Source organism: Xenopus tropicalis, chromosome 4 (genome assembly GCF_000004195.4).
Source record: "Xenopus tropicalis strain Nigerian chromosome 4, UCB_Xtro_10.0, whole genome shotgun sequence".
Classification (NCBI taxonomy): Eukaryota; Metazoa; Chordata; class Amphibia; order Anura; family Pipidae; genus Xenopus; species Xenopus tropicalis.
Window position 1 is genome coordinate 102,841,453 of NC_030680.2, and position 72,089 is coordinate 102,913,541.

Genomic DNA, 72,089 nt, shown 5'->3' on the forward strand with positions numbered 1-72,089 from the left:
TTTGGAGCCAAAAATCAAGGGGCGGGCCCAGAGTCGATAAAGGGAGCCCCTGTTGTTTTTGCCAGTGGTTGGAAGAGAGAGCCAGAGTGGGCAGCCAGTACCAAGTGTTGTGAGTTCAGACTGAAAGGATAAGAGTCTGCAGGGCTGCCAGTGCTTACAAAGTCCTCTGTGGAATCTCCGTGAGTGTCCCCTGGTGTGAACAGGTATTGCTCGTTTGCCTGCTACATGGGAGCAGCCACCTTTTCCAAAGGGGAAGGTACTCTGGGGCAGGTAGTGCTACCTGGGGGGACTTAAGAGCTATTGGGGAAGGGACTGAACTGATTTAAGGGTTGGGGTCTATCCGGATCCAAGTTGGAACTGGGCACCTACAGAGACTGTGCCAGGAGTGGATAGACTGCACAAGTTCCTCAGGACAGGAAATTCAGTTATCCCTAAGCTGTTTTACATTCTATTTCAACAGTTATATAAAGTTTGATATTGCTGCAAAACTGTATGTGATTATTCCTAGTGGAAAGTCCCTTGAGGTGTGCTCCTCAGTGTCCACTAGGTGAAGGCACTGCGCTAAAATCCCAGTTCCCAGTACCTTATAATTCAAAGAGAACGAAAATCTCCTGCTAAAACAAGTAAACAGCCCCACAGAAGTGAGTGTGCCAAGAAAGGGTTACACAAGTTATTTATTTTTCTTGCTTCTAATACACATATAAATATATTTTTGCAATAATATGTTGCAAAACAAGTTCTAAAAGAATAAAATGTTTTTATATAATGCTATGTTATATGGCAGTGCTCTTCTGGGTTCTTGAAATTATTTTGTTTTGTTTTATTTATTATTTTATTTTTCTGTGTCAATATGTACTTTTGTATAAATTCTTGGTCCATATTGCACTGCACTTGCTTAAGAAGCATTTAACCCCTTTAATGCTGGCTGCTTTGACCTTGCCACGGTGGATGTTGCCAGACAGCACAGATCAACACGAAAACTGGAAGCTGAGAATTTACTGTGCTGGCAGTCAGAAACAAAATACTGTATATGGAATAATTATTTAACAGCAGACATGAAAGCTCACTTACCATAAGTAAGGACACAAGCATTGGACACATTTGCACCCCCTAGAGCCCATGCACTTACCATGTGCAGCCCTGCTTATCAATGTGAACTGCACTCTGCGCATTGAATTGATTAAAAATTAGCAGACAACAATGTTTTTATACACAGAAGAGCCCTGTATTTAACACATACCAGGCAGGTGATGTGTAAATGACTCCTCAGCATTTTATACCACCAGTGCAGAAGTTCAATGACCTGCATCCAATGCAGCTTGTGCTAGTTTTTTTTGCACCCTACCTTGCACTTTTTAAATTATGCCCCACATTCTTTTAGAATATAAATATACTGTAACAGCATTTATTTATTTATTTCCACAATAAAATATTTTTTTTATGCTCATTTTGGAACACCTTAAAGTAGATATAAATTGCCTTATACCTAAAACCTAATATATTAAGGTTAAATTTATAAGATTTTATGTATTTGGCTTAGCAGAAGGGCACTTATACCTTAAAATTGTTTCCCTCAACAATGGGCAGCTATGTTGGGGCAGATGCAGGTGCATAATGAACTAGTGTCTTAGGTACAATGGGGCACATCCCTTTGTTAGGCTGTACCTCCAGAGGGGAAAACCGGGGATCCAGTGAACAATCTTCTATTTGGCAATCGATGCCTGGGTGCCTGAGCACTAGATGTGACATTACAAGACCAGGCAGAAGAAAGTACTTGGTGTCCTAATTTAAATTATTTATGTCCTTTTTTGTGTTGCTGAAAAAAAAATCTTTATTGTTTTTTATTGTATCATTGGGCCACATGTACAGTAGTTCAATTAATCTCATGGATTATATTATAAAAAATCAATTACAAATCCTAAACTAAATTAGCAGTTCAGGTATTAGTTGTTAGACTAGTCTACTAAACCTAGCCATTATGTGTGTATGTATATATATATATATATATTGAATTCCACAATGTAATTTGTTTGTGCTTTTTTAATTAGGTTTTAGTAAAATGTTTTAAGAAATAACAAGATATTCATGGTTTTAGTGGAAATGAGTTTAGTTGTGGTTTCAAAAACCTCTAAAACCATGAAAATCAGAATGTTAATAAACCTGCCCCATAGAGTTCACAAAATTCAACATGTTCCCCTTTCAACAACATAGTCAATAGTAAAGGCAAAGGGCAAAATGTTCACAATATAAATTCCATTATAAGATTGTCCGAAATGTCTCTGAAAACAGCACTGCTTCCATTATTAAATTGCTTTTTATAGCTTTCCTCCACTTCCTTTATGCTAGAAAATCACTTCCCTTAAATACAGAATATGGCAAGGACTGAAGCAAGTGTGTTCTACAAGCTAAATTTTAACTCCTTTCTTATTTATTTCAAGTTTACAAATATAGGGAAGTGCACATTGTTCAGCTGCAAAAATTAACCAACGTATTCAGCAACAAAAATATGAACAAAGGCACATTCTACTCCAATGCTTCTGCTCAAATATTTCAATTATTTTAATAAAGAGAGCTCTTGACTGATATTTTGGGAACAAGCCCCTTTATCAAGTGCTCACCTAAATAAAATAATTTTTGAAGAGAACAATTGGAGTGGAGTGTGCTTTTGTTCCTATTGGTTGGTCCACAAGCTACTTTACAATGAAGGTACAAACTGTTCAGAAAGACATAAAACACTATAAACATTTAAATAATTTCAACAATATTATATATTTTTTTATAGTCTATATTATGTGACTAGTCAGACTAGCAAAATCAGAGCCAAGAGAGGTTATTTCAGGTGTGCTTCTTTTCTATAGGAAAAACCAAACCTTTTCTATGTGTAGTCCTAAATGTGTGAATGTTGTGCCTATACATCCTTGGAAATATCTTACAAAGCAATGTCTATTTTCCCAAATCATTAATTATTAAATATGTGATTGCCCAGTACATAAAACACATTCATAAGCAGGTCAGTACTATCAGAAAAACCTTTGATGATGATTCAGTAAGTCTGTATTAGTTGGAATGGAGCCACAACCTTATGTACTTGGTACAACAGGATACCTGTAACTGTAACTAAAATTGTCTTTCACCCAGGTCTTACCATGCATTTTCCTGAAGTTCCACACTTACCCTACATAGAAACTGCCCACAACTAAGAAAGAAAAGGCAAATACTATTTCAAGAGGGAATTCACAGAGCCTCACAGATCCTGTGGCCTAGCCAGTATAATACCAGCAAAGGTTGGGGCCAGTATTACAATTTTTTAGGCAATGTACTTTCTGGTAATATTGTAATCCCCAGTGGCTCCACCCCAGTCCACTTCTGATCTATTTTTATCCCCTCTGTCCACTGCCTCTTTATTTCCTCAATGCCTCAGTAACCCTGCCTATATCATTGTCCAGCTCCTTTTCCCAGCTGTATTGCCCTTGACAAAAGGTGTCAACTTTGCCTTATTAGAGTATTTCTGTTGTTTATATGTGAAGTTGTCAAGGTGGGTATTTGTGTATAGGCACTTTCAGAAACCCACAGCAGCTGTACTGTCTTTATCCCACTTTTATATTTACATAGTAGATGAGGTTTAAAAAAACAAAACATATTCATCAAGTTCAATATTGTCTACAATGGAGTGGTTTAGTTTTCAGGTTTCAGTCTCATTCTGGCGAGAGATATCAGTTTCCCATACATACAATAGAAAGCTAGGCCAGGTAACTTGGGGTATATTGTACCACAAGGCACACAAAGGTGTCAGCTTTTACCATTTCTTAACCATTGACAAGACTGTCTCTTGTTAGAATATCCACTTACTGTACATGCTAGACTGCTTTATTAGCTTTACCAAGAGACCACATGTGAATACAACACACTTGAAACATGAGAGGAGCATTGTAGCCTTTTTACACACCTCATTAAACTTTACCTTCTTTTTATCTTACACAAACTGAGGCTCTAGCAGCCATAGGCTGCACCCAAATGAAGTTGAATTATGACTCTTACCATCCCACTGACAGCAAAATTCTGTGATTTTATTTTATATTGTACATAGAAGAAAACATTTGATGATATCTGTGTGACTGAGACCCATATAAAGTAAACAGAATGGATACCAGATGGGATGTATAATTAGCTCTGTAGGTGTTATGATTATGTAACATTTTCTATTTACAATACTTAAGTATTAAACTTATTAAATGCTTTCAATTACAGATAGCTTAAAATATAAGGTGATGATGGAGAATCTTATTTTCCTTATTAGCATGTTAAAACATGTCTTATGTTAGCATGTCATAAAAATCTAATAAATCAACACATTTTCCTACACATTTCTTTCCATGAAGAGACTAATAAACAGATACTATAAATAGTTATGATTGCCATGAACAATTAAATACAGATTAATAAATGGCACATTGTATCTTTTGTGGAGGCTTGCATAGAGCGACCATAGGGCATATATATGTCCTCATGTGCAGCTGTGATCCCCGCATTTTTTCCTGCAGTCAGTTGCATGTAAAACCACTTTCATTAAGGGTACATACATTAAAATCTGCTCTTTGCACCACTTGGCACCACTCAGTCCTTTCATTCTGACTTCAGCACTACTGCCCTTATCGTCATAGGGAAACCCTGCAGCTACACCTCCTCTGGAACAGTCGGTAGCCCAGGTTTCCCCTTTGCACCCTGGATCAGTTGCCACAGTTCACTTGTGCAGAAAGAATATTGAACATGCCACTTGCATACCAAACACTGGAAGTGATAGGCAGGCAGATTTTTTTGGCACAACTGGGCCTGATTTGAGATCAAATCCAGTGTCAAAGTTGGTGAATTGCAATTGTGGAAGGTGAAGTGCAATGCTGTAAAGAGCATTGCCCCTTTGCAACTGAAAAACATGGTGTGTTGTGGGGGGAAAATATGGCGATTGCACTCAAAATTGATTACAAACTACAAAAAACAGGCACAACCAGGCACCCTGATTTATTTGTCACAGAGCAGTGATGAGCTATTTTTTTTTACCAGGCATGGATTTGCAGCAAAATTCTGCACTATGTGAAATGGGTGCAAAATTTTGCCGCAGAAAATTCACATTTGCGTCAAAAAAAGTTGCGGTCACATCAACAAAGTCGCGGTAAGGTAAAAAAAAGTTATGGTTGCGTCAAAAAAGTTGTGGTCGTGTCAAAAAAATTTGCAGTCGCATCAAAAAAGTCACAGGTGTCAAAAAAGTTGTGTTTCATGAATTTTTCACTGTTTTGCAATTTTTTCTGAAATTATGCAAGTTTTTCAGTGAAGTGAGACGGGTAAATTTGCTCAGCACTACCGCAGACACCTGCAGCTGTTCCCAAGAGTACAACGTTGCCTGCATTTGGCAGCGATATATTCATGAGGGGCTAGGTTGAGGCTCTCTCTTACACCCCTAAGGGGCACATTTACTAATCCACGAATCCGAATCACGAATGGGAAAAAATCGTATTGGAAACGAAAATTTCGGAAGATCGCAAATATCACGAAAATGCTTACGAAAAAAATCGTATTAGTCACGATAATATCGTATTGGCGATCCGAAAATCACAAAATTTTCGTACCGAACAATTGTAAACAGCGGTAAAACCTTTCCGATTTTTTCGTACAAACGTCCGAAAAAGTCATTCGCCGTACGAAAAAGTCGTGCGCCGTACGAAAAAGTCATGTGCCGTACGAAAAAAAATCGGCAAAAATACGCTCGGAGCGTTCGTGCTTTTGTAAATGTGCCCCTTAGTGTCATTGCTTTTCCCCTGGAAATAATACACATGTTTTAGTGAAAGAAAGCAGTGTTAAATTATACACTTTTCTATCATTTTGAATTAGTTACAGCCAAATTTTATGTTTGTAGATGTACATTGACCTACCCACTGTTTTCCAGTTATGTTATTCTAGCATTAGAATAGTCTCATCTGGAAATGTCTAAGGCTAATGGCACATGAGAAGTTACAATTGTCATTGCCATTTCTTTGGTACTGAATTGCATTGTTAATGTGTACTCAGTTTTGCATCCAGCTTAAAATTTTGTGCTTGCCTTCGAAAATGAGCACACAAGTGGGTCAGACAGGGCACTAAGACAGGTGCATTTTAACTGCTGATATGTTGGCCTGGATGGCAGCAGCAATCATAATAAACTGTATTCCACTGGCCGAAGGGTCAGTGATCTGTCGTATCAGTATACAGAAGCCTAAAAAAAAAAACATTCAACCATAACATTTACATTACACTATGGGGCACATTTACTAATCCACGAACGTCCGAAAAGCGTCTGAATGCTTTTTTTTGGTAATGATCGGTATTTTGCATTTTTTTCGTAAATTGTCACAACTTTTTCGTAGCCTTTACGACTTGAGTGAATTGTCGCGACTTTTTCGTAGCCGTCGCGCTGAGTACAAAAGTTTTGGATTCATTCAAGCTTCAGTATCGTGACTTTCCTTGGGCCAGGTTGGAGCTGCAGAGTGCCATTGAGTCCTATGGGAGGCTTCCAAAATCATGTTTGCCCGCCGTTTACGAGCGCTCAATACGAAAAAGTTGCGACAATATACGAGCAAATCGTAATGGCTACGAAAAAGTCGCTACAATTCACGCAAGTCATAACGGCTACGAAAAAGTCGCGATAATTTACGAAAAAGTTGTAACGGCAACGAAAAAAAATCGCAAAAAATACAAAAAAGTTGCAAAATGTTCGTTTTCCAATCGAATTTTTTCCATTCGGATTTGTGGGTTAGTAAATCAGCCCCTTAATGTACTTATTTATAAATGTGTCCAGAGTGCTTTACAAGGTATAAACATAAACAGCGGTACATTTATTATAAACAAAAAATTGAATACATATTAATTAAATACGTTAGAGCTAGAGGTTTTTTTTTAATATATGTTAGAAATGAGGTCTCTGTCAGAAGAGTTTACAACCAGAAACAAAATTGGTCTGGAAATTATAAATAATTTATGGCCTTATGGGTGTGTTGTTGCAGAAGAAAACTATTGAATGCTTCCTCCTGAAAGTGATTAAGGAAGTTAACGAACCAAGTTAGAGTGGGAGATTGTCTGATGCAAGATTGTGGACCATTTCATAAAAGGGGGGCAATCAGGGAGAAAGGTTTTATGTATGGTTCTTGTGGTGAACTGTATGGTTCAAAGCTTAGTATACGGATCATGAGGAAGTGAATAGTGAGAAGCAGATGAGATGATACAGGTAGCAGCAGTAAGGATAAATTGCATTGGGTGGCAATATAATTCTGAGAAGCCAGCCAGCAGTAGAAGGTCAGGGAAAGGGATTTTTGTTTGCAATGGTCCTGATAAAGAAAGATCTTCTCAGTCCATATTGGGTCCCTGATGAATCCTGGTCTGGGATCCAATATGGACTGAGAAATTGAGGGAGAATTTAGAATTGAGGTCTAAAGCAAACAATATAACCCTTTATCCAGTTTCTCAAGGTAGATACCTTGAGAAACTGGATAAAGGGTTATATTGTTGACTGTTTCCATATCTTCTTTATCCCAAGACTTAGATTAGTTAATTAGTTATTTAGCCACCACTGAATGTTAGGACAGGAATAAAATAGAATAAAATATTTATGCATGCAAAAGTGTTTAAAATGCATATTAAAAGTCTATAAATCAAATTTGTTAAGGCAAATCTAATTCACTACATAGCATTTCCACCATTAAGTTTACGTGTAAATCTTTTTTCCACATACAAAACACACACATAAACACATATACACACAAACAAACAAATAACCATCATAATCATATAATATAAACATCATCATGATCATTTATATAATATGTAATCCTTTTGGGCAACATCTTTTATCACGACAAACGTCTCATAGAAATTTGGGTATATAATTAAGCAGAACAAAGTAAATGCAGTAAACATTCCCTATACATGTTAAAGCCTTGATGAAATATTAATTCACTTTCTGATGCTGACTTTTTTTATAGAAATGAAAGAGCTCTTAAATGTTATTACTGGAATTTATAAGCATATGTAGTTCTATGCATAGTGCATCAAGCATATATGATTGAAAATAAATCAATAAACAGTTTAATGAGACAATATATTATGGGCTCTCCTAATGGTCTGTCTGTCTGTTTGACTGTCTATCTATCTTTTTCTCTATCAGATCTTACTGCAACAATACACAACATATTTTAAAGAATTGCTAACGAATTATATTTATATGCAAATCCATGTAAGGCAAGGGCTATGGATTCAACTTTAAACACAAGGGCTATGGATTCAACTCTAAACATGTATAAAAAAATAGTTAAAACATTCATATTTTTATCTAGCAAAACTGGGTTCTACAAAGAAAATATAAACAACTGTTAGCACTATAACCTTTGCATCGCAGGTTTTTGTTAGCAGAATTCATTATTCTTTTTGTTTGTTTTTTTTTACCTTTGATGAATTGAATGCACTTCATACTTATTGAATATCGCCTAACATTTTAAAATAAATATCAGGAAATGTTAGGTCAGAAAGACCCTTGTTAAGGACAGTCACTGTTTTGAAAGGACACCTAAGTCCAGGTCCAGACTGGGATTCAAAATAAGCCTTGGTATTACAAATATACACTGCCACAAACAGCTTATACCAGCCCACTAAATAGTGGCTGTCTATGGCATCTTACAGCAGCCCCTTTGGCATTTGCCAGAATCCACAGATTGCCAGTCCAGGCTGGCCTAAGACCCCCACAGGTGTCAACAAAAGACAACCCTTTTCTCTATTTCCTTTGCCAACATTTGCCTCTCTTGTCCAATTAAATGATGTGTAGGCACATGGAGCAAAACATTTAGGCAGGGTGAATTCAAATAAACTTGAACGATGACCAAAATACACAATAGTCTTGCAGACCACATTTTGAGCTTCCTAATTAAGACAATAACTATTTACCTTGTCAAATTAATCTGAAACTAAGATGTATTAAATTAATATCACTGTATATACCCCAATATTTAGCTAACCATTTTTAAATATTTGCTTTTAATAAAGGATATAATCATTGCGTGTAAAGAAACAATTTTATTGCAGAAATGAACAAACTGGCTCATCTAGTTTGCTTTTCCAATGCATATTTTGAGTGTTTAGCTAGCATTTCCTACTGTATGTGCTGGAGGGTTGTTCCCTGATTTGCACATAACTCCCCCCCCCCCCCCCCACACACACACACACACACTGCCTACCCCCAATAAAAAATTTTTTAATGATATGTTTAAAGTTTTTTAGCATCTTCTTAAACCTCTCCCTTGTAAAATTGCACATGAGCTAAGGTCTTTGGTTACATCATATGTTATTTAACATTTTGCACAGGACCTGTTATCCTGAAAGCTCAGCGCCTGGGGGTTTTCTGGATAACAAGTCTTTCCGTAACTTGGATTTCTATACCTCAAGTATGCTAAAAAAAACATTTAAATATTAATTAAACCTAATAGGATTGTCTTGTCTCCAATAAGGATTCATTATATCTTAGTTGGGTCTAGTACAAGTTACTGTGTTGTTTTTACAGAGAAAAAGAAAATAACATTAAAAAAATGTGATTTATTTAAATAAAATGGAGTCAAAGAGAGATGGCCTTCTTGTAATAAGAAGGTTTCTGGATAATGGATCCCATGCCTATATTCATATTTTTATGCTATGGATAAGTATTTTTTAGATATTCTGAGACAATATAACTAATTGCAGTTATTACATAGGGCAAGCATGCCTTAGAGGTGATATAATTATGCACATATAGCAGTGGTTGGTAAGTATTTGACTCCTGGTGATATTAACTATATGTGAATAGTGATGAGCGAATCTGTCCCGTTTTGCTGAAAAAGTCGCAAAAATTTTTACGTTGTGAATTTTGTTGCTTCAAATTTTGAAATCCAGTCCGCAAAATAATCCGCCAATGGTGAAACATGGAAATTCACCACAAATCCATACCTGCTGTATTATTTCGCCCATAATGTGAGTTAATGATATTGCACTTCTTTTTGTAAAGTATAAACCATTGTATAGTATACTATAGCCTTCATTAATGACATACATCCTTTTTCTTTATAAATGTATATGCATTATCCTTGCTATTCTTTGTGCTAGAAATACCCAAAACAAAGGTTCACTTCGCCAGAAAAATACATTATTGTTTAATATTTTTCCAAATAGTATCTGATTCTAGATGACTGGTATAAAGATGCTGCAGGGCATAAGTACTTTGATACAGATGAAAGGCATATTTCTTTCTTCAATAATATCTCAAGACTTGAGGGCACTGACTGAAATAAAATGTAAAAATTAATTTATCTGCCAGATGACTTACCTGGCATTTACTAAGTTATATGCCATCTATATATACTCATTTGTGTGTACTCTGCCGCCATTTAATAAAAAAGATGTTTCTTTTTCATTTCACAGAGAATATTGTTTCTGCTCTAAAAAATGATCATAACTATCTGTTTAAATCTGTCCACAGAAAGACAAATAGATTTTGTATTTAATTTGCATAATGCAGAATAATGGAAAATAAAAATATATAATGGGTTATTGATCATCACTATGAGTGTGATGAACAGTACCGTGGTGCCATTGTAGTAAAGCTGGAATTTATAGCATGTGTGAAATGCCTGATTCAGATTTAAGATGCCCCTAATCAATATAAAAATTAGGTTACTTTGAGAATTTCGACACTCTTTATTACTGATTAGTATCTAAATTCTGTAAGCAACCTCATGTTTAGATACATTACAATCAATTTTTTTGGATGATAAACCATTGAATTATTTATAGTTTCTTATTCAAATATTGCACTCATGGAACTAGCAAAAAAAAAAGAATTATGCAGCAAATATTAAGGTTTTAAACATGAAAAGTTTCATATAAATAAGGAAATAACATAAGTCTATTGGCCAATGTGATGCTTAGTTCAGTTGTGCTTAGTAAGTGAATAGTACTTGTTTCTTATACATTGGAAATGAATATATTTTGGCATATATTTTTTTAGAAATGAAATTATATTTGATATTTCCACATATGCAGAACTGGATACCATTGCATCATGTACTTGCAAAAATGCATCTCATGCATTTTCTAAGCAAAAGACAGTTCAGAAAACAAGGTTGTTAACATTTATTTAGCCCACATACCAAATATATGTCTATGCAATTTTAGAACAGCAAAACCTAAATGATATACTGTAGGGCTTATTTACTATACTGGGCAAAGTGCATAAATGGCCAATTCAATTGTTTTGGAGCATGGAATATTTATATCAGGTAGTGAATAAAACCAGTTGTACCACCGTGTATTAAGGAGGCCTATGAGATGGATATGTAGGTCCACTTGCCTCTAACTTGTGCAATACTTCTTATGCATAAGATTAGATATGCACTTTTAGGCTCAGGGTGGACAACAGTAGTAAAAGCCTACTAAAGGCAGGGGTAAGTATATGTCACCCCTGTACCTGAGACACAAGACACACTGGGGGTTATTTATTAACACTGGGCAAATTTGCCCGTAGGCAGCAACCCATGGCACCCAATGACATTGTTTTATTCATTGTTCTACCTGCAACAGGCCAATCACTGATTTGTTGCAATGGGTTACTGCAAAAGTACAAATTGTTGTCTTGTGCCAGTACATGTATGGGACCTGTTATCCAGAATGCTCGGGACCTGAGGTTTTCTGGATAAGGGGTCTTTCTGTAATTCGGATCTCCTACCTTTAGTCTACCAAAAAAAAATGTAAGCAGTAATTAAACCCAATAGGATTGTTTTGACTCCAATAAGGATTCATTATATCTTAGTTGGGATCAAGTACAAGGTACTGTTTTATTATTACAGAGAAAAAGGAAACTATTTTTAAAAATGTGAATTATTTAATTAAAATGGAGTCTATGGAAGATGACCTTTTCGTAATTTGGAACTTTCTGGATAATGGGTTTCTGGATAAGATGTCTGACACCTGTATAAGCATTAAAAGCACTTGGCACAGCACAGCTCACTGGGAGTGCAGAAAGGTGCAAGTAAATACTACTTAAGGCCGGTATTACATGTAGAGCTCCCTTTCATCCAAGCAAACTGTACCTTACACTAAATTAAGCATAAGAGGAACAAGGGGACAACTTGGTCCTGAGAGGGAAAGAGTGAGTACAAGTACTAGGCACATGAGCCCAGAACTTGTGTCTACCATTTGTAAATGAGCCAGACAAAACAAAAAAATCTTATATAATAATAAATTATTATATAATTATATCAATTATATCAGTCATTATAGCATTCAAATTCATACTGCTAAATTGGAGTATTTTTGAGTAAAAAAAAAAACCCTAAAACACAAATTTCTCAATTACTAACTTATTTATGAATAAATATTATTTATCTCTAATCTTAAAAATTCAATTGCACTAAAATTACTTTCTACTTAAAAACTCAAAGTTGAGAGTAACTGGAATTTTGAAAATACACCTCCCATTGAATCCTATAGAAGCTTTTAGTTGTGTTTTCAAGCTTTTTTTCTTTTGATACATTTCAAAAGTTCATGTTTGGAAGACTCAAATTTAAAAGCACTCATGGTCACAATTTTTTTGTATGAAAAACAGGATAAATAATTTTAATTAATTAGCTCCTGAGTATGGTGGCTTTAGGCTAAAACAGATGATGAAGCACTTGCTGCTCCTAGAGACTCAATATTTCTAACTTCGTCTAACTTCTATACCCCAAATATTGCAAACCCTTTGACACCTATTATTGGACTATTATTGCACTTTACAAACCTATGAGTTTTGCCAAAGGCTACCAGCCACTTGCTGTGTGGGAGCTCTCTTTACTAAAATAACTGGCATTTGGCCCAAAAAACCTGTTATCATGTGTAAGGTTTGCACTGCCTATGCACCATCTATATCTCATACATATCAGAGAATCTCAAGAGGCAGGATTATGCAACTCTATTTATGTATTTATTTTATTTATTAATTTTTTTTTTTGCTACCTGTTGCCCTGAAGCAATCTGATGCAGTTACAGAATATGGCTACGTTTGAAAGGGTTAAATAATGGTTCTTAAGTAGAGGTTACCAATGTCATAAAACATTTCTATGACATTTTTTAATGCGAATTGTAGATACTATTATTTTTATTAGTTTAATTAGGATTTTATGATATGATGAGTATAATTAAGCCTGGAGAAAACTAAATCTTGTTGCTATTGTTATTGCTATTATGATTATAATAGCAAATCAGAAAAAAATGGAAAATGGCAACCCGCAGCTCATCATAATAGCTCCTCATACCTATTATAAGGATCTAACTATTATTATTATTATTATTAATAATAATAATAATAATAATAATAGTTAGCACTTTCCATCAGGTATAGGAAGCTATTATGAAGAGCTGCGGGATGCCATTTTCCATTTTTTTTCGGATTTGCTTTTATAATAATAATAGCGATAACAATAGCAACAACATTTTGTTTTTTCCAGGTCTAATTATACTCATCATATCATAAAATCATAATCAAACTAGGGTCATATATTTAGCTATTGATTTATATAGAGCAGATGAACCGACTCTTCCAATAAAAAAAATCCAGGGGTTGGGGGTGAAATGGAAACAAATGTGCTTTCCTAAGAATATTGTAAAAGGCATAAATTGTGTCCTGTGTCCAAGAGTGTAGAAAAAACAGTTTGTGTTTGATCTACAGTAGCAACAAATCTCATAGGAACACATCATTAAATACTTTTTCTTTTGGCTGTTGCTTAATTTTTAGGTCCTTATGTATAATTTAGGTCAACAGTTAGTTGTAAAGCAAAATGAATATTTAAAACCTGTTTTTCTGTACTTTTTAACAACATTATGTGGTTTTGCAAATATCCAGCACCATTTGTCCATGCATTTGCATTGCATCAGTATCGATTTTTGACAGTGATATGGTGAATTGTATAAGGTTTTAGGATCCAATACGCATTTATAGACCATCACGAGAGTTATCTTTTTGAAAAATGGACTTGCGAGACCCTGAAAGCTATGTAAAGCATCTTTAGAGAACTCTCAAGCCAGTATATTAAAATGTATCACCAGCTGCAAAATAATCAATTATTTAAGCTGCAAGCAATGTAAAACCACATTCACACTGTGCTACTGTTCTTCTACAATATCATGTTATATCTTTTCGAAAGAACCTGCTTCCATTTATTGATTTTTCTAAGAAATACACATTTATTTAAACATGCAGTATACTCGATCATAAGACCATAATGAGCTTTTGTATTCTTCTACATTACACAAACACATATGCATTTCATTGGCTGCTGTTTTAAAGGAACATGCAGAAAAACATAGCTATGTGTTAATTACAAAATCTGTCAAATATATAGGTTTCATAAATCGTCTGAAATCCCAGGAGGCTAAATGAATGTAACAACTTGTGAAGATTACTACGGAAATGATTGAGGTCTGTTAAAAGGGAAGAGACACACAAAATGCTTGTTCAGAATAATTAACTGAAACAATACAAAGGCCCATATTTGTCAATAGGTGAAATGTAATGTAATCTGCCAAATATTTGGAAGCCAATATAATATTACTGGCTGTGCATGTCTATGAAATGAAAATAAATAGCTTAATTTAATTTGCTCCTGAGCTCCAAAAAAATAAATGTAGTTATTAACTTGATATATTCTTCTATGCTATGTTATGTATATTTTTATTCAATTATTGAAAAGAACGTCTTGGGTTTATACTTATACAGCAGAGCTGTCCAAGTTTTGGAATCTTGAACCAATATATCCCACATGTACAGTCAGATTATATTAAAATTATGATATCATATAAGTCTATAGAGCTCTTGAAATACCCCAGAGGGCTATTAACCCTTGAATAGTCCTAATCACAAGAACATATCAAAATATCATACCCTCAGATTAAGACTGAAGCTACATCTGACATGCGACCAGTCATTTTCACATATATCTTTGAACTTCTTCAGTTGATTATGTATCTTCCTTTTAATCATCAGCCCCATCTAGTGATTTGAAGAGATGGTCCAGTTCATAGACTGTGTATTTATATTATATAACTGATTTATAAAAAAGGTATGTACTCCAATATACTGGTGGCCATATAAGGAAATTCTCTTGTCTAATCTTTATTCATTATGCCATTTGGCCATCAGGAAACATGTATTGCTTTAGATAGCAACAATATTTCATAACAATTATTTTATTATTAAAGAAAATAAGCTCACAGATTGGTGTTTAACCCTTCCAAACCCAAATTAGCATATGCTAATTCGGATTTGGTTCGGTATTAGGCTGAATCCTTTACGCAGGGTTCGGCGGAAACCAAAAAAATGGATTTGGTGTATAACTACTTAACTGATAATTAATAACTTTGTGAAAGCAGACATTTTACATATGTCACAAGGATATCAATGTGCACAAAGCTTTACAGTTTTCTGTGCTTATTTGTCAAAAGTTGTTATTATCCTTACCGTCAACTTGTTCTACATCCTTGTAAAAGAACTAAGCGCTATATTTCCATATGAATACACATTGCCAAGTGTTCCAGAAATGGACTAGCCCCATGTAACATCTATGCACTTATATTGTAATGTCACCCACTGTGACCTACAGCACTTATATTTGCCTATTTGTGTCTGTAAGTTACCCCTCCCATATAGATTGTAAGCTCTACAGGGCAGGGACCTTCATCCTCTTGTGTCTTTGACTCTTATCTTATTGCAACTGTATCTTTTATTTATTTGTGTTTATTGTAATACAGGTATAGGACCCATTATCCAGAATGCTCGGGACCAAGTGTATTCCGGATAAGGGGTCTTTCTGTAATTTGGATCTCCATATCTTAAGTCTACTAAAAGATCAATAAAACATTAATTAAACCCAATAGGATTGTTTTGCATCCAATAAGGATTATTTATATCTTAGTTGGGATCAATTACAAGGTACTGTTTTATTTCTACAGAGAAAAAGGAAATCAGTTTTAAAATTCTGAATTATTTGATTAAAATGGAGTCTATGGGAGACAGGCTTTCCGTAATTCGGAGCTTTCTGGATAACGGGTTTCCGGATAAGGGATCCCATACCTGTACTTTGTATTTATCTATTATCTTAATAACCCCCTGTTTGTATTAATGTATTCTACTGTACAGCGCTGCGTACATAAGTAGCGCTTTATAAATAAAGATATATATACATACATATGCAAAATAGAAATAATCTATACTGGGGAGCCGAATAAGTGTTGACTAGTAACACAATCTAGGCCCTGTCCACTTATTAAAGGCAGAAGGGTTACAAGTAAACTAGGTGAACTAAAGCTATACATTGTACACCTTATACGTAAATATATGCAGGAATGCTTCAACTGAAAGTTATACCCTAAAAGCTTTCATGATCCATGCTTGAGGAAGCAACCTAAAGCATTAGTCCTGAAAGTCTGCAATAAAAGGCCCATTCAGTTAAAGCTGGAAAAAGGTATAGTATGTGATTCCTTATCTGGAAACCTGTAATCCAGAAAGCTCCAAATCATGGGAATGCCATCTACCATAGGCTCCGTTCTAATAAAATAATTCAGAATTTGAAAAATGATTTCCTTTTTCTCTGTAATAATAAAACAGTAACTTGTACTTGATTCCCGCTAGATATAACTAATCCTTATTGAAAGCAAAACAATCCTATTTGGTTTGTTTAATGTTTAAATGATTTTCTGAAGACTTAAGGCATGGTGATCCAAATTATTAAAAGATCCCTGAGCACTCTGGATAGCAGGTTCCATACTTGTATACCTTGGTTTGAAGACTAATGAATAGCCTGAAGTTAATTTTCTGTACAGAGGATATCTGTGAACTCATCAGTTTGTAATAATTCCCTTGGATAATTACCAAAAGATTAGTGGGCATTTCCATAGTAATTCTTAAGCTTAAAGGACATTGATAAACATACACCCTAATTGTAATAAATATTCATTATTTTTTCATTATTTTATAAGCTGCTTCCTCATGGTCAGGTGTTTTTTTTCCTGCTGCAAACAACTCTATAATGCTGACTGTCAGTTCAGTATTCTTGACTGCTGACTCAGGCTGGAAGCAGCTTGTTAAACCATGTGCAATCTGTCAGCAGTTCATAGCATGAGAGTGTGGTTTGCAAATAGAAAAAAAAAGATTATGGATTAATAAATAATTAAATATTTCTAAACAAACAAAAAAAAAACATATTAATGCGTATTTGGGAAACTGTGTGAAATTACAATACAATGGTTTGTTGTGTGCTTTTTAATCATAGTGAAAGTTGCCTTTAATATAATGGAAAGATGCTTCTCAAATGTGTTTCTGGCCTAGTGCCACTTTAAGAAATGTCATCAGAAATATATCTGCCATTGCAAGGATATAGCTTTTGTACTGTACTGTGTGCTGTAATTTTGAGGCCTCTGGAATATAATACCGTTTAGTAAAGTGCATGATTAATGTGAGTCCCACTGAATTGTCATATTTTGGTTTCTGATGATTGCCTTGGCCTATCACAGAGGTCTAAATTTGCTACCACTGTCTATGCTAACACAGTAATAATATACATGTGAAAACAGAAGTGGTAGAACAGGTAACACAATGCAAGTGGAACTTTATTTAGTCCTAAGCCTTTAAAGAAATGGTTTCATAATATTGAGCCTCTAATCAGGGCAAAAATTATACCTATATGTATATATATATATATATATATATATATATATATATATATTATATATTATATATTATAAATATATCCTTCATATAGAAAGGTCTGAATTCTGTTCATTTCACTTTAAAGGGAATGCTAAGCCAAAAACATTCAAATAATGAAAGAAAATGTAATTCTACTTTCAATGGTTTTAAAGTAATTTCTACATTGAACTGCTATTGAAAGTAGTATCTGTCCACCCTGGCCAATGTTGGAGAAGCCAGCTGATTAACAGACCTGTCAAGAAGCATGCAAGGTTTTGTGTGAAATAGACTATTGGCTGGAAGAGAGTTAATTTCTGCTACATTGCTTTTAAAGTCAGAAAATGGGCAAATACTGCGTTCAAGTACCAATAACTTTGCAACCATTAGAAATTGGTCATTTATGCTTATTAGAAAATTGGTTTTCTTTCAGTAGGCAATTTTATTTTTAAGGGTTACATGCCCTTTAAATATAAAGTATTATATAAATTCATCAGCACAGTAGTTTGTTTCATTGCATACAGATAAAGAAAGCTTTACTGAAGCATCAAGAAACATGGAGACACTCGCCGAATGAGCTAGGCGCCCTATACCATTGCTTAAAGTGAATCTATTGTGTATATGTGAATGTAAGAAGTCAAATCCATGGCTTGACCAATAGACGGTCCATAGCAATTCAATTCCAGTGCTTATAAAAAGATGATGGAGAATGCCTTACCCAAGGCAAGAAACATTACAGGTCACAATCATTAAAAAAAAAATCACAAATGCAAATGTACAGAGAATATATTTCTGATTCCATTATTCTAGGTCTATATGTTTTTCCATTTAAGTAAGTAAATCTAAAAAAAACTGATCTTATATAAAAGGCAATTTTTTTCTTAAAAAAGGAATTGTTCCAAAAACAAGAAAAAACTGTGGTTTCCGAACATTTGCTAAAATAAAGCTCCTATGTGATTGCTGGTGAGACACAGGGTCATTTTATTAAAGGACAACCAAATAATTCACCATAATTCATAAGATGAGAACATCAAAGATCATATATAATAGCTGTGGGGTTCCCTGCTGATGCAATGTATGTGACCCTTTTATCAGTATTGCCCATTGTTGCAGATATGTGCTTTATGGTGTAGGCCCAGGAAGAAGCCTTCCATTGTTGTTGAACTATGACCCATCATTTTAAATCCACCATTTAATGGCTCTGGAAAAAGAAAAAAACAATTGTGGGCGGGCTGATGGTCTAGAGTATTGACCCACCCACCTTACTGTATCATAAATGGGTGGAGGACATGTTTTTATCCTGAAAATATAATTTTTGGTTTTAGCTAACATTTTAACCAAGAAATTCAAAAGTAGCATCAATTAAATACAAAGTGTGCTCAGTGTTTCTTTCTTCTACCTCTTATTGTTATCACAATAACAGTATCCTAATTTACCAATAGAAAATGTACCTATCTAAGTAAGCTTGAAGTTGCAATTGCTTAATATCCCATGCAACCATGTCCAAATACTATTTAAAGGATGACTTTTGGTAATTGTGCCAGAGAGGCATGGATTAAATGACTGTTTATAAATAATAACCTATCATTCGGTTTTTGAGATGATTTGTTTTAATTAGTCATATCACATATCTTGTAGAAAGGTACATTAATTTTGTGTTAGTTGCCTATCAAATACCTAGCTATAAATTCTATTAATGTGTTATATGAAAGCATAAATATTGCTGTTAATGGCTCATAAATCCTATATTGGCATGCATTAATCAAGGTGTTATCTAAGCACCCATAGGCTGCCCAAATGTCTTTAGTACCCAAAGGTGCAGTAGACTAAAGACAAAACTACATAATTACAGAAAGAGTTCAGAATAGCTAATAGGGATTGGGCCTTAAAGGTGCTACAATATATACCCAGCATTATGTTTCTCTTTGCTTCGTTTTACTATTTTGCAGCTGCAACATGGCCTAAATGTTTTACACACTGCTTGCTATTTGTTCAAAATTCAATAAAAAGCTTAATTTTATATGAAGAGGAAGGTATGTGTGTATAGCGGCGATTTACCATCTCAAAAGCAATGCTGCCCTGAACAGTAGCCAAGCAACATTTCTTTGTTTTATTTTACTTAATGAAATACACATGAAAGTGCATGTTTTGCATTTACAGTTACATAGCATTTTTACAATTAGATTATTGTATAATATACAGTGAAATTAACATACATTTGAAACTATATAATATTGATGGTAGTATAATATGCCTCAAACCTTTGGCTTTTAAGATAAAATGTAAATCCAGATTGAGAAAAGGGTAGCACAGAATAGCTAAGAATCAGCCAAGCGGGTGGGGCACTGTGCAATATAAGGGCCATTCATTGTCATTCAGTGAAATGAAAACGATAATCAACATATTTGAATTTAATTTAAAAAAATGTTCTATGAATGCAGAAAAGTTGAAAACACACTGTGTATAAAAATTTGAATCTGCGGCACATGGAATTAAATCTATATTTCCCAAACGTAGCAAGCGGCTTCTCTGGTTATGTGCTAACTTGTATCTTCCACCCATATTGCCCATACTGTATATGCATATACTGGAGGGACTAATGCTTAATGTTTTGTTAACCTTTTCAGAAATAGTTAAACAATATACTTACACTGATTTTCTTTTTTCTAAAGAGGACTCAACAGCTGAACACATTGTACGACATCTGACAAATTATGTAAAGTAACAGAAATCTGCATTCTGATGAGTTTTAGGGCTTTGCTAAAATCTTAAATAACCTAACATTATAGCATGTTGCTGTTTCACACTCTTGCTTGTGTGTATTTGTTTTTCATGGACTCCTTCAGCAACTGAGAAAGCATTAATCACAACCTTGTTCATTGAGACGCATAACAAAAAGGCATAATCCATAGTAAATCAGACTATGTGCACCTCATAGACTCCAGCTATGCATGACCAAAATATGACAGTTGCATAAAGCTTTGCCCTTAGTACCTTCAGTACTGCTTTTCTAACAGATGGTCTTTTATAAATTTTGGTTTATTATTCTTCAATGGAAAATACCTTAATGGAAGAAAGATTAGTCTAGGTGTGTTTTTATTTTCCAAAACCGTTGCTTCCAACTTTAACTGAAAAGAAACTGTGATTTCCAACTTTTCAGTAAAAAGTGCTAAATTTGTTTTCAGTGCTACATAAAGGCAGAACTGCAGAATCAAATAAGCCATTTGTATCAATTATGCCTCCCTCATTTTGTACACCATACAGGGATAATTGCCTGATACACTGTTGTGTGTGTATAATCGTAGTTTCAATTTATAAATCTGTTCATGATAAGTCTGCTCACATGTGCCTTTATTCTTATGCCCCATATTATTTATTACTGTAAATGTATACAGTAACAGAATACAGCTATGACATTGTAAGTAGACATCTGTCCCTTCCTGATTGTATTCAGGGTGAGGCCTACATGATACTATCCGCACTATTTTTCATTTGTACATATATATATATTTATAAATAATATGTATTTATATATAATATACACTTGTCCCTTTATTTATGTGAATGTAGGAATGTAGGATGCTAGTGAACATTGTAGAATTCCAAACTGCACAGAAAGCATGGGGCTGCTGGCCAATTATACTGTATACCCTCAGAGAGAACGGTGTAGTGGTGTCTTTAAAAATAAAATTGTAACCAATAAAACTGACCTTTTGTACCAAAATATATGGTCATATTGAACCAGCGGTACAGTTGATATAATTCCGAGAAAGTGAAACATGAATCCTCGCGTCTTACCTCTTAACTCTAGTAACATACACTAGATATCATATCTAAAATACAATGTGACCACAGCAACATCATATTTTAAAATAGTGTAAGTTGTATTTATAACAGTTATATGCCCCTCTTGTGTAATGGACCATTAAAACATAATAAAACATAAATGAAAATATACACCTTTACACATTTGGGAGACGATAAGGATTTGGGTAGTGTGCATTGTTTTATTTTTTATATTTTTCATTTTCTTAATAATATGTAAAAACTTAAATAAGATGTTTAAAATAGCTACAAAAATTGAATATAAAAATAAGAATTTCATGTGCATATTCAGTGTGGTGCTTCAGACAACAAAAGTTTATTTCTTTAAAGGGTTAAAAGATATGTACTAGAATGTCAAAGAGAAAGAAATTAAGACGGTGATAGATGATAGATAGATAGATAGATAGATAGATAGATAGATAGATGATAGATAGATAGATAGATAGATATATGATAGCAGAGAGAGGGGGAGAAAGGGGGTGATAACAATAAATAGATGGATAGACAGATAAATAGACAGATAAGAAATATCAGCCATGTCTCTTTGTAAAGCATTGTTCATTAAAGAAGTTCATATTTGCAGTAATTTATATTCCTAGCTCAGGAACTAGCCCATCATTTGCTGATAAACCAAAACTGAATATTTTAAGCAGTGATTTAAAAAAATGCATTTTAACACACACATACACACAAACTGCAAAATAATTCTTTAGTATGTCAAAAAAAAAGGCACTTGATTGTTCTCGAAAGTATCAAAGCATTTATTGGCCACCTGGAGCGACATTAACGTGTTACAAAAGCTATCACAAAGATTTCCAATAGTTTCAGAATGGCAATTTGAAATCCATGGTTCAACCAAACACAACCCAGCATCTATTCGACTAGTGCAACACAGCAATGTTAACCCTCACAATGCCAGCAGGCAAAGAAATCAGGCTGCAGTGCAGGATGCAGGTCTGACACATCCAGAGGGACTTGTTCTGTGTGTCAGTAAAGGAGTGAGGGATCCAGATGACTGAGTGCAACGGCAAAGGGTAATAAATGTAGGGCAGAGATTAGGCCCAGGGCAAAGACAGAGGCCACAGAGCAGGATCCCATTGCAAATTCCCCAACCATAGAAGGATTATATGTCACTCGACTCCCAGAGGATCCTGGTTGTCAGCATTTTAAGGCGTTGCCGTGGTGTAAATCTGAGGCTATGCATAATTCATCCACAAAATCAAGCTTACACAAGGGGCCTCCAAGGTTTTTAAATTTTAAAATTGTACTCTTTAAAAACTGATATCAACATGCATAAATATCAACAGCGCCTAACAAACCATTCCATAAAACAAAGAAAAAAATAATATAAAAAAAAAAATAATAATAATAATAATAATAATAAAAAGAGCAGTGTTACTTGCTTTCAGCTGAAGTTTAAAAGGGAGAATACAATACACTGCCCGTTTAAAATGCCCTCAGCTGAAACATGTATGAAGCAGAATTTTGTTAAAATCACATATATGCCAGTAATGTATGAAAATGTGCTACCTTGGCCACTAGAGTAGGGGCTCCCTTGGTGCTGGAGACATGGAGCTTCCTTGCTGAAGATACTCTCCTCAACTACGCGTATTCTTAAGCAATAACAACGTAATCCGTATTATCCACCCAAGAATACCCGTCACCGAAGAGAGCCACAGAGCAACAGCACACTGGGCAATAAATCCACAGCCATAAATCAGAAGAATGGAATCCAAATAGGTCATGGAGATTCATAACCCAAGTCCAAAATGTCTTTGTTCCAAGTCCTGAAAGAATAGCAGAAAACCATGCAGTGTTTTAATGCAAGGGAGATGTTGTGTATCTACACACCACAAGAGAGTTTACGTGCAATGTACCTTGTCTCTTCTCATGTCTTCTTTCCTGCTTGCAAAATAACCCTTGATGTACGCCCCCCAGCTGTTCCAGCCTGTTCAATTGGATGTCCAAGAGCTCAATGAATCCCTGTAAGAGAAATGCATAAATAGTTAAGTGTGAGCATATTGCATAATGGATTCAGCTTGACACAAGGAAAAAAAAACTCTTCTAATACACTAGATTTTATGCCTATGGATGGATTAATATTTGTTTTCTACTTATGAACTGCTTAGAAGGGGCAGTACTTATCACCTCATACACAGAATCCATATGAAGTTTGCCTGACAATGCCCTGCAGTACAGCATGTACACTGATTATACGAGCTGAATTTTAATGTTCAGAATTATAGTTTTGAGAATAGGCAGGGTAAGCTCTTTCAAATGTGCAAGTGGATTAAGAGATATGTGTGGCAGTACTGTAAATCCGGATCATCTGCTAGAAAGGTGGCTTTTACCAAGAAGCTTTGTTTTAAGATTTGCTATTGATATCCCTAAAAGCAGTAAGGTGTACAGAGGCAGAGAGTCTACCATACAAACTACACAGGGAGAGCTCCTACAGAAAGCTGAATGTCTCAAAGCAAGTGTGGAATGATAAACCCATCTTTCTGTGCCTATACATTGAAAATATAGGTGTGCATGTTTGTATATGTGTATACATACACACACACAAACTGCACCCATACTAACACCCACATATATTTTGTCACTGAATAATCCTACACGTGACATGAGATGTACCCTTTTCAATGAAACTGGCATTGGCTCCAATATATGTATATTGTTTTAAAGCACTTGCACTGTGTTCATGTTGAGCCTTGGGGGATGGTCCCAACTCAGGGAGACCTTTCACAGGTTAATGCCATTGAAAAAGGGTCACTGTGGTTTTTCTAAAATTCAAAAGATAATGTGATGATTTTTAAACAGGGCAGTGGAATGTACAAATGAAATATCCAGTTATGTTTCATTTTTCAGGAACACAGTAAAACAGACTATACTCAGTACACAAAGAATAATAGTACTAGTGTAGAACTCATGTTCCACCGCCCCAGGACAGATCATGTAAGATACCAATATGGTTGAAAGGGTTCAGCACCTGCCTGTGGACAGCTCTCAGTTTGGTGGCATCTCCCATATGATGCTGTTCTGGCTGACTCCACGTCAAATTTAGTCATCTGTTCAAATCCCTTATAGAAAATATGATAGAAAAAGCTATATCCACCTTCATATTCTATAGCTGCTGAAGCTTGCAATGCACAGTTTTGTTTCAGGTCGGTCCCCTGGCTTTGTACAGCTTCACACCTCCTGTCTGCCTTAAAGAATGGTGGAGTGAACCTTTGGGAAAGTGAGTTTTTTTTTTCTCTCTCTTGGACATGAATTAGAATTAGTAATGTGCAAGATCCAATTCCCCAATCTCACAGCAGCAGTACAGATAGTGAGCACCAATCCACATCTGGAAAAAGTACACCTCGATGGAAGCCAGCAGAGATAAAAATGTGCCCCACCTTTCCAAAGCCCTGGCTGTGTTACTCAAGCAAAAAAAAAAAAGCTGTCTTTAATTGCACAAAAATAAGCTAAGGGACATCCTTTTACCTTTATTCCCTAAAGGCAATGTTCCCTTCAGCGTTTTTCCCTTAAACAAAGTCCGCCTTGTTTGTATAAGAAAACGTTTTCCCCTTCTGTAGGAGGCAACGCTGCGACTGTACAGTGAGTCAGTGCGAGTCAGTAGTGTGCCTTAGCGTAGCAGCTACAGCTTGGGGATATGTACATATATCAGAATAACGCTGCCACTGCCCAGCATTCTCATTATAAGCCTCGAAATACTCGGAATGTAAATGCAGTTGTAGTGTGTGTATGTGTGTGTGTGTGTGTATGGAAACTAGAAGCAGCTTTCCCATCTAATATAAGGGGGAATATTGATCTCTTTCCATGCCACTAACTGCAACCGCCCCGGTCTTGGCGCTATACATTCTATAGAAATGGAGATTGCGTTGCGCTAATAATGGTTCATGTGTGACCTTTATGAAAGCCTCGGCTTACCTTTCAGTTCCCAATCCAGTCGCTGGCTGCAAATGCAGCTGCTCCTTGCTTGTGTGAGAAGGGATAAATGGAAGCAGTGTTTCCTTGGTGAAAATCCTGCTGATCAGGAATATCCTGCTGCTGATGGTCCCCAAACACATTCATTCCCTGCCGGCTGGTGCCTTAGCGCTTTCAGCCATCGCCCTCAGCTTCAGCAACCAGAGGGAAAAGAGAGAGAGGAAAAAAAAAACAGCAATAGCGATCACATCGATCTGATCTGCACCATCTGCCTGCTGCCACTACACCCCAACCTCCACATCTGAACACGTAAAACCCTGACAGCTCCCAGCACAGGGCTGTAAAGAGTTCATTTTTTTTTTTTAGCTGCGCCTAATTGGCTCTGGGCAGCATACAGTTACACCAGCTCCTGTTAACCATCCAGTAGTGGATCCCAAACATGCTAATGGTGGATTAATTGAGGAAGATCTGACGTGTAGGCTTCATTGCCTTTTATTCATGACTTCCCAATGGGAAAGGACCAATGCCTTGTGGGACTATAGGAACATGCATTTAGAAAAAAAAAAAAAAAAAAGTCAGAATATGGCTTTGAGTATAGGGATGCAGAAACGTTTAGCAGCATTAGAAGACTGACATTTTAGCCGTAGGGCTGCTGTGATTCCACTGCACACAATACATAGCAGCCTTTAATAGCGATAACTAATACAACATACTTTTACATCCACATGATTATGTATAAGCAAAGCCTGGGACACATGCATGTTATCCAACACCACCGATGGAAAATGATCTTCAGTGCTTTGTGCAATCAGATCCATCATCGGGGCTCCATGTGCTGTGGCTGCATGTACAGAGCTTCTTATCTTTGAAATTCGTGCCTTATCAGAACTAACAATATACATAAGGCACCGATCAGATTGGCTTGGAGCAGATTTAGCATTTCCCATTCAATATAAAGCCACCATATGGAAAAGCTCTTGTTTTAAGACACAAAGTAATAAATCGGTGCCTCTGATTGCGGAGAAGTAATTGTTACTTAGAATCCTGTGCATAAGGCGCAACACGGATACATTGTTCCCTGCCCGCAAACCAGCGAACTAGGAACTGTCCGTTACTGTAGTGCTGAATCCCCGCTGCCCATTGCGCCCATAGCCCTGCCAGAACTTTGCGCACAGATTTTGGAGGTAGCGTCCTTGTAAATAAATGAATAAGGCAAGATTTGTTTTGAGTAGCTAACATTTACATGGCAATATCAGCTCAGATCTTAACATTCTTTGATCACTTCTGATTTATTGCATTATGAAGGGTGGGGGGGCATAGCATTCTCCTTGAAATAAAAAGCATTTCTATATTTGACTTATTTTAGTCTGGAGCTAGAGCCTAAAGACAAATCAAATAGTTTATCAGATGTTTTTGTTTAAATATACAGTAATTAAGCACACTTGCCCATACTTACTATATTGCATTCCTGGGCTAAAAGCAAAGACCGAAGCTGCTGCATGAGTGCCATCATCATTTGTGGGAAAAGACTGCCCTCTTCAGGTCGAAATTAAAAAAGCCCACATTTCACTTATCACCAAAACTAACAAACACACTGCAAGTGAACATACAGGAGGATGGGACGTGCACATAGTGTAACATTAACCTCTATACATCACATGTAAGCTTCATAGTTCTATAAATATAGATGCATACATATATATATTCATGTCTACTTCACTAAATACCTAAACACATCATGTCTTTCAAAATTAGACAGTGATTCTTTTGTTTAATTCTGCAGTGTGTCTCACTCTGTGTTCTTAAATACAACCCCTTGAATTCTACACCAATTAGTGATACAGATCCAATTCTACAAGATATTTTTATAATGCATTTGGGACACAGTATAACTGAAAGCAAATCTAAGTCATGGGGCACAGAGATAGATTTATTAATCTGGAGGCAGTTTAGGTGCTATTGTGTGATTAATCTAGCAGTCTGTCTTTGTTTAGTACTTTTTACTACTGGGCTAATTGGCATTAGAGGACAGAGAAGGGTTGAGTTTATAAGTAATTTTGTGTGTCTTATATCCAAAAAATGGAATAAGTTTCACTTGTAAAATGTTCCCATCCCCCGAATCTTACAAAAAAACAGAAGGGAGAAGGCGGAGGGTGGTGATTTTATTCATCTTAATGCATACAAAAGCTGCTAGGTGTCATGTAAATACAACGTTAAAAGCCAATTTGCTTTTATGGATAATTCAGCTCACCTCCCACACATCTGTATCCTTATATAATCATCCTGAGTGATTTCAGTCAGTCCTTGGGCTTATTGTTATCTCTAAAATTCCCGATTGAACAATTTTTCATCATTTAAATAGAAAAGGGTGCATCAGAATTAAGGCAGGGAGAATCAGAATTAACCCACTGTCTCCCGTCGAAGGAGTCTGAAAAAGAAACAGAGGGAGAGAGAAAGCAGAACAAGATAGGAAAGAAAGGAGAAAAGAATTGAGGGAGACAGAGAGAGACAGACAGAGACAGAGATAGAGAGATGACCCCTTTATTTGCAGCAGAATTGAATCATAGAAAGTTGCTACTGTTACATCAATCATTATTCTTTCTTAGGAAGAAGGGATTATACCATGTTTTTCTGAGAAGGTTCTGTGGTAGCTCAGTGCTGCTGCAAGTTGCTGGATGGTAATTTAATTATTGAAATCATACTAATTCGAAGGCTAATTGCTTCCTCTAAGAATGAGAAGCATGAGTCTATGGTCGCTCATTCAAAAACATATTTGCATGACAATGCTTCAGAGGAAAAACCCACACCATATCTAATAAGGAGAAAATGAGGCTAGCGTTAGTACCAAGCACACAACCCATTGTCCCTATAGATCCACTCGGTTATATTGACATTTCTGCTATTCCTTTTTCTAGCTGCAATACTCCCTAAACTCTCAGCCTCAAGAATGAGATGGGGAGGGCAGAGTTCAGTGCTATAGTATGGAGAAGGTCTGCCTGCATTCATTGAGATTCAGAGCACAACCCTGACAAGGGACTAGGGCAAAGACATATATATTTAATGTGAACACACTTTCAAACACAGAAGCTCAATTAAGCATCTAAATTAGATCATCTAAACCAAAAAGAAAAGAAAAATCAGAGAGGGGCTGAAACGAATAGGAATCATGCGATTAAAACATACCCATTTTCATCCAAATACATCTTGTGTGTGTGAGCCATCCATTACATGCTGTATTTTCCATGGAGGCTGTATTTTTTGTTTTTCAAATAAAGAAACAAATCAAACAGTAAATAAAAGAGCAGCATCAAACACTAAATTATATACTCATCTAAACATTTTATAATATAAATAGTGCAGGGAAATGCTTTACATGCCAGATTTGTTTTATTTGAGTTTATAAAGTACACACATCTTTTTTATAATCTACAGTTATTGCAGGCTGAACAGCTTGGGAAAAGCTTGATCAAATCTTGCGTTTTTCCTTTTTTTTTTTTTTCGCACGGAGTGAGGGCGCCCCCTCCCGTCGAGAGGCTCTGAAAGATGTAATCGAAACACGAACACTCAGTGTTTCTGAAAGGGGAAAAAAAGGCTCCCCTGTCACCTGCTGGAAATAACAAGAGATTAGCAACCCCCCATAAACACTCTAATGCCAAACTAACAAGATGTGTGCCTTTATATATTAATGAGAATACATCCCTTCTATTCTGCCCCAAAGACTTGGCAGTCTGGTCTGGAAAATGTGTACATAATTTTAATAGCAGTGATCTCCCATCTATAAGAAATACATATTTTATAAATGACCGCAGAGATCATGTCAGAGGGGAGCTCTGCTTGGAAATGTATTCTTTATCCCCTTTTACAGTATGTGGCTGTGTGTGTTGGCAAATATGTGTCTATGTGCTCCTTTACAAACCTGCTTATGGTCATTGCTCTCCTAGCCTGTTTCCAGTGGCAGCCTCAAGTGGCAATTATACCTCAATTATATTCCAAGCAACCCATTCATGTCTGTCAATAAAATAGGATACATTCTGGCTTATAGCTGAAAACGTATTTGTCCTTGAAGCAGAACATAAATTTGTCTTTAAATGAAACATGTTAGGTACTGGCTGTTGGACTTTCTTTTCATCTTTTGTTACAGGGTAGGTTTGTACACATAATGGTCTGATTGTGAATATTCACAATATTCTATCTATCTGACTATCTATCTATCTATCTATCTATCTATCTATCATCATCATCATCTATCTATCTATCTATCTATCTATCTATCTATCTATCTATCATCTATCTATCTATCTATCTATCTATCTATCTATCTATCTATCATCTATCTATCTATCTATCTATCTATCTATCTATCATCTATCTATCATCTATCTATCTATCATCTATCTATCATCTATCTATCATCTATCTGTCTATCTATCTATCTATCTATCTATCTATCTATCTATCTATCTATCATCTATCTATCATCTATCTATCTATCTATCTATCTATCTATCTATCATCTATCTATTAAATCATATATAAAAAGGCTGCTTATTAAGGATGTTTGACACTGTCTTTTTTATGTAAAAATGAAAAGGGTTGTGTACACAGAGCATGGTTTGGTATTTTCCATCCGGAATTCTGTATAGGGCATAGATAAACTCTGTCCTGGCCATTTGTCAGAAACATTTCTAACCTTTTGTACAAGAATGATCTAATATATCAGGAATGCAAATATGTTTCATTTTTTTTTTTAAACTGGACATTAAAAAATCTTTCATGTCAGTAGAAATACAGGCATGACTGATATTTTGCTATCCCAGAAATGACTGTGATGCATCTACTATCTAATGGATAGCCAAGTGTGCTAAAGACATAAGACCATATAATGCATTTAAGAGTATGAAATATTGACAGAATGCATGTTCTATAATCAGAATACACAAAGTCCAAGTATAAAATAAAACAATGCATAAGCAAAAAGGGCTAAGCACTTTGTGGTGCTTTTCACTCTCGGTTTCTCACACACACGCACACATATATATGTATAAAATATATGTGTGTGTGTGTGTGTCTGTGAGAGAATAAACACATCAAATATGAAATATCTCTCTTTTGAAAGCGATATATTTACCTTTAATCAAATAATAGAAACATCTCCATAAATGAAAATCTGGGTTATACAATAAACTGCTTCTCAAGGTCCATAATTATCCTAGCGTAATCAATCAGCCTTGTGGAATAAAAGTACTGCAAAACCATCTCAAACAATATAACATTTACCTAGCAACTTTTAATAACTGTTGCAGATTGTGAAATGGATAGGGTACTTAGGCAGCCCCAGAACCCAATGGTTCCTATGGGGGGAAAATGCTCATAAAAGCTCAAAGTCCAGCTGTTGTGGAACTACAACATTCCAAGGAATGCTGGGAGTTTAATCTTTAGTCTTCTTGCAATACCTGGGGCACCAACATAAGCCTTGAGGGTGCATATTTATGTACAGAATAATTTGTACTTTGCTTCTGGTTTATTTAGAGGACAGTTAATTAAATCCTACCTGAAACAAAGGCCAGTATTGTATTATATGTTAGAACCCAGCAACATTTATCTCTCTTCTATTATCTTACAAGCCTCCTTGATACTATCTATAGCAGGGGTGGGCAAACTTTTGGGCTCACGGGCCACATTTACTTACCCCTGGGCCGGACCGGACCAGGGCGGGCAGGGCCAGGCCAGCGTTAAGCCCTCCTTCATCTCTTTAATTCCGGCCCGCCAATGACACCAAGTCTCGCGTGATGAGACTTGGCGGCGGCAGCGGGCCGGATTAAAAAGGCCAAGGGGCCGGATGTGGCCCGCGGGCCGTAGTTTGCCCACCCCTGATCTATAGTATCTACCACTACAGCCTCTTTACTAAGGAAAGCCCCAATATTAAATAAATAAATGTTTTAGATATATTTGTATGATTTAAAGGAACAGTAACACCAAAAAATGAAAGTGTATACAAATAATTAAAATATAATGTACTGTTGCCCTGCACTGGTAAAAGTTGTGTGTTTGCTTCAGAAAGACTACTACAGTTAATATAATAAGCTGTTGTGTAGCCATGGGGGCAGCCATTTAAATTGAAAAAAGGAGAAAAGGCACAGGTTACTAAGCAGATAACAGATAAGTAGTATAGATTCCCATTGTATTCTACACAGTTTATCTGTTATCTTCTTATGTAACCTGTGCCTTTTCTCCTTTTCTCAATTTAAATGGCTGCCCCCGGGGCTACACAGCAGCTATTTCTATAAACTACAGTAGTGTTTATGAAGCAAACACACAACTTTTACCAGTGCAGGGCAATAGTACATAATATATTAATTATTTGTATACACTTTCATTTTTTGGTGTTACTGTTCCTTTAAGTTTTTCTTAATGTAAACACCCCCACCCAAACCACACCATTTGTCTTGTATAAACCCCCACCATTTGTCAGCACCATCAGATTTTCCTAAGACAAATAGCAGTTTTTACCCAGTGGCTGTTTGTCCTCTCACACATCATCAGTGACATGTACATCTGCAAACAGCACATGTGCGCTGTAAAGTTCATGCAATGAAGAATGCAGGCTTACAAAGGCAGAACTTACTTTATAAAAAGTCCTGCTTGAGTTGAGCACTGTAACAGTTAAACTGAGCTCACGAGAAGAGGTCAGGAGAAAATACATGTTTCCCCAGCAGAGTGCACAGCTAGAGCAGAGTTTCTATAGAAACCTGCATTTCCATCTCTATATTGCCGGCTAGACTTTGTTACCTGAGTAGAGAATAACTGAACAGGCTCAGTAGCCAAGAGCCAAAGTGAATTCCTAAGGCATGGGGCTAAGTGGGTTATTAAAAGAAAAGTGATCAAGGGAATGCTGCAGCCTTACTATTAACCTTTTAATAACCAGAGTGGCAGGTATTTCAAGATTTCAAAGAGGCTATTTACTGATTAAATATTTTTGCGGTGGGTTTATATGTCCTATAAGAATGGAAGTAAAGGCATGGATCCAATTATGCAATGACTGGTTACTTGCAATACATCTGAATGACTTGAATTGCAGTATTTGATAATAGAAAGTATACACAGGTCCAAAATATAACCTCTATTCCCTCTCTTTTTCTAAGTACAAAAGTTTGTATTTTGATGAACTATCTTGTGCCGCTACCGATTCGCCAGCCTTACCGATACTGAAAGCTACATCTGTAATACATAACAATATCCCAAATTTTCTTTTAGAATGCAGATTTGATTGGATATTTTCCTGGAGGTTAGAAAGAAGTTAGGATTACAGTAAGCCAGATGGTCTGCCTTCAGTATAAATGCCTTACACTCTTCACTGTAGTTACGTTTTACATAAATTCATTTTTTAAAGAAAAGCATCTAGGATTTTATTCAGATCCGGGTTTTTACACAGGCTGAAGGAACGCATACAGATGTAAAATCTCAACTCATATCTGACGCCCCACACAAAAGATTGGAGATGCTGTCTTCCGTCTTCATTGGATATTCCTTCTTGCTGAAAAATGCTGCGATAATGAAAAAATAGAAACGTTTCCTTCTTGGTGGTGAATTAACTATCTTATATAACATGACAAAGTACTCAATTGGTTTCAGCAGTTTTACTGGAGAGCAAATGTTAGATTATCTAAAACACTCATCTCAGCAAAAGCTTTATTTTCACTCGCAGAAATAATTTAACATTCCCTTTTCACTTGCTGTTGCTTTCAGTTGGAGACATTTGTACTGCAGAACTTCTGGGTGGATTAAGGTAACACAATAGGTAATATATTCTAGAAACATTCACAACACCCTTGATATTATCATGCTGTTACCTGGCAGAGACGCATGCTTAATATTTTTAAGTGATCAAAGACAAGTTCCAAGCCAAAAAATCAGCTGCACTTCTTGCTCTCAAGCAATGTGCAAAAATCAGGTTTTGGGAAAAATATACAAGAGGAATTAATGTAAAGAGAACTGAAAGAAAAAAAAAATATTTTACAGTTTAATACAGATTTTTTGACACTTTTAAAAGTAATTGCACTTTTTAAAGACCTAGTTGAAGGTTAAGTGTTGTTTTTTTATACCTTTCACTGGAAGAAGTTTAATTACACAGCCATGATCAGCCTTCTTACAGCAGAAGAAAACCCACTAGCATTTTTCATATGGGGGCTAGTGATGGGCAAAATGTTTCACCAGGCATGGATTCGCTACGAATTTCCGCTTTTCGCCATTGGTGGATTGTTTCGTGAAGTGGATGAAAAAATTTGCAGCACGTCCAAAAATTGTCGCGGGCATCAAAAGAATAGCCGCGTGATGAAATAAAAGCCGCGGGTGACAAAAGAACAGCCGTGCGACAAAATAATAGCTGTGCGACAAAATAATAGCCACGCTACAAAATAATAGCCGCGGGCGACAAAAGAATATTCGCGGACGACAATTTTTTTTTGCCGCACAACGTTTTCACCGTTTCGCAAAGTTTTAGTAAATGTGTCTCATATATGTACAAGCGCTAATATGTACAAAATAGAATTGTTGACAATGCAATTGGTTTTCTAACAACATTACCATGAACGTATGTACTGTTATGAATGTTCCATGTGTTCTGAAAGCTCTGGCCTAGTAGAAAGGCATTAACCCATGTGTCCAGTGCATGCAAGTAATGAACGAGTGCCATAGCTATGCTCTTGGGATCTCTATGTCTTCAGCAATAACATTTCACTGAATAGTGTATACAGAACAGGGGGAAAATGACAGCAGAACAAGAAAGCTTGTCTGCTTTGCTACACAATCTTTGCAGTATTGGCTTGGGGTGCTAATGAACTCCAAAGAACCAGTTACATTTGGTATGGCCTTTGTGATCTCGGAGCCCCTTCAGCTGCCTTCTTTTACCTACCTTCTACCTAATGTTAAAATCTGTGTCTCAGGCATGTGCATATTAGACATGAACTCTACATGGCAGATGTGATTGAGTGATTTAGCTAATGTATGCATGTACAAGATAATTATTCTACCTCTGGCAACACACATTACTATAGATAGGTATAACACTTGCACCTTCTAACACCACTGGATTTGGAATGTATGTACAGTATTTTTATGGGGACATCATACTATGGTTGGGGGTCTTTAGATCACATTGGGTTTCCCAGTGATTTCCCCTACAGCTTGCTACAGAGCTTTTCAAATCAGTCATAATTTTCTAAACATTAAAACATTTTAAAACTCTGATGTATAGTGATTGCTGTAAACAGTACTGTAACATGTGCTCCACTGATTTAAACATCATCACAGCGACACCCTGTTAACACCAGCTCACAAGGGCAAGATCTCGAGCTTGTACAAACAACAGCATATAGACCCTGAACTGCGAGCACGGGGGGCTTGGGAAGGCGAGTTGGGTGCTCTCCTTGATGTTCAGTGGGAATGAATACTTACCACCCCAAAGTTTGTATCATTTGCATATAGGCATAGCCTATTACAATTGTATTTAATTCATAGAGCCTACTACACTGTACAAAGACTGTATGCTATGAGTACTTAGGTAAGTACTTACCTCACCTCTGTGCCTGAGATGTGGCTCTGAGGTTGCTACAGTAGTACACACTCAATGGAGTTGCTCGAGTTTAAAACAATATTGGGACAAAATAACAAGGTGGCTCACAATTGCCATCCCGGGCTGGGGTACAGGTACTGCCAGAAATTGTCTATTGACAGTTGACTTAAACGTAAACCTCGACAGCCACACAAAAGCTATGTGACAGCCAGGAGAATACTCACTCTGCACTGGAAAGACCGGATACCCCCAAAATCCCAAGAATGGAAAAAGGCCATGAATGAAACTGCAGCTCTAGAAAGGACTATACTGGATAAAAGAGGAAAAATGCTTACCTTTTATACAAATTTGGCGTCACTGAACAGACTGCCTCGGCACCCCAGTCCCCTTTACCCCAGGAGATCCCCCACTGATAGCAACTGCCCCCCAGTAACGACTCCACAGCTACCAACCCCTACAGGACTGCTCAGGGACTGGATCTTTATTAGTACCGACATCCAACTTATACCAATGTTGTTTTTTTTACCTTGTTGTTCAATAAAGATATTATTTGGTAAAAAAAAAAAAACATCATCACAGCAACAGAGCCAACTAATAATCCACCTGTTGTATATTGAGAATATTCTGAACACTTGAACTGTTTAGAGCCTTTTAGGAATGAAAAGGGAATATGTTTTTGTAAACATACTGTTAAAAGAAAACATCAGATAAACAGGCATGATTTAATGAGGGTAAGTTCCTGCAGCATGTATGCACTGGAATTTGCTTTTACAATTGAAACAATATTTTTTTTATTTTTTTCCATCAAATAACCCTCCACTTATACACACACTATCCCAATCTCTATAAACCATTATTTTACATAGGACATTATGATCATTGCTACAAGTGATCAAGACATTAGCAACTCATTGTGAGTTGCTTCCCCCTGACATTAAGGGATGTTGCCAGGGATTATTGCTAGAAAATGTACACTCACTAATATTGGGTAATAATCATAAATGCCAAGCTACTCAAGCTAGAAACAGCTCCCTGTGAGTGGTATGTGCTTTATTAGAGATAAGAAAAATGCCCCATGTGCCATTGTGCTAGCAGGGATATGTATGAGGTACATAGATTTCTGTGTAGAATCCACTGGTGTATGTGTTGCAAGTATTGTTTTTAAGTTTATCGCTCATCACTGTATACAATTACAAACAAGAGCTTTCAAAATATAATCAATATAATCCTGATCTATAGGACTAGTTAGTAATTCATCAACACATCTGTGGGATTTCAGAACTCATATGCCCTTACAAGCTTTCTAAATGTCAGGTATGCAATATTGTTGGTGGGTGTCCTCTTGTTACCCATTTCTTAGGTTGAATATTTACTTATTACTATTACTTATTAACAAATCTATCTTTATTAAAATTTTTATTGCTTTTAGGCATATTAAGGCTTTTTGTAGATGGTCATACATATATCATTAGATGTTGTAGAGGCTTAAATACAGATCACCATAAACAGCTATCTGTTACATTCAAACATAGGGAGGCAATGGTCTAAACCAGCATCTCTGAACCTTTTTGGTTGTGTATTAAACTGAATGTAGGAGGTTAGTAGATAAACAACAGAAAACATAAGAATAATAGGAAAAAGCAATAACTATAAGGAAGGGTGTTTGTTAGTGATGGGCATAATTTGCCAGGCATGGATTTGTGGCAAATTTCCACGTTTCAACATTGGCAGATTATTTTGCAAAACAGGCGACAATATTTGCCGTGTAAGAACTAGACACGCAACAAACAATTGTCATTCAAAAAAATGTTGCGCGTGACATTTTTTTTTTATGCATGTCATTTCCGACATTTTTTTGCAGTTTCACAAATTGCTTGAAAGATTTTCGCATTTTTTGGTGATGCAAAATGGCACAGATTCGCTCATCACTAGTGTTTGCCTGCAGCTAGGTGGGGTGCAGAGATCTGTGATTATATCTAGTGCAACAGTAATTCCCAGGAAGACCATATTTTAAGGAATTGAGGGATTTTGTTAAGTAACCGAGACCATATTCAAATAACAAATCTTTATCTTGAACCTCGGATTAGTTTTTCATTAGCTTATTAATCATTCTTAAAACCCTTTAATTTATTAAAGGCTTGTTAGGCCTTTAATAAATATGCCTGCCATTCCCTGAAACTTTTTGTAGATTGGAGCTCACCCAGACTTTATACCTAGGTAGAACTAGCAACCTCTAAAATCAGTTCCATTGTTATGTATATCAACATTTTATTAGCATTTGAAGCAGTTGCCTAGCAATGAAGGCTGTTAGAAAGTTGCAGTATACTATTATTCGTAAACCATCTCTACTTCTAATTTGCCTAAATTATTCTACTTAATCTAAGTATAGATTGCTTGTTGCTGCAGTCCTAGCACAGAATATTCAATTCATATGGCCAGCCCCACCCCCATAGAGTTTTGGTAATGATATAATATACAGCCCTATACCTCAACTTGTTTTCCAGGCACCCCACTTAAAGCATTGACTGGTTTATTTCAAATATGGATCCCTACTACCAAAAAAGGCCTACTGTGGTAGTCTAAACAACTAGTTAGATTTTCTGTTTAATTTAGAACAACGCTTTATGCCAGGTTATTTAATTGGTAGCTACATCATTCTTACACACATAGGGCCCATGGTATTAATATGGTATGTATAATAATTTCATATCATCAAATATTTAAAGATGGTTATTGATAGATTCAAAATTACCTACAGTCACTAACATTTCCACCTACCTGAGAGTCACATAAACCCTTCTCAGAATTTTTTTGGGGAAAATTATGTAATAATCACTTGTGCTGGTAAAAAGTAGTAACAGATTATTCTGAGTGTTTTGCTGCTACATGCATATAGTGGAAAATCACAAAATCTGAGGAGTGTGCAATTCCAGCTGAACATTGAATAACAAACTTTTTATAGGTTGGTGAATTTGGTTTGATTATTATCTAATGCTTCCTATACCTTCTCACTGCATTTTCTGCAACTTACCTTCTTCACTATAAGGTTGCAGGCAGTATTAGGTTTTCAAAGTTACTCTTCTTAAAAATGGCAACATATAAACACAAAATGCAGCTTGCATAATGTTCATTCAGTACTTATACATATTGCAGACATCAATAGTTTAGGAGAGATTATGCATACTTCATTGAAACAGATTATTTAGCTTTAACCTGTGGATTTCCTTAGTTGATATGCAGAGAGAACCCCTGGAGTCCCACACTCACTGGAGGATAGAGAAGGTTGAGGAGGAAACTAAAGTAGATCAATCTTAAATATCATGCTGGTATTTCTGGGCTAAATAGTAATCTGTTCTGCAGCATGGCGATTTCATATTTGTTCAGTTCTGTTAGAGATAATGTGAAAACCCCTTAGTTTATGATAACTACATCCATAATGATTTCATACATCAGATTTTTTCTAAGAATAAACAATATAAGACTAGTTTTACCTTGATTTGTTCAAATATGTTTTATATCTGCTCAACATTAATTGGATTGCATGTCCTAAAAAAACATGGAAACAAGATGATGAAGAAACCTGTGATAGATAGGAACAAAGGAAAGAAGAAATAAAAAAAGAAAGAAAGATAGTACATTAAACATTTAGTCCACTGTAAATGTAAGATTTGTATACATAGTGTATATTATTACTCCTGTCGGTTTATTTTTAACAGAAGTACAATTGATTTGAGTGAATCCTAATTTTACCCCATCTATCTATATCCTACAGAACATGTAAAATGATATGCATTAAGGCCTCTGATCTAGTTGTCACCACACGCTTGTTTGGAATGTGTCCAAGACAGGACACAGTTTGCTTCCTCACATTACATTGTGGGTTGAGTGGGTGTGGGAAGACACATTCTGTCAGAGATTCTTACAAACAAAGCAGGGAGATAAAACCTCAGCGAGAACCAACATCTTACAAATCCTGTTTTCATTATTTCTGACTTACTGGCTACAGAAACAAATGCGACCGTATCTTATACACTGACAGTGTGAACAAAATATGGATTCAGGGTCATATAAGCCATTTCGATTTGAAAGAAAATTAGCACGCTAATTATAAAGCCCACAGCATTTGATCAGCTATTTCTCTACATTTGCTGCTGGAATTAAGGAGACTGTGGGAGACAAGAATAGCTGTAATGTACCTACAAGGCAAATTATAAATGACATTTACCTCTAATTTAAAGGCAGGATCTCTAAAATTGGATACATGCTCATGCACTTTAAAATTTAGTTAACATCAGATTTGCATTATTTCTTTCAGTTAAGCAATGTACCCTTAATATGTGAAGTTGCCTCCCACTGTCTTGACATAAATTACGATAAATCAAATGATAAAACCATCTTGCAACAGACCTTCTCTTCACAGATCTTGATATTTAAATGTAAAGGTGTTCATAGGTCCGGGAATTGGTTCTGGGCAAATATTATCAGACATATGTCTTGTTATTTTCTGCCTGACCCTGGCAGTGATTGACAGATCACCTTAAAAGAACCTAGCACCTGATAAAGGTCCTACTTTTTTTTCTTTGAAAAATGCAGAATAGGTACACAGTTCTTCTTGCATTCATTTCAGTAAACTGACATTTAAGAATCTTAATGCTGTTAAGATTCTGCCATTTCTCTCTCTTTATGCACATCAATGTCTTAACTAATTATGATATTAATCTGAGCAATAGAAAACTGTCACCTGCTTAATGTCACCCAAAAGTCCTACATCACCCATGCAGAACAAAATCTTTACATGTCTGCCTTCTCAGACTGTGCTAACAGGATACATATTTCCCTTTCAATAATAGCGAGTTCTCTGCATCCCTCTTTTGTTCCTCAGCCATGGATCTTGTTTCCTAAACTGTTAACACTTTCTGTTTTCAAACAAACAGCATTTTTATCACACATTTTATTAATCACTTGGGCTCAGCAAGCATTAAAAAAGGGCCGAACGTAATTAGATGGTAGATATGCATAGGAGATGTTAAATATGCATTTAACAAGTAGTAGTTTTTGCTTGTATTTACATTTAATTCAAAATGTAACAGTAAAATGGTATTGTATTGCTTAGACACAAGCAAATGATTTCTAATCAATAAAAGAGCTGTAGAAAATCTGGATAACAGCTGAAATAAGTAATTTATATTTCAATGAAAGTCAAAAAGCCTTAGCTGTGTTAAAGTGCTAACACACAGGAATAGGGTGGCTATCTGCCCCTCTTTAGGTTTCCAAAACACCATTGCTCCAGGCAGAATTTGTTCATTAATCTTAAAACAAAAACTGTAGTACCGTGTTAGCCAGTGTCAAAAATAATAATAAAAAAAACAACAAAACACAAATACAAGAGTATTGTAGAAATGATACCTATATTGGCTAACAATAAAAATACATTGCAAGCTTTCAGAGCTCTAAGGCCCCTTCATCAGGCTAAATACAAATGAGAACTGAAATGGCACAATATTTATACTGTTAGATCAGAGAGAAGTGTTCACAAGCAATAAATTAGGAAGTTACAGATAGATAGAGATAACTTGTGAAGATAGTGAAAGTAATTAAGGTTTATTAGGGTGGGTTGTAAATAGTCCAGGGGTCTGGATTCAGTCAGATCAGATAGTGTGACATGAAACCTGACCCCAAATTAAGGCCCTGTCTTAATGTGTTAAATAACTCCATACATTTGAATTCATAGATCTTCCTTTCTCGTTCAGATCCAAAGTTCCCTTTTAGAATTAACACCTTCATGCCCTGAAGCCTGTGCTCCTGATTGCAGAAGTGTTGTCCCACTGGTGTATCACATGCTTTGGTTTTGATCTTATGTCTGTGATGGTTCATCCTTGTGCGCAGTTTTTGCCCTGTTTCTCCAATGTACATTCCTCCTGTAGGGCACTTAGTACATATGATCAAGTACACAACATTGGAGGAAGCACATGAATAGCAGTCCCGAATGGTGTAGACTTTTTGTGTATTCGGTATTGCAATTTGATCTTTGCACAGGATGTATTTGCAAGTCTCACATCTTTTGCTGTTGCAGGGAAATGTCCCTGCTTTAGTTGTTTGGGGAAGAGCACTTCTAACAATCATTTTCCTCAGACTGGGAGGTTGTCTATAGGACAGAAGGGGTAGTTCAGGGAATATCTCCTTTAGTCTGGTATCTGTATGGAACATGGGCTGCAGGTCCCTGGCTATTTTTCTTATAATGTTCAGCTGTGGGTTGTAGGTGACTACAATTGGTACCCTGTTGATTTCTATTTTTTGTTTGTAATCTTCATTTTCAGTGCTTTAGAAATAAAATAATCACACAGAATAAAATCTCAATATAGGATTTGTTACTGAGTAAAGCACTATATGTGTCAGTAGGTGTATACACGGGCATGTGTGTGTATAGATATAGATATATATGTGTATGAGTGTGTGTATACCTGTATATATATATATACTGTATGTGTGTGTGTGTGTATGTTAGTGTGTGTGTATATGTGTATATGTGTATATATATATATATATATATATATATATATACAGTATATATATCTGTGAAATACATGCACTTCTTGGGTCTTCTTGCTGGTACCAGTTCATAAATGTCTTCTGATTATGTCCAGTGCCCATACAACTACATTTTTACTACTGCCAATGTTGAGACAAGTGTCACAAAGCAAAAAGTTTATTTACATTTTATGGACACATTGGTAATTATGCAGTCAAGCTTTACTGTGTCTCCTTCCCCACTATCAGAGACCCCAGTGCTAAAAAGCAAAATTGCGATCCACTGACTCACCATGCTTAATTAGCACTTTCATGTAAGGGAACAGAACTGCCTTTAGAATAAGGCATTTAGGGGGGTATGTAGGATTACATTAAATTTAGCATTAAATTTAGCATTAAATTTGCCCAGAAGCAATAACCCATAGCAACCAATCAGCAGGTTACTGCTCCTGGACAAACATAGTGGCTTTTATTAGATATGGGGGATGTTGTTATACCTCACCTGTAAATAGGTTGTGCAAGAAACAAGTCTAGGAAAGAGAGTGAGTTCTGTGAGACTGTGTGGGGTGAGCTGGGGCAAAGTCACTAAAAGAGAGTGTGTTTGTGGACTGTGGCAATATTCTAATTGCCTACTAACAGTACTGCCAGAATTAAATAGAAAAGTAATAGGGGAGGTATATATACACTATGTTTGTTTGTACACAGTATGTTTTTGAGGAGAATCAAGCCTGCTACATCTCCCACTGGGTTGCAGTATATGACTGTCATCATCTATAAAGCTAATAGTTCAGAGTGCATAGTTATTGTTATTGTAAAATTTTCCATAGTGTTCTTTGAAAATAGTTTTGTGAAGTTTTCTCTTCTCCCCCCCCCCCCTTTTCCTTTGATAAATTCAGATGTTTTATAACTCTGTGGATCACTGTAGGTTGCTCCTCCTGTAAAGCACCAAAGTCACTCTGCACTTTGAGATATTATCTAAAACCATGTATCAGCTATGGCTACCGCCATGTTTTCTGGTGATAGCTACAGTTGAAAGTTATTCATTACTGAGAACAGAACCACAATAATATGAAGATAATGGATTTTCTAACTAAATGCAGTTCTGAAATAAAGATAGAGCAGAACTCCATCTCTAACTCAGTGAGAAATCACAGTTTAGCAACATTGAAGGGCGTTTCCCAGAATTTCAAGGTTTGTTTGTCATAACAAGCTCATGAGTTACCTAAGAACTGCATGTAAATATCATGGGATGAGCCAGAGGCCTTATTATTAAAGAAAAAGTATTCATGTATATTCAAGCCTTTGTCTATCTTTTTTTTAATTTGCTGTTTATATGGTCTTTGCTTAATATTCTATGAATATCAGGAATTTGCAGTAATAGGGTAAAAAAAAAAACATTTATTGGAAAATCTGCAAACAAATCATCTAGATGCAGTTTGGTAAAATGGAAATATAGCAAGTTGAATGCATTCTGTCTATTCCATAGCCACTGAATGAGTGGTACAATGTTTTCAAGATTACTTAGCAATTACTTTAGACTTACTGAACACAGTATATACTGATTCAAAATATAATATGCAAACATACTCAGCCTTTGGTGAGATATCCTATAATTGAAAGACTGATGTATTTTCAATGCTCATAAATATTCCCAAAAATGTCCACACAACTGCAAGAGGACAAGCCCAACATTGCAGTGGGTGCTGTCTTCAAATCTCCAAAGATTAAACAATATGACTATCCCAAATACACAATGGATTAAAAATGTAGGCACATGAACATCATGGTGGGCCATACCAAAACACACGTATGTATAATGCTGTGCAAAAAAGAACAAGTACAGGTATAGGACCCATTATCCAGAATGCTCGGGACCAAGGGTATTCCGGATAAGGGGTCTTTCCATAATTTGGATCTCCATACCTTAAGTCTACTAAAAAATCTATAAAACATTAATTAAACCCAATAGGATTGTTTTGCATCCAATAAGGATTATTTATATCTTAGTTGGGATCAATTACAAGGTTCTGTTTTATTTCTACATAAAAAAAGGAAATCAGTTTTAAAATTCTGAATTATTTGCTTATAATGGAGTCTATGGGAGACAGGCTTTCCGTAATTCGGAGCTTTCTGGATAACGGGTTTCCGGATAAGGGGTCCGATACCTGTACAAATATTTATATTTAATTTCCCTAAAACATCACAGTGGCAACCCAGAATAAGGGCCCCATCTTATAGGATTTTTGTTTGTGTGTTTTTAATAGCTATCTCTGCTTTTTTCTATTGGAATCATCTTCCATGCAAGCATCTTGATTGAGAATTTTAATAATGCATACTATGTGAATGTATGATAGTGCCCTTGTGTGAAGTGGACAGCATGCATAAACCATGTGAATCATGTTGATATAATAAAGAAGTATATTAATAATATATTAATTCATCCAGTTTAAAACACCCGGTTGGAACATTGCAATTCACACATTCCATGATTAATTAGAGAGATGAGAGATCTGCATATAAAAATAAATGCAAAATAATGTTTGGACAAGATGCAGCCTTTAAAAATAATACTTGACTTACAAGTGCATCATTGGAAAAGAAAGGTGGTGATTGTGGACAGATGGGTTGGCCAGAAAAGATGGAAATTAAACAGGTTGTCTAGGAACTTAAATCTAAGTTGTTATCTATATGATCTGTAATCTGGGCATGTCTGAAAGCCTCCAGCTAGCGGCAGTGGTTGGTGCAGTACATGTAAGAAGGAAGCAGGGGAATCCAAGACAGCAGAATAATAAACAGAATATAGTTTTTCCAAGGCATACATGTTAAAAAGAAAGGCTTACAGCATTAACAATTTCAGTTTTGAGAAGTGGAACTTAGAAACTTTGCAGACACATAAATAACTTTTGGTTTAAATAGATCACAATTAAACTGGCCAACTCAGCCTCCCTATATATGACCCATATACCCATACATATTTTATAGCTACATCTCTGTTGATTCATGGGTACTTAACAATATGTGTTTAAGAATAAAATTGGAAGAACAAGTTTGATTCTTTTATTTGTGAACACTTTCATTAGCTTGGCATGTTAAACAGTTTTCTAATTATGAAACAATATACTCAGATCCTATATTGCAGTGTGGCACTTAGCGATAAGGGATCTCTATTATACTAGTTATAAAATGATTATCCTTCAGTTGGCCATACACGCACCGATATATATTTTCAGACTGTGTGTGGATTTCGAATTATCGTCACAATAATTATCATAATTCTGGCAAATGTAAACAATCAGTTACTCACACAGAAAGTTTCCCCAGTTTTAGAACTTTTATGTGCTCAAGCCCTTTTAACGCAAGGTTGATTCTCCCTTTCTATGCCAGATAAATGTCTGTGATGCCCTTTTTTCTCAACATAAGCATTAAACAACGCTCCTGTTTATAAATACAGTAGATGAATATGCAGTGGATCAAACTCATGGATTGATTGGTAACTAGATAATATTGGCAATAAAAATGTGTCACACCTAATTTTTTTGTAATTGCTATCATAAGATATTTGTTGCAACTTTTTGTTACATTTTCTTGCCTTGCTGAGTGGGCAACATTTACAAAAGGAAGCTAAAGAATTTTGTTTGTTTAGCAACTTGACTATACTGGATGATAGTGTGAACCTGCATGAATTAAAGGGAAAGTCCACTATATTGAATAGACTCCCCATGACATACAAAAATTATATTCGTAATGGGTTTTACATTTTTTTGGATAGTTTTAAAATTGAAAGTGTAAAAAGGTGTAAAGAGCTCTGTCAGATGCAAAGAACTAGGAAGCCCTGTGGCTGCTCCCTGATTATGGTGCAAGTTTTGGAGCATTGAACATTAAGTACCCCATAAATCTTTGTTTATGGGGTACCAAAGTCTACAATTTTGGCACTCCTGCAGTTTGACCTACATCTTTGTAAATGATCAGAACTAGTGATGAGCAAATCTGTCCCGTTTGCTTCACTGAAATATTTGGGAACAATTCACAAAAAATTAAAACGGTGAAAAATTTGTGAAATTTTTTTTTGTGTGCGCCTATTTTGATAGACTGCGCCAATTTTGACCATGCCCAATTGGATGCAACCACCCCGATTTTGACATGACCGAATCCAATGTGGTGCAACCTTGCCTATTTTGCTGCAACAATGATCAAATTTTTCAGCCATTTTGCAAAAAAAAAAATTTGCCGTGACAAAATGCTGTATTTCGCCGTGAATCATTGCCTGGTGAAAAAATTCACTCATCACTATTTAGAACAGAATATGTGTTACATTTCAGGTTGGTGGAGCTCCCAACATAGCAGCCATACTGTTAGAGCCACCCTGTCACTGGCCTGACAACACGGATAATTTTACCTTGCAAAATAACAAAAGATAAATTACAGAAGCAAATGTCTATTGCAGAGCAACATGTAATATACGTTGTACATATATAATTACTTTTGTGTTTTTTTTTTACTAATTTTCTTTTCTGAGTAGAAAATCACTGTGAATGACTTCCCGTGGATTTTCTGCATTCTTATTCCTTGTCTGCAGTAGATCAAATAATTAAAGAGATTCACATATCATGAATGGTGTCAACATAGTAAATATCATCAATTCACATCTCTAGGTATGTGTATGTATGTGATGATGGCGCCTCATGCTTTTAAGGAACATGCCACCAAAGTTCTTCTCCTGTTCAGATGCCTCCTATACTAACCCTACAATAAATTATAAAACTTGATATTATTAAATATCAATAAGGGATGCTAAAACTAAAATTAATAATCTTTATTTAATTCCCCAGAATTATCTTGTTCTTTGTGCTGTTTCCTGAGATGTTCCTTTTTTCGAACAAAACAGACCTTAGTGTATGTTTGCTTGTAAATAACATAGTAGGAATAATATAGTAGGCTTTACTGGGAAAGGGACTGATGTGAGTGGCTGAACATTCTCAGTAAAATATTGCATAATATGTTGTTGCCACATGAATAAATGACAACAATAAACTATCCTATTACCTCACATAAACAGTAAAGCACATACAGAAGTCTGCTTCAAAAATCTTTGATTAGCACTAGCTTTTAGAGTTTCTATGGGAAATATAAAGCTTTCACTTGTATGCTTATTTACTCACTAAAAGCTGTGGTCCTATTTAGTTATTTATTGGTTTCACTAAAATAAAGTGAACATTTGCTGTTTGAATGCAATGTATTAACCCGAATATTCAGGAGTAAAAATGCTCCTCTGCCACTTCATGTACAGTACAAGTGGCTACAACCTGTGTTTGCATGTAATTCAATACATATATTTCATAAAATGGAATGGCATTTTCTGAGGTAAGGATATTGCACCTTCAAAACAAAGAAAATGCAATTCAGTACTTACATCTCTGAGCAAATTCACGCATGGGTAGTGATGAACAAATCTGTTCTGTTATGCTTTGCTGAAAAAATTGTGAAACTGTGGAAAAAAATCACGAGAGGGCAAAAAATTCACGAAATGTGGATATCCTGTGACTTTTTGATGCATGTGACTTTTTTGTTATGAGCGCACCCTTTTTTAACATGACCATGCTTTTTGGATGCAAATGCACCTATTTTTTATATGACCAAGCCTGTTGTTGATGTGGGCACAAGATTTTTGCAGCAAAATTTTGCAAAAGTTTCTCAAAGCAATTCAACAATGCCAAAATTCAGAATTTCTCTATGAATCCATGCCTGGCAAAAAATTCACTCATCACTACACATGGGAAGTAACCCATAACAACCAGTCAGTGATTACATTTTTCCAGCCAACAGTAGGTATAATAATGAAAGCAGAGTTTTTAATGGTTGCCATGGGTTACTGCCCAGGTGCAGATGTGCCTCATGTTTATAATCTGCTATACAGAGAAACAGATGCAGGAGTTTAACCTGGGTGAAGGAATACTTGATATCAGTAGTTTGCCTAATTATAAGCAAATGCAATTCTTATTTTATTTAAGATTTCAATATATCAAGGGGGAATTTTACAACAAAATGAACAAACATACCTGTAAGGCTTAGCAGAACCAGTGGCTAGTGAAGACTGTTCTTGCAGCTTCCCATTCAATATGCCCTTTAATAACACACAAAGAGGTAGCTGGCGTGTAAAAAAAAAAAAACCATGGAAGTTGCTGGTATGAAAAGTAATCCTCTACAGCTAATAACTTGGTCGGAGAGACCGGGCTGGTGGAAAAGCCATAGTCAGGCCGTAGTTCAGGGCTGGCCACAAGAAACTCAAGTCAGGAAATGGTCATCTAGAAATGGCAGTATTACCAAAAAGAATCCAGCAATTACAGGAAACTCAATAACTGGAAATCATAGGTACAACAGCAAAATGGTCTTTGAATGTCAAAATCCAAAAGCAGAGTCAGCTTAAGTATTGTAGTTTCATGACGTAAGTGGCAATGCATGCCAACCAGCATCATGACGCATGGAAAACTGCATTTTCGCTTGCATATACCAAAGATGCTGTCCAGACGACAACACGAGAGAGCCCTGACAATATCCCAAAGATGTCCAGCTGAAGAGACTAGCATAAACACCAAAGGTAGTACAGCAAAACAGTTCTTGTAGGTATTGTTTGAGTGATTTCCATATTATATAAGCATTTAAGCAATGACCATGCAATTGAATTTTATAAATAAATACTTTTATATTAAAAGTTGAAGATGAGCAAAAACTACCATTGTCATAAAGTTGGGTAATTTTTTTTTTTTTTACAGTACCTGCCTCAGTGCACAAGTTCCTGCTTCTTCTTCACATCCAATCTTATGAAAATGGACTACAACAGGTCTAAAGTGGTTTAAAACATTGGTATTGTTTTCAATGTTAGAATGGTTAAAGAAAATAATACCCACTTATAAAGGTGTGCACCAGTACAGCTCTTTTGGTTGGACTATTTACAGAATCACAAAACATTTATTAACACAAACAAGAAGGTTTTATCAATATATCATGTATTACACACCAAATGTTGCACTATTTTTTAGGTGAATCATATTTTTTTACATCTTTATAAATATACCTCATAATGTGCAAATTACATTAACATATTAAAAAAGAAACTAAACAATACATTGATGTGAAAGGTCGCCTTGATCTAAAAAGGGGAAATTATTCCAATTGCTCCCTATTGTTGCCAATAAAGTACTTCATTTATGACTCGCCCAACTGAAAATAGCAAAAGAATGCAGGCTTCAATAGTAAAAATACAGAGGACATAACCAAATTAGTTCCTATTAACAATAAAGGCAAATAATCAGCAGAGGTTCAGTCTGTTAGATTACTACGATTTTCTGAAGAGAAAATCAGTCCGTTGACATGTTTAAAATGGGCCTCAAGTAGTTATCAGCCCATAACTGTCACCCTGAGATCAGCAATTCTTTCAGTGAACAATATCAGGTCAAGGGCTACTTACTTTGCATCTCAAGTAACCTCATGCCACTTAATGGCAGCCAGAAAAAGCTTTGCAGTGCACCAGCCCAAGAGGTATAGATAGCTGGGAAAATTGTAAATGATTGTAACTTTAAACAGTCTGCATAGATTGGCATTAGTTGGGTTCATTGTTAAAGCTGTGCAGATCTAACATATGGTGCTTGAACTACATAACTATGTAAACTTCAATACAGGAAGGAGGAATGTACTACAGAACGTAAAACACAAAGCAACACAAAACAGCTCTATAAAAAGAGAGAGAGAGAACGTATATTAACTGTATTAGCAATAACAAATATGATTTCCCTTTGTGGTACACAAATTGACTTAACTACAGAATTATTAAAGAAATCCAGGGCAAATTTATAAGCAAGGCATGATTAGAATTATATTTGGGAAGGTAAACTCCTAAACCAGTGCCAGACCAGGGTCACTATACTCTTATATTCCTATTATCCTGTTGTTTCTTCATTTTAGGATCTGAATAGAGATGTAGCGAACTGTTCGCCGGCGAACTAATTCACGCGAACATCGGGTGTTCGGAAGTTCGGAAGTTCGCAAACTTTTCGCGTATGTTCGCAATTTGGGTTCGCGTGGCATTTTTTCCGCTGCGTTTTTTCTCAGCCTAAAAACGCCACACAAGCCACACATGGCGTTTTCCAGCAAATCCAGTTTCCATGGTGCTAATAGTGTGAAATAGCAAAAAACGCTGCGTATTTCTGCTAGGTCTGCCAGCTGCCTTTGCGATTTTACGCAGCGCTGTGTCAACAAAGTATTTTTCAGAGAAATTTTTGCCCTTGATCCCCCTCCTGCATGCCACTGTCCAGGTCGTGGCACCCTTTAAACAACTTTAAAATCAGTTTTCTGGCCAGAAATGGCTTTTCTAGGTTTTAAAGTTCACCTTCCCATTGAAGTCTATGGGGTTCGCAAAGTTCGCGAATATTCGCACTTTTTGGCGTAAGTTCGCGAACGCGTTTGTGAACTTTTTTTTTGAGGTTCGCTACATCCCTAGATCTGAATAGATGAGCATCCTTTATGTTATCCCACTCATTTAGCCTTAATTCATATTTCATCTTGAGTCTATATAGAATTTAAAGTGGCACAATGATCTAAATATCACTTTTTTAAGCTCAAAGGAAGTCATCTTTATTAGTGTTAATTTCTCTACTAATACATATGATATGTCATTTTAGGGTAAGGAGTTCCTTGTGGATCTTTTGTGAAATTGACATTTGATACTGTCACAAAAGAGATTTGTCCAGATTTAATGACATCAGAGCTGTTTGTCAAAAAACACAGCTTAGTTAATATGGCTCCTGGATGTGTATTGCCTTTTGAAACCCATCATTTGAACAGAGTTTTTATTAACTTTGCACAATAAAGCACTGAATGGCATTTGAAAGCTCGACATTTGACAAGCGAGATGATGCAAACATTGCTTTGCAAAGACATCTTTTGAATTTCACCCTGTTCCATCCTTGAACTGTATGTTTTAAGCAGAAAAAAAATAAAATATAGATAAGTGTAAATCAGACAATTTCAAAGGTGAAAGCAGAAGAGCTGCAAAAACAGAAAACATTATTTTCATTGAAAATACAAATGCAAAATATGTATAATTAAGCTTTATTGTAAAAAATAATCACTGCATTTTTTCAATGGGAGTGATATAAAAGGACCTCATGTCTCATAATGTATTACAGTTGCTATGGTTATGATTAATGTTTTGTTATATACACTATAGCCAAAATGTATTCATGAACAATGCTGCACGAATTGGCATATAGAAATTATATGAATGCCAATTCTAACATGCCAGGAACAGCAAAATTCAACACCCACACATTTCATACATTGTATTAACGCAAAATGTACTTCTGATCCATATAACCAGTTGGTAAGCAGTTTATAATACAGCCCAAATAGCCCTTTCTGATTGTGTGTGTCAGGAACACGCCACTCTCAGGCACGTATGACATGGAGACGGGGCAACAAGGGGTTACACTCAGTCACCTTTCACACAGGTTAGACTAACATCAAGCACCCCCAAACACACCACCGCCCCAAATAACTATTCGCTGCCACCATCTATCATTAACAGGCGATAGAAACCTATAATAATATAACCTAAATATCTCCCTGCTCTCTACAACAGGTATTATTTCCCAATACACAAACTGTATCACACACTTCCTCTCGCTGTAAGTAGGGTTAGTTTCTGCTAATTCAACACACTCCAGCAGCCACAGGGTTAATATTAAAGTCAAACACACTCTCCTGCTAGCAGTCAACTAGTTAATTAGCATCTATACAGAACCTGCCCTCTACTCAATACACATACAGCCAAGCAGTAAATACATTTAGGCCTGAGTATTTATACAAGGTACGTGGGGATCTTTATAGAGCCAAAAGAAAGAACTTTAAACTTTAAATTTTATATTTAATATTACAAGGGTAAACAGTGCATTTAAAAAGGTTTTACAAAAAGAGACATATACATACAAACAGTAAATAAAATAAAAGGAAAAAACACAGAGAAAACCCTATGTACGTTACCAAGTTATCTTTTGTGTCTTCCTGAGGCAAGAGTTTGGAAATCCTGAGCCCATCCCCCAACAGATTGGGACTTCAAGAATGATTAATGTTTTGGTCTGTGCGCTTTTTATCCCCCACTGAGACCCTCCCTCATTACTGTATTCATGAGGAGGGAGTGTCCAGGAACTTGTCACTTATGACCCCCTGTAGACAGTTGCACTTCTCATGCCAGTTTCTTGTCATATAATATTGGTACTTGCCAGTACCCAACATTATTATGAAAATATGGGCTTGCTTTAACCCATATGTGGGCGATCGAATGATACCAAGCATGAGGGGTGCTCATGTCCCAGCCCCCCAGAAACTATCCCTCTTAACTGGTGGGTATAGGCAGTCCCTGTTTGGTATCATTGGGAAGCATGGGAACCCCTCATGACCACATATGATTTATGAGGATGTGAACCCTAAAGCAAAGGAGAAACAACCAATTACATTTAAGGAGGAAGGAATCATTCACTTCATGTAAAAGCACTTTTCTGTCTTCTATGTTATTATTATATTTATTATTATTATTATTATATCTGTCTTCTATATTATTCCAGTAAACTATCCCAAAGTTTATAAAGTTTCCTTTGGTTGCCATAAATAAAGAGGCATTTTTAATAAAGCGTGAAGCAATTATCCACAAATGTACTAAACCCTTCTACAGCCCTTTGAGGTAATTGTCTTCTCTAAGATTAATTTTCTTTCTTACTGAATTACTTTCCTTACAAATTATATTTCTGTATAAATTCCTTCCTTTCCTCTCTTTCTGGTGTCAGTCTGAATCTCTCCAAATCTGCTGGTGTCTTTTACCCTTTTGCCCTATGGCTTAACATGTTGAAAAGCTGCCTTTTTTGCTCTTGTTCTCCCTTTCTCCCCTTCTTTCCTTTATTTTTCTTCATTCATGTTCAGTACCCAGAAACCTGTATGTAACATTGCTTTCTATACCTTGAAGGCTATTGCTTTGCTAAATGGCTATTTTCCTGTTTAAGCTGCTTTCCTATTTTTTTGGGTTTCTCATCCCTTTTCTTTTAGAACATCTTTTACTTCTTCATTCTCACACCTTCCCTCCCATGGTTGTCTGCTTCCCATTTCCTCTGTCTTGTTTATACCTTTTTCCATAACTCTATTAGTTGCCCAGTCCTGGCAACAGAAATCAGTATAATTTAAATCCATTCATTTTATTCCATTCTTTAAGCAATTGTCTGCTTACCACAAAGTATTCCCGAAACTAAACAACCTGTAACTATATGTTGGGTAAGCATTCAGAGAACAGTGATCATAACTTGGTCTCCTTTGAGATAATGTTGCAGAGACAGCTCTATAAGGGAGTAACTAAAACATTTAATTTTAGACGTGCAAACTTTTGCCAGTATAAGGGCATCTCTGCAATGTATCAACTGGGAAAGGCTTTTCACAGGGTTAAACACAAAAGGAAAATGGAATATCTTTAAAATGCTGCTTAACAAGTATACAGGTCAGTATATTCCCCTTGTAAGCAATCAAAGACAACCCAAAGCCAAACCTTTATGGTTGGCTAAAAGTGTAAGTGTCGAGGTTGGTAAGAAAAAACGTGCTTTTAAAGCATTCAAGTTAGTTGGGACAGCTGAAACTTTAATTAGGTAGAAGGAGAAATTTTGAACTCTTATTTTTCATCAGTCTACACAACTTAGGGGGCCAGCTAATCAAGGCTTCCATTTTAATAGACCAAATTCTAGTAATTTAATAACTGATGCCTGGGTCACTCAGGAGGAAATTCAAAGAAGACTTGAACATATAAAGGTAAACAAAGGTTCAGGACCGGATGGCATTCATCCCAGGGTATTAAATGAGCTGAGCGCTGTGATTGCCAAACCTCTTCACTTAATTTTCAGGGTTTATTGAGGTCTGGCATGGTGCAGAGGGACTAGTGAATTGCTAATGTGGTTCTGTTATTCAAAAAGGACCCTGTTCTCAGCCTATAGACTTATTAGTCTGACATTAATGTTAGGAAAGTTTTTGGAAGGGGAAATAAGGAATAACATACTTAAATACATTGCAAATAATACTATAAGCTTGTGCCAGCATGGTTTTATGCATAACAGATCTTGCCAGACTAGTTTAACTGCCTTTTCTGAGGAGATGAGCAGGAACCTCAATGCTGGAATGGCAGTGGATGTCTTCTACTTGGACTTTGCTAAAGCGTTTGATACAGTACAGCACAGAAAATGAATCATAAAATTGGGAAATATAATACTGTATATGTATTTGGCTAGAGAACTGGCTGAAGGATAGATTGCAAAGAGTGGTGGTAAATAGAACTGGGCAGCATAATGGAAAATGAGGTTCAATATTAAAAGTGCAAAGTTATGCACTTTGGTAGAAATAATATAAATACAAGTTATACACTAATTGGTAAGGTTTTGGGGGATCCTTAACTGAGAAGGATCTGGGAATTTTTGTAAATAACAAATTCCAGGAAATGTCATTCTGTGGCTACTAAAGCAAATAAAGTGCTGTCTTGTATAAAAAAGGGCATTGACTCAAAGGATGAAAACATAATTTTGCCCCTTTATAGGTCCCTGGTAAGGCCTCACCTTGAGTATGCAGTGCAGTTTTGGGCTCCAGTCCTTAAGAAGGATATTAATGAGCTGGAGAGAGTGCAGAGACTGCAACTAAACTGGTAACGGGGATGGAAGATTTAAACTATGAGGCGAGACTGTCAAGTTTGGGGTTGTTTTCTCTGGAAAAAAAAGCGCTTGCAAGGGGACATGATTACTCTGTACAAGTACATTAGAGGGGATAATAGACACAAATTTTGTGTTCCCATAAAAATGATAAGAGCACCAGAGGCCACCCCTTTAGATTAGAGGAACCAAACTTTCATTTGAAGCAGAGTAGGTGGTTTTTCACGGTGAGGGCAGTGAGGTTGTGGAATGCCCTTCCTAGTGATGATGTAATGGCAGATTCTGTTAATGCCTATAAGAGGGGCCTGAATGAGTTCTTGAACAAGCATAGTATCCATTGCTATTGTGATACTAAAATCTACAGTTAGTATTGATGTTGGTATATATAGTTTATGTATGTGAGTGTAAAGATAGGTCAGTATAGGTTTGTGTGTGCTGGGTTCACTTGTAAGGGTTGAATTTTTGGACTCTTTTTGGAATCTGTTTCAACCCTATGTAACTATGTAACTATATGGTGAGGTGAACTAATAAAAGTTATAGAAGTTATGTAACTAAATTACATATACTGGATGTGGGAAAATGAGAAAACAGGAGTACTTGGGAAACTAGAATAAAATATAAAAACTCAAAAGGATTACAGAAATATGGTTGAAGTTGAAGTCAGAAGATAGCAGGAATAGGATGAAGATAAAGAAATTAATCAGACTATTTAACAGAAAAAAACACATCAAAGTAGAAGCCAGGTTAAAAGGGCACAGAATTGGATATAAAAAAAAGGTTTCTATTTCTATATATAATGTATTTATTAAGATTATTATTTGCAAGAAAAAAAAATTGATCGGGCCAATAAAGTAAGCAATATTTTTCTAGACTTGTGGGTGGCAGGCCTTATCCGACTAAAATATTTACTACCCTGAAGTTTGTTTAAAAAGCAAGGTGTTCATATTTGATGATGACACTAAGCTTTGTAAACTTGTTAAATCAGAGTTTAACATTTACTTACAACATAAAAACCCTGACATTATGGTATAGTAAAAGACAAATAGCAGGTTTGAAGAATGGTTTGAAATGTATATCCCTGGGAAAATAAGTACTTAAAAACTATTTAGGAATAATAGCACATAAAATCTGCCTTTGTATTTTGTTTACAACAAACCTTGGGTATGGGGTGTCTTTTTTGCCACCCAAAAAACACAAAAATATAGAATAACTTAAAAAGTTTAGAAAAGGGCAACCAAACTAATTACATGTGTACAGTATAGACAAGGCAATGTTATATTAACTTTTTTTTTCTTAGGACTGGGGTTGAGCAAACTTTTCTTGCTAGGTACAGTTTAGTGTTGAACTTCATGGTTTTGACAATGGCAAACATTTCTGGGACCAGTGCCTCACCATGAGGTTGTTGGATAAAAAATGTGGCCTGTTGGACAAAAAAGATACATACATCATTATTATCCACCTCTTTCCTTTAACATCAACCAGTGGGAAAGTCCTACCTAGTCCTCCCTCTCTGAGACCTTGACCAAGGTTGGGTTTGGAAGAAAACCCAAACATAGGGGCATATGAATAATCTGTCCCATTTCAATTCCCCGAAATATTTGCAAAACTTCTGAAAAATTTGTGAATAACTTTGAAGTTAATAGGCAAATTTTTTTTACACCCGACAATTTTTACCTATAAACATTCAGGTCCAGTGGAGGACCTGAATGGAAAGATGAATAGCAATAAAAATAAGAATAACCATAACCCCATAGCCTTTCAGTCTGTTTCTGGTTGCTGGGGTCATTGATCCTAACAACCAGATTTTGTAGGAAAGAAGAAGAATAGGAAAACAAAGAACTAAAAACAGACACACTAACAAACAAGAAAAGATAACCTTCTCCTGAAATATGTTGCCTATAGCTTTCCTTCAACACTCTATTGCCATAGACAAGACATGTCAATATATTTTTGTGACCTATGGGGATTGAAATAAAAGTTCAAAATCTTTTGCAACATATCTAGCAATGGAAAAAAGATTTCACATTTTAAACAATTGCACACACATGTAAACAATCTATGTGCAATTTTCAGGGTATTTGTATGCCCCACCAAATTGTAATTGTATGCATATTGAGGAGCAAACTGTTTAGACAACCCCTGATATATCTATTTATAATATTTATACCTTGAACCTTGTGACTAGTGACCGCAACTTTTTCCTCACTTGACAAATTTTTTCCACCAATGCCAAATGCGGATTTTCGCTGCAAATCCATGCCTGGCGAAAAATATCGCTCATTACTACTTGTGACATGTGGGAGATAAGCTGATTTAAAGTGCAAAAATTAGACTTTTTTTTTATTTTATAAAAAGCATTAGCATAAGTTCTAGCCATTGAATTTGTCAGAATGTACTTTGCACAAATATATGGTTTTGTAGGTCAGCTTACTGTAAAGGGACTTTTACTACACATAAAACGCAGGCAGTGCATTGTATTTGCAAAAGCTGGTTACTAGTGATGAGCCAATCTGTCCCGTCTTGCTTCACCTAAAAAATTGGGAATTTTTCAAAAGATTCGTGAAACGGCGAAAATTCTGCAAAATAGCAAAAGTGTTGCGCGTCAAAAAATATTTGTCGTGCGTGACAATTCTTTTGATGTGCAACAACTCTTTTGACGTGCAACAATTCTTTTAACACTAGGGGGCAGATTTACCAAAACACAAATTCAAATCCAGAATGGGAAAAATTTGGATCGGAAACGAAAATATCGCGACTTTTTTGTCGCTGTCATGACTTTATCGTATTTTCCGTGACTATTTTGTTGCCGTCGCGATTTTATCGTATTGAATGTTCGTAAACGGCGGGAAAACCTTCCCGCCTTTGCATGATTTTGGAAGCCTCCCATAGGACTCAATTTGCGACGGCGACGAAAAAGTCGCAAAAATACCGATCATTACAAAAAAAACCACATTCGGACGCATTAGGAGCGTTCGGGGATTGATTTAAGTGCCCCTAGGTGTTGGACGCATGAATTTTGACACCCGTTCCCCTAAAAAAATCCGCCAATGGTGAAACACGGAAATGCACACGAACCCATGCCTGCTGAATGTTTTTGCCCATCACTACTGGTTACCATCTTATGAATACTTGGCATCAGACTATTAGAAGACCCCTACAATTCGTATGCATGATGTTTCTAAAAATACACGTGAGATATGATGATGTAAAACACTATTTCTTATTAGTTTTGAGTATAAAGATATTTTTACTCATTTCAAATTCACCAGAATGTTTGTTTTTTAACAATGTATGGGTTACTAGGGTCAACATACTTTTTTTTTACTTTTCATGCAGATTATAAAGATTTTGTTATTCGAAAATAATATATAGTTTTACTTGGAAAACTAAAAGTTACCCCCAGGAAATTCTTCTAACGAGGAGCCCAAAGTGTTCAAGAACTAGCTGGTTTTTAATGCAAACGAAGTACTCAAAAGGTTATTGTCAAATGATATTATGGCTAATTATTCAAAATCTAATTTGAACAAATAATTTTATAGTAAGACCTTTTATCAAGGTTAGAGTGTATTATATTTTTATATGATGTACAAAATATAATCTAAAAACTGAATAAGAGCATCCTTTGAGTCAAAACATCAGGGGATCAATACAATTCTTTTTGGTTTTATTTGTACTGAAATTTGGATGCATTGGAGCAGTGAGACAAGATCTTTCTGAGAATTTGTTCAGTATTATTGTGGATTAACCCAGCGATACCTTTTCCTGGGGCACCCTTACAACTTTGTATACGCGCTAGTGTGACCTACTGAAATGAAATACATCAATCAACATAGAAACACAAAGACGGTCTGGAGTACCAAGAGCTTTAGAGAGGGCAGAAGAATTAATGTCTGTTAAGCTGGAAGCAATTCCACTGATTATGTTGGACAGCTGTCAGAGACATACATAAACACCTGAAGGGGTTTAGCACATTCTCTGTAGAGTGCTGGAAAAATGAAATTACAAAGTAAATAAAGATATAAATAAAATTAACTGTATTAAAAAAACATTTACCTTAGCAATATTTTAGCAGCTTATTGCAATACTAATCTTACTTGGGAATTACCGATTTACTCATTTTAGGCCAACAAATTTATTTGAAGTGTAAGTATCTTTTTTTACCTGTACTTAACTACTAGATAAAATGTAAAATTGCTATAAAAATATATACATTTATAAGAATTGTATTTTTTGTAACTTGTCAAAATTCAAATTTGTGAATTTTTGAGAATATTTTAATCAGAAAAAAACTCAGAAGCTCACCAGTGGTCATGAATTTATAAGAAACTCCGATCTCAAAAACTTTCTTTTTTTTTTTACTTGGCATGAACTTGACACCTTTTAGATGCTTTTTTTTTTTTTTTACTGTTTTTAGAGTCTTTTTTATTTTTTGCACTTAATAAATCTCAAACATTAAAGTTAAACCTTTTAAATTTTAGCTAAAAAAAACTTGAATTAAAAAAAGAAATTAATTTGAATGTTAGTATATTGGCCCCTTAGACTATAGTAAACAGAAACCTTGACTATGGGATGTATGTATTATTACTGGAGACAAACATCATGTGATGTTGCCTATATATATATATAGCAACTAATCTGATCTTTTGTTTTTTAACAAAAAATCTTTTGTTTTTTAAGTGACAGTTCAAATCTAATTGTTGATTGGTTGCTATTGGGAACATCACTGGTGATGTTTTGTCTCCAATTGAAAAAAATAAACCTCTGTCTATTGCATTGACATTACTGTAATATTCATAGATACAGGTAGATAGTGCAGGCCCCTTATCTACAAACCCAGTCTCCATAAAGAATTCCTTTTTTCTTTGTAATAACAACATCTTGTACTTAATGATAACTAAGCTGCATGAATCCATGTTGGTGGCAAAATAATCCTATTGGGTTTATTTAATATTTATTTTTTTACAAAGAAGTGAATAAGTAGGGCTGTCTAATAAAAGTCCAATAAATCCTACCTTTTCTAATAGGACCAAACTATAAAAGTTTTTGATTTCATACAGAAGACAAAAAAAAATCCAGCCACCCAGAAATTTCCAGTTAGAAATGAGAAATTCATTCTTTTATGAATCCAAAATGGCATTGTGCAAACGGCCTTAAAGGGGACCTGTCACCCTAAGAAATAATTACTAATTGTTTTCTATTGTGTTTGTCAAGCAAAATAAACTTTAATTACACTATATAAATTATTTTAAACTTATTTCCATCAGCACTGGAATTCACCATTGCAAAAAACAGGCAGGGTCCATTTTGTGGACACTGTTATTAAGGCAAGCTGTGCATCCTGCCAAAATCTTGTTTCTGTGCCAGTATGGGGGGACCTGATACCCATATCCATGCACTGGTAACACAATCAGATGATGAGGAGGGAGGGGCAATGTGAGAAGTGCAGTGACAGCTAAGAAGTTCTGAATTGAAAGTGAAAGTAACTGTCTGCCCCACCCCTATGCCTAAGGCATAGAGGCGGGTCAGGCAATATATGATTGACAGCTGGGACTTTTAAATGCTTATATAATGGGTATAGGTGTGTTAATAAAAAAATGACTTTGGGTTTCATGTTTAATTTGAAAAGAGCTTTTAGTATACAGCTTTTTATGTCTGGGTGACAGGTCCACTTTAAGGAACTATGTTGTTATTGCTAGTGATGAGCGAATTTTTTCGCCAGGCATGGATTCACAGGGAATTTCCGCATTTAGCCATTGACGAATTGTTTCATAAAACTTCTGTGAAAATTTGCAGCAGAAAAATTGGGCGCGTTAAAAAATGTTGCACATCAAAATTGGGCGCATAAAATATGGGTGCAGTTGAGTCAAAAAAGGTTGTGGTCGCGTCAAAAAAAGCATGGGCAACAAAAAAAAAAGACGTGGGTGTCCAAAAAAGACACGGGCAACAAAAAAATTGTGCGATAAATGCGTTTTGCGATTTTCTTGCCGTTTTGTGAATTTTATGGCGAAGCGAAATGGGACAGATTCACTCATCACTAGTTATTGCACTATTCAGCTTGTATTCTTTCTTAGTCTAGTGGAAAGGTCTAAGTCTTAGGGGCACATTTACTAATCCATGAACGTCTGAAAAGCGTCCGAATGCGGTTTTTTCGCCAGGCATGGATTGATCGGTATTTTGCGACTTTTTCGCGAATTGTTGCAAATTTTTTAAGCGCTCAATACGAAAAAGTCGCGACAATTCGCGAAAGTCATAATGGCTATGAAAAAGTCGCGACAATTCACAAAAGTCATAATGGCTATGAAAAAGTCGCGACAATTCGCGCAAGTCGTTACGGTTACGAAAAAGTCGCAACAATTTACGAAAAAGTTGTAACGGCGACGAAAAAATCGCAAAAAAATACAAAAAAGTCGCAAAATGTTCGTTTTCCAATCTGAATTTTTCTCATTCGGATTTGGATTCGTGGATTAGTAAATCAGCCCCTTAGTCTTAGGGGCACATTTATAAAAGTATGAATTTTTACCTATTAAAAGCATGATTGGAAATAATTTCTGATGTGAGTTAATTGCACGAAAATTCATGTCGTCGTTATACCAAAATATCACAGTGCGATCCGAAAGTTGCGAAATGTTCGTATCCAAACGATCATAAATGGCGTGAAAACTTTTCTGACTTTGAACCTTCAATGCATGATTTTGGAAGCTTTCCATGGGACTCAATGGCACTCTGCAGCTCCAACCTGGCCAAAAGATAGTCACGATACCGAAGCTTAAATGAATTCCGAAACTTTCATAGTCGTTGTGACAAATACGATTTTGTCACACAAATTGAGGCAAAGCATGAAAAAGTTGCGTAATTTAACAAAAATATTGTAGAAATCACGTTAAGTTCTAAAAGTTAGTAAAAATACAAATTTTTCTCATTCCTACTTATTTGGAGTTTAAATGAATGGGCCCCATAGTCTAGAATCTTAGTCTTAGGGGGTCCATTTACTAAACAATTTGAGATATATTCGTATTAGTGGTTTTCGGTAAATTGCCACAAAAGAAATTGTACAATCGAAACATTTCGGAATTTGTTAACACTTTGGTTTCACTTTCATTGGGACTATATTTTCGCAAGGTTAGATCTGTCGAGTAACATTGAGGCTCCCAAAGCCAGCAATGAAGGGCTTCAAAGCTAGAAGTGTTTTTGTGGGCCAAAAATTTTGTGACTTTGGAACGCAATATTTTCGTAGGAACGATAAAAGCATTGTTGAGACATTTTAGAACTACAGAAATTGTTGTGGTTACTTCGAATTTATACCATATCATGTTTCAAGGCCAGAAAATGCATCTTGGTAAATGTGCCCCTAAGTCTAGAGGAACGAGTCTAGAGGAAGTCTAGTTAATGTTAATTGGGTTTTTTCATGAAGGACAGAGGCTTTGCAGTTTGTGTGACACAGGTTTTGTAAAGGATCTTAATACAGTGTAACATATGGTAAAAACCGTTATGGTTTGAATTGAACTTGAGATTGGCTTCTTACCATGCTTTATTTATGGCAGAACATTGGATTAACCTAAGAAGGTTATCCCTAGGAAATTATGTTGGATGGCATTCCAATTTTTTTTTATTTAAAGGTGTCAAAAGTCTGTCTTAGTTTTTCTTTACATAGTAGTAATTACCAGGGAGATTGACACATTGGAATGCCATCCTGCGTGATTTCCTAGGGATAACCTTCTTAGGTTAGTCCAATGTTCTGCCAAAAATTAAGCATAACATGTTTTCCCTATGAAATCATTTCCTAATGCATTGTATCCTAATGATATTTAAAATGAGTTGGTATTACCCTTATATTTTGTATTTACAGTGGCTCAGTATCTATTATAGGCCTCTCTAGTCAGAGTAATTGGACTTTCTGGTTATTCATCCATCAGACCTTTTTCTTGTGTTTTGATCTTGTCCGATTGTTGCCAGGTCTAAAATGTACTCATGACTTAATTTTAACTGCAGTTGTGCATTGCTAATAATGTGGCTGACCCTGGTCTTGTCTCTACTTACCTTGGAAAGCAAAGGTATGGAAGGCAATGTATCTTCTATTGCTAATAACACAGCACTATATAGAACAGTAAATCCATGATGTGTGTGTCATTTATGAAGGCTTATGTGAAGAAATAGCCGGACATACATTGAGTAGAAAAGATCTCATATTAATAGTGATGAGCAAATCTATACTATTTCGCTTTGTTGAAAAATTTTCAAAACTGCTGAAAAATTCATGACTTGCCTGTGACTTTTTTTTTACATGACTCCAACTTGTTTTTCCCTCACTCAGCAAATTTTTGTTGCTGCAAATTTCTGTGGCAGTTTCGTAAAAACACTTGCCAAAGGCAAAATTGGGAATTTCACAGCAAATCCAAAAAATTCGCTCATCACTAAATATTGATAGCAAATCCGAGTCCTATGTGCATTATCTCATATGGGTTTTCAGTTCCTAACTGTAATATGATCAAGAGTCAATCAAATATTGTTTCAGCAGGGTGGAATATTTTGTCCATCAAGGATATAGGAGCTAGCGATATGGTCCTTAGATAATTACTACACAGTCAACCATTCTGTGATCTCATTATTGGCTTGAAGACTGAACAAGACTGCATTTGCCCAGTTTGGTGGCAAAAGGTTATTAGTTGACTAATGGACTGTTTGTGTACGCTTCACTTACTTGTAGAAAGCAGTGCCAATCTACAGTAGTAAGAACCTGCCAATTATAAGAGAGGACATGTTATCTTCATCTAAAGATATTTTTTTAAAGCTTTTCTATAATGATGACATTGAAATTGTGGAATTTCCCCCACAATAGTGTTACAGGCAGATAAGATCTCAGGCAATGGTGGAATATATTTATAAAATCTTTCAGAGAAAATAACTAGGTGACCATTCAATTCTAATTGCTGATTGGTTGCTACTGTAATAAATATGAGTGTACGCTTCTTATATGGGTCAGTGTATGCTTCTTATATAACCCATTTGATAAATATATTCTACCATAACCTATTGCTGTATAAACGTTAGCAAATTTTGGATTATTTGCTTGGAGTGTGGAGAAATATCTCTTCACATTGCTCAATAGTGATGAGCGCATCTGTCCAGCGAAACACGTTTGTAGCTCAAATTTTTTGTCATGAGCATCTTTTTTGTCATGTATGCCTTTTTTTTGTCAGGACCGTGTCCATTTCTATGCCATTGCAACTTTTTTTGATGTGCGACAAATTTTGTTGTGGCGGATTTTCACTGAAGTTTTGCAGAACAACTTGCCAAAATGGCAAAATGCGGAAATTCGATGCGAGTGCATGGCTGGCGAAAAAATTTGCTCAACACTATTGCTCAATAGTGATGAGCAAATCTGTCCCGCTTCGCTAAAAATTCACAAAACAACAGTAAAATTTGCAAAAAAATCTGCGAAAACCTTTGTCACTCTACTTTTTAGTCGCCTGTGTCTTTTTTTGCCACAACTGCCCCCATTTTGACGTCACCGCGCCCATTTGTTGACGAGACCGCACCCATTTTTACACAACTGCAAATGTTTTTTATTGAGGCGCGACAAATTTTTCCGTGGCGCATTTCAGCGGAAGTTTCGCGAAACAATTCGCCAATAGAAATGAGGAAATTCGCTGTTAATCCATGCCTGGCGAAAAAATTCACTCATCACTATTGCTTAATAATCTCATATGTATATGGCTTTAACAGCCAATCAGCCTCTTGATTACAATACTTTTTTAAACATGTTTAAATCCATTTAAATATTTATTCTCAGAGCCAGAGAAATACAATCCTTTTATTTTCTAAGCTGTTTCAGCTTTGAAATGAAACAATTATTACAATTTTTATGTTTAACTTTCAAAATTAATTTTAAATTTAAAAAGCTTTGCAGTTGAGGTTCGCCAGTTTCCTATCCTTAAACTATTTTACAGGAATAGATAAACAAAATGACAAAATAATATTTAACCCTCCTTTCATCCTATTCCTTTCTTTAGTATAACAAATGCACAAGAAAGCAAACATTATGAGTTCATAACTGCTTCATTAGTGAAGTGTTTTCATTACTTCAAAACAGTTATTTCATTTTCTCTCACTTGTTATTTCCCACTTGTTCCTCTTAATAAAGTTTCTCATTTTATATCCTGTTTTTCACCATCAGATCAGATTAACCAGAAAATATATTGGTTTTAAATAGTGAAGAGCAAAACTGTGGAAAAATTCCAAAAAGTGGCAAAACATTGATAAATGCATTGGCTGTTCTGTTCCTTGCATTTAGCTTTGTACTGAATGCAATGAAGTCGATAGGCATTACTTTATAGTGCGTTTTCTCATGCCAGATGCATTGAAGGCAATGGGTGCTTTTTCTTGCGCCAAATGCATTAAAATCAATGGGCATTGTTTTCTCCTTTTTTCCTGCGTGAAAACATTTGATTTTTTTTCAGCTAAACAAAGGGCATAGCAAAAATGCCAGTAGGGAATTAAGCTGGTCTTAAAATATACATTCAGTTTTGTTCAGTCATGGCTCTGCAAGACGCTTCAAGAAAGGAAATAATTATGGATGCCAATGCATAAACCCAAGTAGAAAACTCACCAATGTAAACCAGTGGTCCAGGTGCTCCAGCCCCAGACCCTCAGCTCAAGGGAGGGGACAAGCCGTGCCAGCAAACAAAAAATATATCCTGAGTGTAGGGCACTAAAAGGCACCACAAAAAAGGCCAACAAAATAGGTTAAAAAGTAAAGAACCTTTATTTATAGTTCACAACCCTTACTCCTGGGTGTAGGGCACTCAAAGGCATCACAAAAAGGCTAACAAACTCAGTTAAAAAGTAAAGAACCTTTATTTATACCTTCATCTCACAAGTCTTACTCCTTTTGTGTCCACGTGACACTTATTTATTAATTTTAGAGTTTGTGAATTCAAACTTGTTTCTCTAAAATGAATAAACTCACGTATCGAATGGTCGTTTATTGATTAATAAGAAAAACCTGTTTCAGTATCTCAAATTTTTCTCGTTAATAAGCTCTAAAAACATGAAAAACTTGAAAAATTTGAGTTTGAGAATGTGGCTTGACTTTGTGACAACTCCCATTGATTTCTAAAGAAATTTGTAAACTTTTAGATGGCGAAATTTTATATTTGAGTTTTTTTGCACTTAATAAATACCAGACATTGGTTTGAGTTTTTGAACCATAACTCGAATTCGAGTTTTTTAAGTGCAAAAAAACTTGAATGGAGAAAAAAAATCAAGCTCGATCATTGATAAATTGCCCCCTTAATCATAGGCTTCACTGTCATACACTGCTAGTCCAAAAGAGGTAAAAACCAGACTCATTCTACTTCCTAACAATCTTTAACCAGCATGCTTTGTTCTTTGGTAATGTTTCACTGAAAGCAGCATTTAAAGAGTAACATCTACCCTCAGCTCCAAGATTTTTTTTTATATGGTCATAAAAACGCCAACTTACCTGACATCACACAGAATCCCCCATGCCATAAATGATTACATAGATTATAACATTGTATCAATAACAGCTAAGTTGAAATAAAACCTAAAATAAAACCATAAAACTGACATACAGTAAAAAAAAGAGTTTATTTTGATTATGTGTAGAAATAATTCCTTCATGATATGTATAAAACAGAGACAAGTAAATAATTATAAAATGCTACCAAAACTGTACAGCCATACATATTTAATACCAGGTTAATTTTCAAATCTAAATATATTTTTATGAGGTAACATAAAAAAAACATAAAACATAAAATAAAATACTTTATGAAGCAATATAAATGTATTCATTTAAAACCATGTTAATGCAATAAACACAAGAGCCCTAAAGATGTATAATATGGTTGCTACATTTTAAAGTGCACATCATCTTTATTGGTATTAACTTTATGTAAATTGTAGAGTAACATATTTTTATTTTGTGGTTAAGTATCTTCCAAGCAGGGATTTTTTCTGTGCTGGTCATTGTTATTTCAGGATGTCCTTATAACCTTAAACCATATTAACTATTTCATAATTATACAAAAAATGTAATGAATTCATTTTTCAAATAAATGTAGCTCACTTATATTTTTCTTCTTGACATGGAAATTTTATCACAATTTACCAAATCGTAATTCATTTTTGATGAATATTTACACCCATAAAAACTGCATGAATATGTGTCATGTTAATTAAAGAAGGCTGATTTTTAGAATAAAATAGAGACACTAATCATTTTGTGGACTAGTTGTTACCTCTGCATTTCATTGACCTACCTTCCCAACAAACATCAGGATCCCCTCTATTTCATAATAACAAGGACATGCCCTTGACTCCCTTCCCCTGCCCTGCAGTGCTAACATTGGAGGTGAAGAAGAACAGACATAAAACCTTGAATTTAGCAATGTAAATGTAATTAAAATGTGTAGCAAATATTAGACACCTCCCAGCAATCCATTATTCCAAACTTCTATTTGGATCTGCTTACTAATCCACATGGCATACAAATCTTTTAATACTTTGAACATCTCAAAGTTGCACTAAAGTGTCACTATGTTTTCCAGAACAAACACATTCACTAAAAGAGTAGATCTAGCATATGGCCTGAATCAGCACATGTGAGAAAGCAAGGAGCAGCGATTGCCTTTCACACCTCCTGATTTGCCTGCGTGTCATGCATACACCAAGATGATGCATCAGTAGATGGAACATCTTTGGTTTGGACAATTTAAGTGCATTTTAATACAATCGCAGAAAGGTATCTCAATACAGCCAGCATATCCCCTGATGATATATATGTTAGGCAGTTAGACAGTATAGTTGAAATTTCCTTACCAAATTAATGCATGTATGGCCATCTTTAAAAAATAAGACTGATTGATACAATAAATCAAATATTATTGGATATATTTTTATTATTAAGCTTCCTTACTATCTTCAGGATTGCAATAACTAAGACTTGGAAAAGTCTTGTTAAAATATGATCGTTTTAGTATTGTGCCAGTTTTTTCCACTCTACAGTTTGTGTCCTCTGAGATGTTTTGTGGACATTTCCCTGACCTTTTCTCGGAAAAGTAATATTGTTTCACTCTATTGTGTGCTTCTTTTAGCTTCTGGTCATCAATGAACCCTCTGATCCGAGAGTGATGTTTTCTGCTCTCTCCCAATACAGCTGCTCACCTATGCATGATATGCCCTTTCCAAAGATGTTATAGTACCAATGTCTGAGATCTGTCAAGTCACTTCCATTTGTTTGATAATTTGTGAACAGTAAGAAGTGATAAATAGCAAGTATGTCTGTTTAACTACTGGCAACTTTATTTTAACGCTGCTTGCAAAAATTCATTCTTAAGAAATGTTATATTTGTTACATAACTTTAACATACACATCTATATTTCAGCATTTTTATACATATATAAAAATAAGATTAATTAAGATAGAGTGCCAAGGGGCCTGTACAAGAGAAAACTGTACCTGGAGAGAAGCGAGCTGTTAGTGAAGATCACTTGAATTAAGGTGTGGGCCTGGCTGACAGAAAGATATAGAAGTTGATTTCTGGATTTCTGATGGGTCTTTAACCTTGTGGTGATCCAGTGTCTGTAAGGGGCCCTAGGGTAGCCATGGAGGTCTACAATCTTTGCTGATACTGTTATAAACCTCTGCTGCTGTGTGAAGAAAAGCACCATATGATGGTTTGCCGGTACTTAACAGAACATATCCAATATTAATAACTGTATATTTAGTAAAGAAAAGCGAGAAAAGGAAATCTGACCCAAAATGACGTTAGCTCTGATGAGGTTCTCCTGGATTTTCTTTCCTGTCAGGCATTCAGTAATTTCAGCAGGGGAGTTAGCTCTTGCAGGTGGAGGAACTGAATGGGTTAAGATCCATTACCACCCTTACAGATACAAAACATTTAAATGTATTTCCTTAGAAAATTGTGTTTGAACCCCACATGCATCCTGCAGCCGTCCTACATCTGTCCTAATGTTTATTTTCCTTTTTAATTTAGTTTGAGAGCTAATGAGCTAGATATTACCTAAGGGCAATGTGTCACATTGGTAGAAAGTACAGAAAATCAAAGCTTTTTGTAATTCATCTGTTTAAGGGGCACTAAAAATATGTTTATGCATCATGTTAATTGTAGCCACATATCTTTTGGCCATGAGCAAAATGAGCAGACTATGGGGAAACCCCTAGACCTTAACTACAGATAGAGCAGATGTTTTGATATGTGCCTGACGCACAACAAAATACTTCTGAAAACCATTGTTTTTGAACCAAACAAGAAACCATATATTAACATCCAGAAACACTACTGTGTTCTCTGGCCCCAGCTAATGTAAGACGGACTAATGCAAGGTAGAAAACTACCCTGTGGTCTGAACAATTTAAAAATTGTATATTCTTATTGGAAATTATGGAGAAGGTGTCCTCTGGGCTAAAGAGGAGAAGGACCATCTGGCTTGTTATAGACACACAGTTCAAAAGCCAGCATCTCTGGTGCCATGGGGGCATTATTACATGGGTAGCTTGCATATTTGGGAATTGTACCGTTAATGGTGACCATCAGTGATGAGCGAAATTTTTCACCAGGCATGGATTCGGCACAACAAAAAAAAGTTGCATGCATCAAAATAATTGACCATTTTTTGACACGTGCCATTTTCCTTGTTTTGTGATTTTTTTCGTCGTTTCACAAATTTTTTCACAGTTATGCAAATTTTCCAGTGAAGCGAGACTGGACAGATTCGCTTATCACTACTGACGTTGGATGTTTTAGAGCATATGGAAAATTTGCTGCCATTTAGACACATCTTTTTCAGAGAAGGACTTGCTTATTTCAGTAGGACAATGCCAAACTGAATTTTGCATTTATTACAACAGCATGGCTCTGTAGTACAGGAGTTAAGGTGCGAAAATGACCTGCCCGTAGTGCAGACCTGTCACCCATTCAAATCATTTGGGGCATTATGAAAATATGACCAATGAGATGCCAAACTGTTGAGCAGCTGAAATCCTTTATCTGGCAAGAATAGAACACCATTTCTGTCACGGTCGGCACCCTAAACCAGAACAGATGCCAAGTTCCCTTGTCTCGGCTCGGCTTCACCAGTATTGTGACCGCCTTTGGCTTCGGGAGGAGCCCTCAGCTACTCAGATGCCACCTGGACTTAACGAGAGGAACAAGGCAGGAGTTCTGGCAAGCAAAGGGGCACGACTGTAGATAAAGTCAGTTAGGCCGAAGATCACGGTACAAATAGGGTTAAACAAGTTCGTCGTCAGGCAGGCTGGGTCGAGGCAGGCTGAAACCAGGGATCGTCAGACAGGCAAGGGTCAACCAGATAATCAAGCAGCAGGGTTAGGCAAAATCGGAGTCAAAAGTACAAGCCGAGGTCAGGTTACGGATTTCAGAATAGTCAGGAACAGGCTGGGTCAAAAACAGGAAAATTTACCAACAGGAACAAATGCACAAAGCTCAGAAAGGCACCAGAATCAAATTCTATCACGGGCAAAAAATGTAAACAAAAGTCCCTTTAAATAGTTTGAATTTCGCGCCATTGCGCGCTGACGTCATGACGTCAGCGCGCATGCGCCTTTAAATTGCGGAAGTGCGCGCGCACGCGCACCTAGGAAGGAGCCGGCGCAGAAGGAGAACGGCGCGGCGGGCGTCCCCGCCGCGCTGGTAAGTGTCTTTTTATTACAATTTCATTTTAAAAATTACAGCAATTGGTCTCCTCAGTTTTCAAGCATTTAGGGGCACATTTACTAATCCACGAATCCGAATGGGAAAAATTCTGATTGGAAACTAACATTTTGCGACTTTTTTGTATTTTTTGCGATTTTTTTTGTCGCCGTTACGACTTTTTCGTAAATTGTCGCAACTTTTTCGTAGCCGTTACGATTTGCTCGTATATTGTCGTGACTTTTTCGTATTGAGTGCTCGGAAACGTCGGGCAAACCTTTCAGACTTTGCATGATTTTGGAAGCCTCCCATAGGACTCAATGGCACTCTGCAGCTCCAACCCGGCCCAAGGAAAGTCTCCCATAGGGCTCAATGGCACTCTGCAGCTCCAACCTGGCCCAAGGAAAGTCTCCCATAGGGCTCAATGGCACTCTGCAGCTCCAACCTGGCCCAAGGAAAGTCTCCCATAGGGCTCAATGGCACTCTGCAGCTCCAACCCGGCCCAAGGAAAGTCTCCCATAGGGCTCAATGGCACTCTGCAGCTCCAACCGGGCCCAAGGAAAGTCTCCCATAGGGCTCAATGGCACTCTGCAGCTCCAACCTGGCCCAAGGAAAGTCTCCCATAGGGCTCAATGGCACTCTGCAGCTCCAACCCGGCCCAAGGAAAGTCTCCCATTGGATTCAATGGCACTCTGCAGCTCCAACCTGGCCCAAGGAAAGTCTCCCTTTGGATTCAATGGCACTCTGCAGCTCCAACCTGGCCCAAGGAAAGTCTCCCATAGGGTTCAATGGCACTCTGCAGCTCCAACCCGGCCCAAGGAAAGTCTCCCATAGGGCTCAATGGCACTCTGCAGCTCTAACCTGGTCCAAGGAAAGTCTCCCATAGGGCTCAATGGCACTCTGCAGCTCCAACCCGGCCCAAGGAAAGTCTCCCATAGGGCTCAATGGCACTCTGCAGCTCCAACCTGGCCCAAGGAAAGTCACGATACTGAAGCTTGAATGAATCCGAAACTTTCGTACTCTGCGTGACGGCTACGAAAATTTCGCGACAATTCGCGCAAGTCGTAACGGTACGAAAAAGTCGCGACAATTTACGAAAAAGTCGCAAAATACCGATCATTACGAAAAAAACGCATTCGGACGCTTTTTGGACGTTCGTGGATTAGTAAATGTGCCCCTTAGAGTGTAGTTAAAAGAAGAAACTAGGAAAATATGCCTTGAATTTTTTTAAAACTTAATGCTTAAAGCATATTTTTTGCCTCAAAAACATTTTCAATAAGACACTTTATTACATACACTGTGCACTGGGGCAAACTAAAAAATGTGCAGTCTTTAATTTCACTGGCTGATATGGGGTCACTATATACTTTGCTGAGATGAATATGGCAAAATACATTTATGGCATTGTGCATATTCTTTCCATTAGCAACTTTTATTACATTTCCCTAATAATGTAGTATTTGTAATAATTGTATTACTTTGTAGTAATTGTATTACTTTATATTTGCTTGCTTGCTTAGTATGGTTAGAAAGGGCACCTAATCTTATATTGTTTTGTTCAGTGAACTAGTAAGTGAGGGAACAGTTAAGGTTGGATCTATGTATGTATATTTATTTATATTTGTTTCCTTCCCTAGAGCTAATTTAGTTCAGTGAACGAATAGCTTCCCGAGTATTGCCTTTTGGAAAATAAGTATGCATGAAGATTACTGTTTAGTAGAATAAATATGTTTTCCCAGGATTAATAACACAGCTTAGTATCTTTTCCAGTGCTTGGTCATCTAGTATGATGCTGTCAGAACCAATCTACTGAATATTTTAGACCAGTGTACAGAATTGATGAAGGAAGGGACTAAAAGCTATATGATTCAGTGTCTTGGAGGGCACCTTCCTGATTCTGGAGATGAGGAAAAAGCATTCATCATCAGTACTACATAAATCCAAGACTGTCTATGAAGCATAAAACCTACTTAACCCCTTAGCCACGGAAAACAATTACTAGTAAAAGAACCCTTAAAGAAATAGATATGCTGCTTTTAAAATGAAGGAGGCATAATTTA

The 72,089-nt window shown here is 36.1% G+C and overlaps 1 long non-coding RNA gene and 1 other non-coding gene across 2 annotated transcripts; both read right to left on the reverse strand.

Moving 5' to 3' along the window:
• Nucleotides 1–22,320: 22,320 nt before the first annotated feature.
• On the reverse strand, nucleotides 22,321–26,317 carry LOC116410430. The gene is made up of 3 exons (XR_004222402.1): nucleotides 25,517–26,317; nucleotides 23,461–23,566; nucleotides 22,321–23,370 (listed from the first exon to the last, which is right to left on the reverse strand). It is a non-coding gene; the product is annotated as an uncharacterized LOC116410430 (long non-coding RNA).
• mir137-1 (microRNA mir-137-1) lies at nucleotides 23,165–23,265 on the reverse strand. Its single transcript, NR_049678.1, has one exon. It is a non-coding gene; the product is annotated as a microRNA mir-137-1 (primary transcript).
• Nucleotides 26,318–72,089: the final 45,772 nt, after the last annotated feature.